We start from the raw sequence: 72,089 nt of genomic DNA, 5'->3' as shown, positions 1-72,089 counted from the left end.
ATAGATAAATTTCTCTTATGGCTCAAGATAAGTCCTGCAGTGGGTAGAAATAGAATGCCTATAGAATGGAGAGCAGGTCTCAATGTTCCTATTGTCTGACTCTTGGTTTACTGGGAAGTGGGGCTGGGGATCCATCTAAAATCCCCCCAGGCATGCTTGTTCTCATGGAATGCGTGAAAATAGTAAGGAAATCTGAAAATGCACAACATTAACTGCACAAAATCTTTTAATTAATAAGAGAAGTGTTGAAAGAGAAATTGAGTAAGATCAGCCTTTCTATATAAATAATCTAAAAACAGTCTTTGGATCAGGATAAAATTAACGTCACTACTAAAGTTTCAGACAATCTTAATGATTCAGGTCAACAAATATTCACTGACCACTAATTGTATGCTTGGGTACTACGTGATAAAGAAAGAAAGAAAGAACAGCTGCCTTTAAAGGCCTTACAGTCTACAGGTCTCAAAAAACACAAAACCGAAACCCTCCCCAAAAAACCCCACAAAACCCAAACACTCAGAAACCAAAACCTTTGCAAATATAGCATCTACAATACAAGGGTACATGACATGTAGTAAGTGGCATTTTGTGGGCCATCTAGTCATAGCTACAAAGAATATAAGAGCAGTTTTAAAGATTCAGTGTCTGGGAAGAAAATCTTGAAGACGATATTTCAGTTGTGCTTTTTAAAATTTTTAATTTATTTTTTATTTTTTAAAGATTTTATTTATTTATTTGACAGAGAGAGTGAGAGAGCACAAGCAGGGGGAATAGCAGAGGGGAGGGAGAAACAGACTCCCTGCTGAGCAGGGAGCCTGACATGGGGCTCGATCCCAGGACCCCGGGATCAAGACTTGAGCTGAAGGCAGACCCTTAACCACCTGAGCCACCCAGGGGCCCCTCAGTTGTGCTTTAAAGGAAGCTCAATACTTTAACAAAACTGTAAAGGGAGAGTCTGTCTCAAATAAGGCACAGCCCCAGGGTCACTGGGCTTAGCTGGACTGCAGGGTCAGGGTGTGAGAGAGACGTGTCAGTTGGCATCACGTTAGGAATTTGGGCTTCATGGGCACATAGTGAACCATCAACATGTTTGAGCAGGGGAGTGACATAATCAAAGTGGTAATTGAGCAAGTGTGATCTGATGGAGCGGGGCAGGAAGGATTGCATCAGGAAGGGTCTGGAGGCTGGAGATCAAGCAGAAGGTGCTATGAGAGGCTGGGCGGGAAGTGAGCAGGTCCAGAGCTAGGGTTTCATCCAAGGACACAGAAGTTGTAGTCAAATTTTATGGCTTAGAAACTAATGTTTATGAATGAAAAACAAATTGAGATGAATGAAAAAAGTATTTGAGTACCAGGTAGAAAGCATCTAAGTAGCTTTGCTAGAATTTGAGGTGACAAACTAGTTGCTTCAATCAACTCTGTAAGAATAACATACTGTAAGAATAACTGTAAGAACAACTACAAACCCAGCATTTCTCGTTCAAGTAGTTTCTTTGTGACAGCTTCTAGGGATAGCATCAACTAAAACCTAGAAATACATATACACTATTCAGTGGTATGTTCGCATGTTTATGTATTTTTGGGTGTGTGCTCATTCATTAATTTCTAGGTGAGGAGGAACATTTTTAGTTTGAAAATGGCAGTCTGAGCTTCCACAAGATTGGAGTTTAAAGAGAATTATGAACTATTACTTGAAATACTCCTTTTTTTTTTTTTCCCTAGAGGACAACTTCTTACTCTGGAGGAAAAGGATAGAAAAAATCCTGATAATAAATTATGTGGCAGTTGAAGTTTAGCAAGTTGTTCTTTTGTAATTTCTGCCACATGAGAGTCCTGTTACCTGCTACCAATGTGACACGCATTGCGGTAAGAGCTTTGCTTAAGTTTCCCAAAGAGAGGAAGAGAAATTGGAAAAATGAGGCTTGACATATTGGCTTTAATTTATGGTAATAATGGGTATGCAGAGTGGAAAAGAAAACTTGGGATTTTGAGAGGTAAAGAAGGGAGAGGTAAGGCATATGATACGGGCTACTCTGATATCATTCCTTATTCATTGATATTCTTTTCCCCCTCTTTCTTCTACAAAGAGTTATAAATAAGAGAAAAATAAAAGAATCAACAGCAAGGGCTTAGTTCCTTGGTCATAATCCATTGTGGGAGCATATGCTCCATATAATATTTATGAGGGATAATCTTTGTAATTGGTAGGAAAGTGGTCTCGGGTGCTGCTACAGATTAGAAAGTGCATGTAATTATGGATCTATTTCCCTAAGCAATTATCATTTTATAGGTAAAGGTCCTGTCTGTAATCTAAGATCTTTAACCCTTTAATGTGACACTGTGAAAGAAATTATAGTCTTCAGAGCCTTCGGTTCTCAAAGAAGCTGTCTTGAATCCTTGATTTAAATATGGTTCTCCTGTTGCACTGTCTTTTCCAGAACACCTCTTGTTTTTACTCTTTGCTTAATTTCTGTCTCCTCCCATTAGTTTTCAAGTTTCACAAGTATATATCTAGCTATCTAGCCCCAACCCCTTCTTTGAGCTTCAGATTCCTGTATTCAACAACCAAGTCAATTTTTCTACTTGACTATTAATCTCCTCAAATTTATCATGGCTGAAACAAGAATGCTTCCTGCTCAACAAACCTGCTTCTCACCCAAGATTCTCCATCACCGGGTTTCTTGGCTGAACACCCAGGAGCCATCCTTGACTCTGCTCTCTCCCTCACACACCATGGCCTGTCCACCAGAAGGCCCTGTCACCTCTAACGTTCAAATATGTCCTAAATCTATCTGCTTCCCTCCCTCCCCCGTTACCATCCTAGTCCAATCAATCCTATCTTTGCAATGGCCTCCCAGCTTGCCTCCTTGAAAACATGATAACTTGAAAAACATAAATTCGTTCTAATCATTTCCCTCCAGTGGTTTCTCGCTGCAGTTAGAAAAAATTCCAAGCCACTTACCTGGCCTTCCAAGACCCTATGGTACCTGACAGGTTCTGTCACTTTCTCTTTCATTTACTTCAGTGGGTCTGTCAGAATGGGCTCCTTCTAGCCTCTCAGAAACACAGAGCCTTTGCAAGCATCTGCCTACAACTCTTTCCTGCACCTAGTCTTATTTGCCCTGATATCTCCAGAACCAGAAAGGGTCACTAGAATGTGGTGGGTACTTGATGAATACTCGTTGGCTGAAGGAATGGCTACAGTTAGCATGACAGAAGTCACATGTTGTAGTCAAGTGTCATTGAGACCAGGGCAAATCCAGATCACCCAGAAAACTCATCAAAATGGAGGAAGAAAATGTACAAGACAAGGTCAGGTCTATTTATCCATAAGGAAGTTTTTATAGATAAAATATTTTAACATATGATAAGAATACATTATATTCCAGAGCTCACATGATCACTAAGGAACTATATAATACTTTTCACAACTCTTTTATGACAATACTAAAATATTCCTAAAGATAAGAATAAGTAATGTTTAAGAACACACTTCAAGGACATTTGTGCCTTGATTTTTACTTGAATAACCCATAGTAGCCGTGTTTTGTGTATTTGTATATGGGAGTTTGTGTATTTGAATATGGGAAAATTGCAGGGGCATTGTGAATGAGGAAATATAACCATCAAGCTGATTTTGTAACATATGCTGTGGTCAACGGGGAGTGCACACCAGATCACTTTCTAAATCAAGCCCCAAATCAAATGTATTTTTTAAGTGAAATGAAACATATACAAAATACTAGTTTGACTATTGGACAATAAACAATATAATTAATCCTCCACCTTAAGCCACCTCTTCATCAAGAGCACAACTTTCTCCTCTTCCATGAAGGGCTGACAATTGACTTTGTCCATGGTTGAAGGCCAATTACCAAGGAGCGGCCTGTTTATTATATCATTCCATTCACTTTTCTCTCTTGCCCATTTAAAGACACATAAAACAAACTTTTCTAAAGAAACCTTTTAGCTTTTCTTCCTTCAGGATTGCTATTAATAAGTACACCAAAGCTAAGAAGATTTGAGCTATTTTAAAATATGCAACCCATAGTAATGAATTAATTACCATATAATACTTAAAGCTTTGATTATTCGTACATGAGAGCTTCTATTATTAATGATTGCTTATGAAATTAATCTTTCTAATTTCCATTATGATTCAAATTAACTTGATTAGTTGGTCTCGTGATTCACATTTCTATCAACCTCTACTTTTAATTTCTGAAGCATGAAATGACATAAAATGTCTTTGGGGAGAAGAACTTAAAATTAAGATTTTTCTTTGATGTACTAAGTAAATGAATTGAATTAGATGAATAGTAATTGAACTTTGTTTTCATTCACACACTGTCCTCTGGTGTTTAAATCTTTACATTGCATGTTAAAATGAAAACCCAAAATTAAATGTAAAAAGTTGCTTCAAACATGCAAAAGAATGAAACTGGACCACTTTCTTATCCCATACACAAAAATAAATTAAAAATGGATTAAAGACCTAAATGTGAGACAGGAAACCATAAAAATCTTAGAGGAGAGCACAGGCAGTAACCTCTATGACGTAGGTCATAGCAACTTCTTACTAGATATGTCTCCTGGGGCAAAGGAAACAAAAACAAAAATAAACTATTGGGACTTCATCAAAATAAAAAGCTTCTGGACAACAAAGGAAACAATTAAAAAAACTAAAAGGCAATCTATGGGATAGGAGAAGATATTTGCGAATGACATATCTGATAAAGGGTTAGTATCTAAAATATAAAAAGAATTTGTCAAACTCAACACCCAAAGAACAAATAATCTGGTTAAAAGATGGACGGAAGACATGGATAGACATGTTTCGAAAGAAGACATACGGATGGCTGACAGACACATGAAAAGATGCTCAACATCACTTATCATCAGGGAAATACAAATCAAAACTACAATAAGATATCACCTCACCTGTCAGAATGGCTAAAATTAACAACACAGGAAACAACAGATGTTGGCGAGGATGCAGAGAAAGGGGAACCCTCTTGCACTGTTGGTGGGAATGCAAACAGGTACAGCCATCGTGGAAAACAGTATGGAGGTTCCTTAAATAGAACTACTCTACGATCCAGCAATTGCACTACTCAGTATTTACCAAAAGGATACAAAAATACTGATTTGAAGAGATATATGCACCCTGATGTTTACAGCAGCATTATCAGTAATAGCCAAATTATGGAAAGAGCCCGAATGCCCATTGACTGATGAATGGATAAAAAAGATGTGGTGTATATGTGTGTGTGTGTGTGTGTGTGTGTGTGTGTGTACACAATGGACTATTACTCAGCCATAAAAAAAGAATGAAGTCTTGGCATTTGTGAGGATGTGGATGGACCTAGAAGGTATTATGCTAAGGGAAATAAGTCAGTCAGAGAAAGACAAATACCATATGATTTCACTTATATGTAGAATTCAAGAAACAAAACAAATGAACAAGGGGGAAAAAGAGAGGCAAACCAAGAAACAGACTCTTAACTATAGAGAACAATCAGGGTTACTGGAGGCGAGGTGGGTGGTTGTGGGGGAGAGGAGAGAATGGGTTAAATGGGTGATGGGCATTAAGGAGGGCACTTGTCTAGATGAGCACTGGGTGTTGTATGTAAATGATGAATCACTAAATTCTATACCTGAAACTACTATTATACTGTATGTTAACTAATTGAAATTTAAATAAAAATTTAGAGGAACAAAAGTAAAATTTGCTCAGTTGAAAAAAAAGTTAGTTACTTCTTTTTTTTCCCCTTTTCCAGTCTTTTTTTTTTTTAATTTAAATTCAATTAGCCAACCTATAGTGCATCACTAGTTTCAGATGTAGCGTTCTTGAGTTGTGAAAGTACATTTATCTTTATGTTTGGTCTAATAATTATCGGCCTCACTGAGATTGCGGCTAAATGGATAAAAGGTTCAAATGGCAGGATGAAAATTAAGTGCTTTCAAATAACACAGACTAATGGCTTATAGAACACATATTCGTGTTGACAGGATACAGACTATCTTTTCAAGAGTGCACATGGAGATATCTTTTAAAGTAAAATCACTCAGTACTAAATAGTGCCTTCGTGTCCCCTAGATTTTGTCCTTCAGACTCTAGAGTTCTCACCAGAGATTTTGACAAAGGAGAAGTTAGTGATGATCCAGGACAGGCATGAGGAGCCATCGGCCCTCAACCAGGGCTTTGTGCTTATTTAGGAATTATGTAATCTTAACAAATGTACCCCAATTGCTTTAATGGAACATTTTTTTCTCCCAATCATCTCTCCCTTGATTTGAACTGAAATTAGAGTTAAAACTTTTTAAGTGCTCTCTCTTTGTTTCGGTTGAATTATCTTTTGGATTGGCTGGAGACTGGATTTGGGGATTGAAGTTTTTTTGTTGTTGTTTTTTAATTTATTTATTTTTGATCTGTCTTTTCCTCATTTTCTTCTAAGTGATGACTGTAATCATGATGCTTTTTCAAACATTGTGAATCCAATTCTACTTGTTTGGTAGAGTTGATTGAGGAAATTCAGTGAGGTCCATGACCAGGAATTGGAAATGATAAATGTCAGCCTGAGGAAATTTATCATTTTTTTACAATATGCTCACCAAGGGGAAGTCATTCTGAGTAATTAGTATGGTGCCATCAGGGAAAATCGACTTTTGGGACTGATATGTTTTTTTGTAGGTAAATGTATTCCTCTGAATTAATTTAATGGGAGCATTCCCTCTTCGGGAGTGAGGGTGAGCTCATAAATGACTATTGACACTAAAAGTGTGACCCAGAACATCCTTTCATAAATTTGCTGCTGTACAACACCTAGCAAAACTCCATCTCCATGTGATCTCCAAAATATGGAACGTTTCCTCTTAGAGGGATTTATACCCTGGACAATTAGGACAAGCAGTCGTGCGACACCTTTTCTTGAAGGAACATAAAGGGTGTATACACTGAGAAAGAAATGCGCCTTACAGATCACCCGCTTAGATGTGCTACCCACCTGCTGCTATATCCAGGATGTTCCATATCTGAAGGTTTATGAGGACAGGGAGCATGCTTAGTTTTGCTCACTATTGAATCCCCTATATCTAGCAAAATGTCTGGTATGTAATCAGCATTCAATAAATATTGGCTGGAGAAATGAATGAGTAAAAGTTGGCATGATAAAATCCAAAGCTTCCAAATGATTAATACTTTGAATGATAAATTTAGTGATAGGTATTTTTAGTATTCTAGTTGATATCTACCACCTGTCTGTCGTTTATCCATCCATCCATCCATCCTTCCATCCGTCCATTATATATCTAATCTATCAACATATTATGCCTAGAAAAAGATTACCTGGTAATCTTCTTTGTGAAGAACTAATATCATGTCTTCATTTTTATAAAGAAGGTGTTGAAGTCTTTAGCTAAAGACTCTTCAAAGATGTTTAAGGAAAAGCTGGCCAACCGATTAGCATGACATGGTGAGGTCACTAGAGTTTGGGATCTGGCCATCAGCTTGACCGATTTGGAACCTGGATAATGTGGCTTAATTACCGATATTACTACTATTTCAAAAATTACTGCCACCACCACCACTACTACTAGCTAACACTGGTTAGAGGCTTGATCACATGCCAGTTCAATGTACTAAGGGCCTCATTTAAACCTCATAACAACCTCCTGAGGTCAAATATCATTGCTCCCATTTCTGTTGATGAAGAAACTGAAGCTCAGAAAGGCTGAGCAATTGCTCTAAATCACACAGCCATGCCACAATAAGAACAAGAACAATAATTTTCTAAGAAAAAAGAATGAAACTTAGCTATTTCTTAATGACATTAAGAAATGTTCCTGGTGTGTTAAGAGAAAAATTAATGCGCCTTTAGGGTTACAAAAACTGTGGTTTAAATAGTCAGTCTTGTCAGTGCATCTGTGTAATTGCGGACCCATTATCTACTTCATGAGTGTGAAGCCCCAGTCCAGTAACTCCCTCCCCTTCCCCTGGGCCCCTTGAATGGCAGGGCATGCGATCTCTCTTTGGGATGGAGCAGGACTGTCAAGATCTGAATGTTCCTCATCTGCTAGAAAGTCACTGGCTTCTTCTCTGCCACGATGGCAACTTCGCAGTCCTTCCTTCTGAGGGCATGCGGTGTCTGTCCTCTGGCAACGCTGTGCAGAATAATGTGATTTGGATAACGTGGCTTGGCAGATATCATGTGCGAGCCTCAGCTTGGAGTCCCCTGTAGGAATGTGCAGTGGCTCTATCTGGGCCTGTCTTCGTTGAACTCCAGGCCTATTGTATTAGGATCTCCCCAGATTCGGGTCCAGTATCTTTAAAAGTTCTCCCAAAGATGCAGATTAACTAAACTGGGGAAAGACAAGTTAAAGTTCTTGAAATTCAGGCCTTAAAGAATTAAGTCAGGGGAGAAAGTGGTGATCTCCTTTGCACAAACACCTCAACCCCTGCCTTAGACACAGCCGGTATCCTGACAGACACCTTCTTCGCTTTCCGTGATGACAGACAACAGGAGGCTTCACTCCCTCAGAGAGTCCAGGCATACTCGAGGCTTCAAATAATATTCATCGGGAACACCACCATTAACACAAACATTTCTTCAGGAGGAAATTATAATGATAATAATAACAACAATCACTTAGCATTTATATGAACCTGGCATATCTAAGTGCTTTTAAGTATTATCTTAATGGATTTTATATCTGTGTGTGTGTGTATATTAGATAATTATTGTGGGATATAAAGATTAGATATAAGAATTGTTCTTATGTGAGTCAGGGCAGAAGTTTGGTTAGGGAGAGAATTTATTGTGAGACAATAAGTAATGAAGCAGAATATTGTTTATTTATTTGCTTTCTCCTTGATTTCACACCCTGCCCCCCAACCCCAGACCTTGGGAGCTGAGAGCTGTGAGGGGAGGGGAGACACTTCTGTCTTGTTCATTGTTCTGTGTCATGTGCATATTTCAGTGCACGGCACAAGGGAGGCTCAAAATATTTGTCAAACGTAAGAATGAAAGGGGAGTAAAATGCTCACTTCCACTGATAGCGAGTTTATTTGCTCTGAGAAAACCCTAAATGGGAAGCCAAATTATATTCAGAATCAGAGCAGAGAGAATGTTCTGGAAGGTGCTGTTGGCTGGTGGCACCACACTAACATGGTGTCATGACTGGAACACCACCTTCCGTGGACAGAAGTGAGTTCTTGTTTTTGGTTTTTTAAAAATAGCAGCTTTATTGAAATATCATTTACATGCCATAAAATTCACCATTTTAAAGTGTAAAATTCCACAGTTTTTAGTATCTTCACAAAGCTGTGCAGCCATCACTACATTTAATGTTAAGACCTTTCACCATCCCCAGAAGAAGCCCCACCCCCGCCAGCATTCACTCAGCCTCTGGCAACTAGTTATCTACTTTCTGTTACTACAGATTTCTTATTTTCGACATTTCATAATGTCCAAATGGAATAATGCAATATGTGGGGATTTTTGTTTTTTTTTTGTGTTGTTGTTGTTGTTTGTGGGTTTTTTTTGGGGGGGGGTCTGGCTTCTTTCACTTAGCATAAGGTGTTCAAGGTTTATCCACTTTGTAGCATAGATTAGTCCTCGATTCCTTTTTTATTGCTGTATAATATTCTATTGTTGGATACCCTGTATTTTGTTCATAACATTCCTCAGTTGACAGACATCTGTGTCCTTTCTGCTTTTTCAACCATTGTGGATAACACTGCTTTGAACATTTCTTGTACGAGTTTTGGTGAGGACGTGTATTTTCATTTCTCTGGAGTATCTATCTAGGAGCGGGATTGCTGGCTAATATAGTAACCATGTTTTGGGGAGTTCCTTTCTGAGGAACTACCAAAGTGTTCTCCAAGATGCACCTTTTTTAATAATCCCATCAGCAGTGTTTGAGGAGCCCAGTTTCTCCATATTCTCTCCAACACTTGCTATTCTTTTTTTCATTTTAGTCATCCTAGTGGGTGTGAAATAGTAGTATCCCATTGTGGCTTTAATTTACATTTCCCTAATGATTAATGACATTACGCATCTTTTCATGTGCTTTTGGGACATTTATGTATCTTCTTTCGAGAAATGTCTGTTAAACCCTTTGTCCATTCTTCAGTTGGGTCAACTGGTTTCTTACTGTTGCGTTGCAAGCGTATTTTTTATGGATTCTGAATACAGGTCCCTTATCAGATTTATGATTTGCAAGTATTTTTCCCACTTTGTGCATTATGTTTTCACTGTCTTGGTGGCATCCTTTGAAGCATAAAAGTTTTAAATTTTGATGATGTTCAATTTTTCAAGTTTTTCTTTTGTTGCCTGTGCTTTTGGTGTCATATCTAAGAAACCACTGCCTACCCCAAGGTCATGACACTTTATACTTATGTTTTTTCTTCAAAGAATTTTATTCGTTGTAGCTCATACATTTAGGTGAATTTTTACATTTTAAGTGAACTTTTGTTTATGGTGTGAAAAAATGTGGTTTAACTAATGGAAGTCTTTCTTTTTGAAACTTTAAGAAGACCATTCTTTTCAGTGTACATGGTCTTTCTTCAGATATTGAGTAGGCCGCAAATATTTTTTTACACCAAGCCCAAGTTATTCAGCGCCTGGGACCTGTTTTTCTGGTAGATTGACTGGAAAGGTAGCCTGTCTTTTAAGGTGACTTCTGTAGATTGCTGTTCATGTTCACCATGTGTTGGCTGTTTGAGAGAAAATGTGGTCCCAGATGATTTGTGGTGGGGTGATAACAATGATTACCAATATGTCAATCGTATAGAACATATTGTTTTGACTTCTGGTCATGGTAAGAGTATGTAATTTATTGAAATATATAGCTTTGCCCGAACAAAACTGAAAGTGATGACCCAGAAAACAAATATCTTAGTAGCCCTTTACATTTTAGGATCTTAGGAGGAAATTTTTTGTTAATGTCAACTCAAGTTTGTGGCTGTTAGGGATTTAACAAGACAACATTTACACTGGCACTTATGGAAATGTGCCTGTTCTCTAACTGGGTTACAAATTGACTCCAGAGGATAACTCATGGCGATATAATTAGCTGGTAAAGGCTTGCAGGTCTGGGCTTCCCAAGCCCCCTGGTGGTGAAGATGAGCCATGTGTTTCTGTTAATTGCTCCCTGGGTTACAGTCTAAAGAGCTGGAAGCTGACAGTTCACTGTAGACAATTTTCATTTGGCAAGTGAGTTTTCCCAAGTCAACAAAGCATAAGGTCACTCATTCTCAGAAGATGAGAAAAGGGACATTTTTAAAATAAAATCTTTTTGGGGAGGCTGGGTAAAGATCAGGGACCAAATTAGCATATTTTCTAATTACTGTGCTTGACTGATTCGAATACACAATGGCATGGGTGCTTTTTCCATAGATCTGAGAATCAGTGAGAAGAGTAGCATTTTTCTTCAACTAAGACTAAAATCAGTTTCCTAAATTTATGACAAGATTTTCATCATTATTATTTTGTGTTCCAGTATCCGTATTTCTGTTTTCACTGAAAAAATCATGGTGTCTTCGCTTACATAAGTAGGTATAAATAGATATTCAAAACAGAAGTACGCAACATAATACATGGTACAGAAAATAGGAGCTCAAAAATACAGTTTTGATGGATTGTTGCTCCATCTGGTTAGAGACAACCAATTAATAATTAACTGAACTAAGGATCAAAGTGGGATTATATCTAGAAAATTCTCAATCCTCCTTTCAATTATTCACCTGATTAAAAAAAAAAGGTGGCTTTTGTGTGGATTTGCCATTAAACTAATGAAGCTTAGGTCTGACAGTCTTTCATCTGCCAGAGCCCTATTGAGGTCCTTTACCAAATTCGTTTTTGTAATTTTATTTTCTTTTATTTAAAAGGAGTCTCCAAAATATTTAAGTTTCTGGTATCACAAACCTGAATTCACCTTTGTCTGAGTTAGTTATGGTTCCTTTCTTTTAATAGGCTATTTTTTAAAGATTTTATTTATTTACCTGAGAGAGAGAGCACAAGCAGGGGGGAGAAGGAGAAGCAGGCTCCCTGATGAGCAGGGACCCCGACTCGGGGCCTGATCCCAGGACCCTGGGACCATGACTTGAGCCAAGGGCAGACACCCAACAGACTGAGCCACCCAGGCGCCCCTATAGGCTATTTTTTGAATTGCAAAAACAAGTGGCTAGATGCAGATGATTCCTAAGATGAATTATTTCCTCAAGTTATAGGAAGAGATGTCAAAGGAGAAAGCCCCGGAGTCTTGTGTCTTAAAAAATTATTTACCCACTGACTTTTATTTGTTTGCGTCAAACCCACAGAGTATCCCCGAGTAAGCAGCTGAGGTCTGAGAGGTGGCTGGGGAGTTTGTCCTGTTCTCAACTTGGTAGGATTCATGGACAAGCCACTTCTACTTTGCTTGGTGACTCCACAGACCGTGCTGCGTGGGTCGCTCTGTTAGGGAGGTCTGGATTTGGCTTATCCCAGTGCCATGTCATGTCTGGTTTAGAGTTTCTGTATGTGTAGGACAAGAATAAATGGCTATCCTAATTCAGAGATTTCAAGTGAAGCTCAATAGAACATATGCTCTTAGGAAGACAAGACAATTTAAAAATTAAGAGGCTCCTGTGTAAGCTCTGTGAGGGTTGGATTAAGATATAATCCAGAACCCAGATAGTGTTCTTCATCTTCCGGCCCCCAAATTTAGTGCAGAACCTGGGACAGAGCAGTGGCTCAACACCTATATGTGGCAGGAATAATTACAGTAGTCGGCCCTGATTATTTTGATCATTCTCATGCATTAGTTAAGGTGCCGCTAGCTACTTTAATCATAATCTGCGTGGTCACGATGGCGCAACACAAAATAATTTTTTCTTGCTTACAGAAAGACCAATGGTGGGAGGAGGGAGGACAAGGGGAGGAATCATTGGGGGGTTCAGGGCATCAGCATCCAGCAAGCTGAGGCAGAAGATGAGAGCAGGGAAGGTGCAATGCTCTGCGTCTGGAAGCAAAGGATACCCTTCTTCTTATGGTCCATTGGGAAGAACTGGGTCCTTTGGTTTCAACTTACTGCAGGGGGCGCTGGGACTTGTGGTCCCTGGCCAGAGAGCTGCTTCCCAGGAACACTGCTACACCGTGGGAGGCAAAGGGTGGCCGCTGGCCATGTCTGCTGCAGTGCACACAGCATCTAATGAGAGAGAGAGGACAGGTGATCCCGGGCAGAAATGATTCGGCATGTGACAAGAGAGGAACGAGGACAAAGAGTATCCAGAACATCAGGTAGAGAGGATGAATGGAAGCACAATAAGGATACAAAGTGAAAATAGAAGCAATTAATGTGGCAAATGTCCTTTGATCCTGTTGTGTAAAAACAAAGCGGCATGCTTTACAAGCCCCCTCCATATGTCTCTTGCCTACATTTTTCTCCTCGGACTAAACCTTCCATTCATTTTCCATGCTTCATTCTGCCAGAGAGACTATGAAAGCCTTTCAAAAGCAGTTTTCAGTCTTGACTTTGAGTAAGAATGCTGCACAATACTAAATTTTCAACATTCGACTTATTCGAGTTTCACCTTCATGATGTTTCTCCGAAAAATTTTATGGCTATGAACAAAAATACCAGGACCACGTTCTTCTTCTTTTTTTTATTTTTTAAACAGCTTGTCATCCATTAGCAATAGTTTTTTTTTTTTTTTAAGTGTTACTCTGCCAGTGACATGGAAGTCTCAGAAATAAAATGCATTTCCAAAGAAGGCAGTCCTCACACCAGAGTGAAAGTGGTAGTCCGCCTCTGGAAAAAGAATCGTGCTGAAGTAGTTGCAAGTGAGTCAACCTCAGTGAGAAACAAATTGTTTGAACAATAGACTTAATTAACTTGTGTTTATGTCTTCCATCACAGCAGGTGCAAAATCCCAGGGCATCTGTTGATACACCTGAGCCGGAGAGCGTGGTTGCTTCTGGAAGAGCGTGAAAAATGACTGAAGCGGTAAATAAGGCCATGATGGTCCGGGGAGCTCCCCCCTGCTGCCTTCCAGGAAGGCTCTGAAGAGAGGGGGAAATATAGGGCTGCGTCTCCTGTATTTCTTTCACTTTAAAAGCACATTTAGCACTAATGGAAGTGCAGTCTGGGCTGACTTATGACGAGGACTCTCTCCATTAGAGGCTGCAGCCTGCTTCCATATGATGGAGGGAGTGCCAGGAAGGTGTGTGTGGAAACCCGAATCAAACTGACCCCCTCCTCACTTCTGGTCTGGTTGAGAGAAGTCCTAGTTTACATGATGAAGCACTTTTGGGGAAATGTTTCAAGAGCTTGATGGTAGGTTTAGTTCTCCAGTAAACAGAATGAAACACTTCTGTCTTTGGCAATCCTATTCTAAGGTGGGCTTGCCTTCATTAAGTGTTCTTTTTCTGAGTCTTTTTAAGCCTTTATCGTAATGTGCATTAAATATGGCAAAGAAATGCCTGGGGATGGACACTGCAGAGCCCAGACGGAACTTCTCGTCTAGTTGTGTTTTCAGGCGCAGCTTCATTCACTAATGATTGGGTTTTGAAATTCACCTGGGTTTCCTACACATGAAGAAAATCCAATCTACTTATTAATCTTATTGATGAAATCAACTGCATTCGGTGTCAATGATGCACTCACCTCGTAGGGAAATAGATTCTCCCCAAACACTTATTTTCTGCCAGAAATCTTGCTATTAATTTGTGATGCAGTTTTGGAGAGGAAAATATAATTGATAGGTAGAGCGTTTTGAAGATTCAGGTGAATTCTAGGAGAAGAAGACAATGGAACATATCGTAGCTGTCTTTTATTCAAGACTCTGATTAAAATGCTGACGTACGTTGTGTGGATTTTTATACGTGACTTATTCATGCATCACATATACAATCAATGATTATTTACTTTCTCTGTGACCAACAGCGTGCTGGGGGCTGGCAATACACAGATGAACGAGACCGCCATAATGGGTTACAGCGGAAGGAGATCTGATCTGGAAAATTGATCAGTTCTATCGTTTTTTAGAATATGTTCATTACATGTGATCTCAGGAATTGATTTCATGAAGTTCCCTTAAATTGTCCCAGGAAACTCGGCCTCTTGAAAATCCCTCTGGATTTTGTTGTAGGTCGGCTCCTCCCAGCAGCCGAAGCAGAGATGGAGTTAGAAATGCAGAAGTGTTACTGGGTAATAACGTCCGTGAAAGGAGAAGGGGGGAAGACAGCCTGGACAGGGGAAGCCTTCCGTCTGCAATGCGGATCTGACACAGCAGCTGCTCGCCCTACCGAGCGCTCTGGAGCACGGACGGCCTGTTGGAGGAGCCCTGCGTCGGGTAGAGGTGGTTAGGCCTGAGTTCCTGAGCTGTGCACAATGATTCTCCAAGGTACCGCATGGGGTTTTATATTTTCCTGGGAAACACAGTAACGATTGACAGACATTCCACAAACTACTACTGTCACCTTGTTTGGACCTGTTTAATAAAAGGAACTGGTAGGCAATTTCTTTCAGCTCCAAGAGTGCCATCAAAAAAGTACTGAGACATTAAGGGTGCCATGAAGCGAGAAAGCTTGAGGACTTCTGGACTAGGTCCTTGTACCTGGGGACGCTCAGGAAGAATGTGACTGACCGTGGCTCTCACTGCCTGGCTCAGTCATTGACGAGAGCTGCCGCCTGAGCGAAGTGTGACCTCCGTCTGAAGGCTGGGTGGTCTCTAGCGAAGCTGGTAGCTGGAGGCTCTACACAGTAACCACATGTTTCCCACAAATGAGAAAGAGAGTCCTTCCTCGAAGGAGGTTCTGAGGGGGTGCCCCTCCGTGTCTGCCCCAGGGTGGGTCTGGCTTCAGGTGTGACTGCATCCAGGTCTCACTTTTCTTGGCTTCGTTCTCTCTGACCATAGACGAGACTTTTCCCTCGGTCAGAGAAGGCGAGTTTTGGCAGGCTCTCCATAACCCAGAAGACAGAGCTCCTCTCTTTGGCCTCACATAAAAAGTTCCTGATTGGCCTGGCTTGTGTCACGTAGCCCGTCCTGGACCAGCCTGGTTTGGTTGGGCCTCGTCACGGGTCACATGTTCCTTCCCAGGTATTCCCACAGCTGGCTCTTTCCCACGAGTCAGGTCTCTGCTCCACTCTCACTTCGTTAGGGTCCCACAGGCAGCTTCCATTTGCCACCCTGCTTTATATTCTTCCTGACACTTCTCCCTGTAGAAAGTATATCATTTACTTGTTACTGTGGGTGCCGGCTGTCTGCCTCCCCCAGCAGACAGTACAGAATACAAGCTCCACCTAGCCGGAGAGTTTGCCCGCCTGGCTCACTGCAGAAGCCCCAGTGCCAAGACAATACATGCAACGAATATTTGTTGGAAAAATGAAGGATGACCCATTTATATGTCCAGGGGAACCAGGGTCCCAGGCGACACTGAAGGAACGTACCAGAATTATTCCCTACACAGGCACGGGGTGTGGAGGGCAGTTCCTCAAAGGAAGTGGAGATTTTTAGACAGAAAAAAGCCACAGTCAGCTGGTTGTTCCTGCTCGGAGGCAATTTTGTGTTTTAGTCCAGCGAAGGCTGGACCTTGTCGTGGGATGCAGCCCAGCACCTCTTCCAGCAGCCCAGCCATTCAGATCGGATTCCGTTCCTTCGATGTAAGCAGACACGGTCATTGGTGGAATTATTAGAGAGCTGCCATTGGCAATTCCAAACAATTCTATGGAGAATGAGGAGCTGTTACACAGTCCTAATATCTGTGACCCCAGAGCCCTCTCATGCTTTGACAGCTCATTTCCATCTCACAAATGTGTTATATGGGTCTTAGTGTGACTATGAAGTCACTAGGCCCAGGCTTATGAATAAGCTTTTATATGTCAAGCCTTGCATTTCACTTGTGAACTGCTTCTTATGTAGATGATAAAAAGCAATTTCAGTAGCACTCAACTTAATTGGTTTGTGACCAGACAAGGACCCCAGGCTCACTTACAGAGCTTGGGCAGTACTCCTTGGCAATTCTAGAAAACACATGTCTTTTATGTTCAGTCACCTCCTGGAGTCAGCCATGACTTGTGAGCCTGAAGCTGGGCAGATTCTCTGCATGTTAAACAAGATTTGTGGAACTTCCTCTTTCAAAGAACCAAAGGAATATGTGCCAGATTTCTCATGTGGCCTGCCTGTTCTCATGTTTTCTTCTCTCCTACTTACAGAGCCGCATTTGTTCACGTGCACATTTGCACCCTATTCCCAAGCTTCCATATTTTTCAAAATGTCACTCTGAGAAAACCGATAGGCATGTTTACTTGATTGTCAGCCTGGCCAGAGCCGACTTCATCCTTCCTTCCTTTGGTGAACTGGGATGAGATGAAAAGAGCCCTGTGCCTGCATCATATCAACTTTGCCATCAAGCCAGTGTGCCATCTTGGAAGTCTCAACCCCTCCTTGATCTCATCTCCTCACCTGTAAAAGGAGGAGGGGGAAGGTTCTTTACGTTTCTGTTAGTCTCTAACTTCCAGGGCTCTGCCGGTGGTGAACTTCCGGCTCCCAAAGAGCCTCTTTCTGCCGCCGCCTGGGATCTGGGTCCTTTCTCCAAGCTCTTTAATTCATCGGGCTCTGGCCTCCAACCCCAGCTCTGGGCTCTGATAAAAGTTTCTCAGGCAGCTGCTGGGCAACCATAGCCTCCTCTCTGGAAGGGGAAGAAATTTGCTTCTCTGTCACCCATGGGAATGTCTCATCTTCCCCAAAGGAAGTGCCCGTGATAAATGCAAACCAGCACAAGGGCCCTCTGCTCAGCTGGTGACACCAGACTGTGTTTTCTGTTGACTCTGGCCAGTGATCCTCATGCTGCCTGTGGAAAAAAAAATCTATTTTTATCTGAGATGATGGACAGTAAATCATATGCCTGGTTTACAGTAGCTCAGGGCCAAGAGGAGCCCTGCCACTTAATAGGAAACACTGACCTAAGGCATATGGGCCAATCTTCTGAGAGGGCATAACCTATCCAGGGCACGGGCAGGGCAGAGATTGTGACTTTGGTTAGCTGTCACTTGAACGAGAGGCTAATTAACATAAAAATTAATTTTGTGTGGCTGTCAACCAGTCCAGAGTTTATGCGCTCTGAAAGAATTATAGTAATTAGTGCATCTAGCCAGCAAAACAATACAAATATCCAGTGACATTTGTGATTTCCAGCAGTGCATTTGCTACCTGGGCAAATCTCCTTCTGAGTATCTGTTTCTCAAGAACATGGTTTTTAATAGCTTTGACTTGACATTTATATCTTGAGCAAAACTGAAACGGGCAGCTAAAGACTAATTATGCTAAATATTCCAACAAGCATAATTACCAGTGCTCTGGCAGGGGCACCACAAGCAAAGTCTCAGTGTGCCTTTTTCTTTTTTTTTCCCTCCTTTTCTTCTTTAAATTAAAAAAAAAAATTTTTTTTTTATCCCCCAGCTCTTTATTTTAGGCTTATTTAATGGAAGCTGATGGTCCTATCCTAATGATTATTTTTTGCATATCTACAATAGCCTAGAAGCATTTATATTTTAGCATCATTTTAAGTTGTAGTTTCTGTTCTGTTAGATTCTATTCAGAGAATAAAGAGATCAGAGCAAAAACAAAATCTTGGCTTGAGCTCTAGCCTTGGAAGTTTTTTGAGCTGAACCTCCTGACTTGCTTGAAGGGCCACGATGCCGTGGGCCACACGGTGCCTCGCCCAGTGGGGGGAGTAGTTAGCTGCTGAGGGGAGGGCGAGTCCTCACAGATTTGGTTTCTATCGAGTCAACGGCTAAATTGAGAACCGAGCTTTTCACTAGCACATGCTAATTACAATGAAAAATTACCAGGCATATACACAGGAGAAAAACAGGTATATAAGCACCGCACTATGATTTCCCGTGGATCACAGTTGGCAGCATTTGCCTGCACAAGTCAAGGACCATATAGGCAAGATTATCTGGAAAATCCCTTGCTTCAGAAACCAAAATCCTTTAAGTCTTCAGTATTTAAATGCAGCTGTATTGCTGATTAGATGTCGGGACCAGAGCACACTGAAGTGCCCTGTTTAGTGATTAACTCAATGGACCAATTTTGCTTTTAGATACTTGCACCGAGGACAAATTTGCATACAAATTTGGAAACGACTGTCATTTTTCTGGGTTATGCAGGAACTGGGGGATGCAACACTTGTGGATGCCACAATAACCCTCACTCCCCAGTTGTCTTCTCTCTAACTTAATCTCTCAGTGAATCATTTTTATCGCTGAGGGTCTGGCGTAAGCATAGGGATGCGGCTAGGGCCAAATCTTACCGCCTTTTTCAGTGCTTTGTTGTTCAGTGGATCCCCACTCTGTCTGCTCTGTAGGAATCAGCACTCAGAGAAGGTTTTCAACTCTGTACCATGAATTACAATCTCTGGCTCCATGTGAGGGTTCCCTAGTGCAAATATGTACCTGGACTTTTTTTGCTTTTGTGCTTATAATTTACCCAGTAGGTCATAAATTTGGGATATAACCTTAACATGTCCTACCATAGACAGAAATTCCTATAAGTCTCCACTTAGCTTCTCCTTCTTTCTGGGGTCCCCGAGCACAGGGGACAGGGCCTCCTCTGCCATCCCACAGCACTGTGGGGGAGCTGAAGGCCGGAGACGGGCGTGAAGTGGTTTCACCGTCTCGGCCAACAGGGGCATCTGGTAGCCATCCCCAGAACGTGCCACCATGACTCTGAGACTCATACTGCGTTTGGAAGTTGCACTGCCCCCTAACCAGCCTGAATAGGAAATGGGAAGGACCAAGAAAGAGGCTAAAATCTAGGCTCTAACCCCCTGAATATATAAAAAGCCACACCAAGTGATAAGCAGCAGATGTTTATTAGAGGAAAGCGAATGCAGTTGGTAAAGACTATATATAAACTCTGAACTGTGAGCAGCTGCAGACAGAATATTCCGCAGTTAGTAAAGAGGGGTCTGATACAAGGAAATAATCACAAGGTACACACTGGTGAGGGGCCTGGGCAGCAGCCTTGGTCTTAACATTTGTAGGATCCAGGACAAGGGTACGCAGGAGACCCACATACTATAGGTCTACATATTTGAAAGTTATTAATCACATTTACAAATTCATAAGTGAAATATGTCGTGGCTTCCTACCTCGACAAATGTAATTTCCTAAAGACATGGAAGGTTGGGAACAGATCTAGACCCCTCATTTCCTTCAGGCCCACGACCTCCCCCCTTTTCTTACCGCTCAGGCTCTACTTCATACAGCAAGGGACCTCCTGTACGCACATGGCCAACTCGCGTGTCTAAGCTCCGGGCAGACCTCCTGCCAATGGTCACCCCTTGACCACCTCATTGACATTAGGGTTCCACATGCCATTAGCAAGTTTCCACCTTTGAGAGGACAGTGTATGTGCAGCCTGGAGTGGGCTCAGGGCTATTCACTCAGGGAATTCCAGGGACCTGGGATGCTCACAGAGTGACCTAGAAGGGGGTCTGGGTGTGCCCCAGGGGGAAGGTGAGGTGGGCTTCTCTCAAGTGCCAACTCCAAGGCAGGGCCCACTGGCCCGGGTCTAAGGCAGCATAGGTAGGTACACAGAAGAGGATCTGTGGATCCTGGTGATGAAAGAACAGGAAGTCTGGGCCAGATCACAGTAGGGACAGTGTCCTTGGTCACACTTGGGAAGATTCGAGTAGATTTTGGTGAAAGGAAAATGAAATTTCATGCACAAATAGTACTCTAAGCTATGCCGTTTGTGAAGCGTTATATTTGTTTGTACATCAGCTATCTGTACGCGGTTCTCGTCAACTGCGTGGGCTCAATAATTTACATTAATCTTATCACCTTAAGTCAAACGCTCAGGTCCAAGTGGACTCCAGTTGACTGCACATCCTGGTACCTGGAGTGGGAAGACCAGATAACTAGTCTTCTTTTAGAGGTTTTGAGGGTTTAATCCTATCTGGGTATGTTCCATTCACTCATAATTCTATCATAGGTATGGGGGTGGGAGAGGGGGTGGAGATAATGAGACAAAAAAATCCTATTAAACACATACTAGTTCTATGCCAGGTTCTATGTATGCAGTCTGCCTTTACATCCTCAATAAACCTAAGAGATGAGGTATTCTCATACCCACCCTATCACAAAGACTTGGAACAGTGCCCCACAGTTCATGTCTCCTGTTCTCTATTATGACACTGAAACATGACTGTATTTTTTTGTTTATGACTTCCCCCCATGGATTCCTTGTATGTACGGTCCATGTTTGTGCCTGGCACATTATAGGTACTCCATAAACATTCTCAACTACACATCAGGTTCTCAGGTATTTAATATTAATTATGCCAGTACTTTGAAATCCCGAAAGGTAATGTGGCCTAAAGACCAAAGGAAGAGTTAATAGAAACGGAGGGATCCTATGAAATAGAAAAACATAAGACTTGGGCCTGTCGACGATGTCCTCTCCAGTCTCTTGAATCGTTTTGCAAGTTGGGCTTGAACCAAATACGGTCACCAGTGCCGTGTTCCTGATACACAACTGAACTCTCCCATGTGAAGAGAGACTTGGCACAGATCTACATGGGTCCAAAGAGCAGAAGAGCACATGACATTCAACTCTGTGCTCAATGGCAGACAAAAATGAGGTGGCAGCGAGGGGCCTGGGCAGAAGTGATGTTTTAAGCTGACCTCGCAAGACACAACCATGGATTGAGGCACCGAACCCAAGTGTGGCCCTCAGCAATGGGATGTCCTTTCTCGGCAAAGGCATGACATGCAGCGGCTCACCTCCTGGGCTGTCTGGAGAGAGAGTAGTTACCTCAAACGGCACCATTTTGCCTAAAAAGGAAAAGGATGTGTTTGCATTTCCCAGCTGTGGGGTAGAGGACAACCTTGTTTTCTGCAGCAGAGAGACTTTGATGAAAACTGTCTTTTTAGAGATAGTGCTGACCAGTAACCAGATGTGGATCTGTTGTCCAATGGGCTTCTTAATATTACTTAACATCAGTTACACCCCGCTTTCGCTGGAAGGCCACAGGCTCACAAAAGAGCCACCCAGAAGACAGTGGAGGACGGGCTGTTCCCCAAAGGCTGACCCACCGTGCTGGACATGCTCAGTTCTTCCTCCCAACCTCATGCACCGTGCATCCCATCTGTCATTTCTTGGGAGCAGTAGGGGCCTGGCTTTGCTGGGAAGTAGACGTTTTCTCCCCTCTGGAATTTTTTTAATTTAAATTCAGTTAGCCAACATACAGCATATCATTAGTTTCTGATGCAGTGTTCAGTGATTCATCAGTTGCGTATAACACCCAGTGCTCATCACATCACGTGCCCTCCTTAATGCCCATCACCTGATTACCCCCTCCCCCCAAATTCCAGCAGCGATCTTTAAGTTATATATCTTATTGAACGACTTAGACGGTTTGAATGCAGTGATTAAATAACGGCTTTAAGAACTATATGTAGCTGGGTCTGCCTGCTTTTGTCCTATAACAGTAAGCAGAATATTAAAAAAAGTGACAGTCTCTAATGGGTTGTGCTCCTTATTAATGTGATTTTGGGTCGCAGCAATTTGGAGCTTACCAGTTGCTTCCAGCTGTCAAGGCATGCGATCCACGGATAGACTATAAAGAGAAATCTACCGAGAGTAGGACTATATAGATTCATCACAGAGGTTTGAACATAGCAGATGGTACTGAAATAGAACATAAACTATCAAACTCCCTTTTCTCCATTTTGATCTGATTACCTATTGCTTTTCACTGAACTCTGGTGGCCAGGAGTTTCTTCCTGGTTCTCTTGAGATCACATGACATCCCTGAAACAAGCATGACAGATGAAACATTTTTTCATGGTGTTTAGCTTTTTGAGAAAGTACCATGAGAATGAAAGGACCCCTCCTAAGTGCTCATCCTTAGCACTTTGTCAGCTCAATTGCTATTTACCTCTTCTCAGATACAACGCTTCGCATCATTTACCCAGGAACTACAGCGCCCCGAGAAGACGTCGGTAGTTCAGAAGGTAAGAATTCAAGATTAAGTATTATCATTGAATTATAAAAAGCAGGGAATGCATTTCTTCTTGATTTTTCATTATTAAAAACAGCATGAGAGAAGTAAATTTTCCTTCCAGAATTGAAACAGAAATCTGTTTTCTGTTTTTGCTCATAATGATCAAGGGCCTGGAGAAGACAAAACCAAGCACATTCTCCCGGTGGCGGCAAGACTGGGGGTAGTTGTAGAGGCTGCGGCATTGTTTCTGCCTTCAGCTTGGCTTGAGGCCTTAGTGTGACTTCTGGTTAAGTTAGGAGAAGCCCAGCGTTTTCCTTCTTCAGATGTTTAGCGATTTTACACCGCACGCAAATACAGAAGGGAAGTTGCTCTCCAGTAATTGTCTTTTTACACTGTTGGATTTGGCTTTGACTCCTGTGGAGCAGTTTTTACTGCTTTGCAAATAGATCAAAGCTCTCTAAGTCGGTGCTGCAGGCTTGTTTTCCTGTTCGTGATGGCTGCCTGCCTCCCCAGAGAAGCCACACCTCTGAGCCCCTTGGGATCCCCGGGACACAGACGCTCCGAGTTCTTGCCTTCGCGGCGTCCCCAGCTGGCGACGTGCTTGGGGTCCAGCCGTTGGCGCTAAGTGCAGAAAGCTGGCCTGCCCTGAAGCCGCAACCTCGCTGCTAGGCGGCAGGTTTCAGGCGAATCTGAGCTTCCGGCATTCTGTGCTCTTGGTTTGCCTTGGTGAGGGCTTTCTAACGCCGAAGACCCAGAGGAAAATGGGTCAGTTCATGGACGTAAGCTGTTCTCATACAAGGATTTCGGAAGGAGCAGTTAGGTGTTCGTCAATGTCGAAGCTCTCCTTTTGTAGTGGACATCTGTTGTTTTTCTTCCCATTCCTCATTTCTTCTGTCTCCGGCTCATGCCCCCACACCTTCTGTCTCTTTGGTAGAACTTCCTCTCCCCAGGAGGAGAAGTGCGGAAGCCTGGAGTAGCTAAATTCCGACTGGCTGTGGGACCTTGGGCAAGATTGTCAACCTGTCCAAGGGTCAGAGTTCTTATCTGTGATGGACGGATGGCCGTGTAGTTCATGGGGCCGTGATGGGGATTTGGCACTTAGTTCTTTGCTTAAATAATAATAATGGTCGTTCTTCTTATAATAAAAATGGTGTGATAAGCCAGTGAGGTATTAGTTTACTCACCTGCTGTTTAGCTGGTTTTCACCTGGCACAGGAGTCAGGAAAGGCCTTTGGAACAGGCCGTGTGGCCTCAGGGGGTTGGCCTCCTTGGCGGAAGGAGGTAGGCCTGGCCCGGCCGTGAATCCTCTTCGCCTGCTGGTTTCTGTTGGAGAGCTGCCCTCAGCAGATTCTGAAATGGAGCCCATGCCTCGAGGGGCTTGCTGAGGACTAGCTCCTTTCCTCACTCTTCAATTTCACCCCTCGAGCAATCCTTCTTTCTCTTTCTGCAGCCTGATGATATCTTCCATTGTTGCTCCATTGTTTCCCCGGGACTTTTTTGAAGACTCAGCCAAGTTTTAATACTTTAATCTGTTCTTAAAGCAGCTTAAGGAGAAGCTAGCATCCTTTTTCTTCCTCCACCTTGCTCAGGGCTACAACAGCTTGCTGGACGAGACTGTTCTTTTGTTTCTTTTCTGTGGTGTCTGTAGTCCTCACAGCGCGGGCGAAGGACCAGAGGCATCAGCATCACTTGGGGATTTGTTAAATATGCAAATCCTCGGACCCCACCCCACACCTAGTGAATCAGAAGCTCTCGGGTGGGGCCCAGCCAACTGGGTTTGAACAAGGCCTCCAGGTGATTTCGGAAGCTCACTCACGTTTGAGAACCTTGGCTCCATGTTTTTAGATTCAGACTTTGTCTCTAACATACTTCTCTGTGATTAGCCTTGGGAAGCTCTGACAGTGACAGACATAAGTCAAGGACCCTTGTATCTGCCGAAAGGATCCATCGTTCCACTCAATCCCGTCTAAGTACTTCGCTGGCCTGAGGTGGAAATCCCATCTGGTAGGAATTCCCATTGGGCTACCAACCAAGCCCGCCTGGACTCTACTTATTTCTGTCCTTTTTGTCTTCCCTCAGCACCCTACCCACCTATGTTCCCCCAAATCCCCTCTCTCAGTAACTCAGTCATCTCAAAACAAATCAAATGGTGCTTCAAGTCTGCCACAATGACCTTTCTGGACTTTCCTGATCAAATTTGTCCAGCTGTCCTCTATACATTTGGGACAAGCCCTTTGCCCTGTGGGGAATTTTTCTGGTCAGCACTGGAAATGTGGCTTCTTTTCCTCTGTTAGGAGGAAGCCCTCTTTCCTAGACCCTCTCTAAGAATAGAGGGACCTGGGGGCATCTTCGTCTGACTTTCTTATCCGTCTGCCTGGCCTCCAACCTCTCATTTCCCCCTTTATGTCGTTTATACATGTCTAAGATTGCAAACCTCACCCAAAGAAGACCCTACTTTTCCCTAGCTCCCGGGCTCCCTTCCCTTGGTTTTTCCCTTCCTCCAGGGCACCTGCCCTGACAAGGAGTCTGACTCATGCTTTTCCTCCCAGCTTTCAATTTTAGAAAGTTTCAACCCCCTAGAAAAGTGGACAGAATACTACGACAAAAACTTTTACACCTTTCCTTCAGACTCACAAATTGCTGGCATCTTGCCACATTTGCTTTATCTTCTCTGTCTCTCTCTCTTTCCAGACACACGCACACGCACGCACACTTTTTTTTCCTGAACCATTTGAAAGTAGGTTACAGACACCAGGACACCTCACCCCTGAATATTTCAGCTTGTATTTTCTAACTGGGACATTCCCTTATATAACCACAATATCATTATTATATACTATGTAATATATGTAATTATTTTATATATTGTGTATTTTTTTTTTTTTTTACTAATACATGGTCTCTAGTCACATTACTTCAAATGTCCCAATAGTTGTATCTTATCATGTTTCTTTGGTCTCTTTTAATCTGGAATAGTCCTTGCGACTTATTGTTTAAAATTTAAAATTTTGTCTTCCATGCAATGGAAGGCCAGTTGTTTTGTAAACTGTCTCCCAGTTAGAATTTGTCTGTTTTCTCGTGATTAATTTCAGGTGAAAGATTCTTTGGCCAGAAGACTATGTAAATAGTGTCATGTTCTTTTTATAACCAAATGTTGGTAAGATCTGGTGAAATTCAGGTTATATGAGGATGGGACTATGCACTATAATCCCAGAATCATCGAGCAGAAAGGAGCCTCACAGTCTGATGCAACCTCTTCACGTTACAGATTAATACACCAACGCACAAAGAAGTCGGAAAGCCTGGCTTGCGACCCAGCTGGTGGCAGCTCGCTGTGGCTGGTACGCCATTTATTAAACTCTCCTAAAGTGTTAGCATTCACTTTCTTCAACTTTTCAGGACCCCAGTGAGTGTGAGATTAATACTGGAGATATGGGGCAGTTGACATATTTATACAGATGCCAGAGTGTGTTATTGCAAAGCTTTCTCTTTCCCTGCTTTGAAGTCTAGCAAATCCCCCTGGTGACCCTCTGAGAGATACTCAAGAAGCAACGAAAGCAGGTTTTAACAGAAAAGAGAAGTTTTACGTAAGGCGTGGCCTTCTACCAAGCTCCAGAAACACTTCTAGGTTAAGAGAAGCAGCAGCCCAATGCTTCCGAGCTATTTGTGTCGATTTAAAAGGCAGGTGTCTTTCCATTGACCTGTTTTCAGTGCTATAATCCCATTACCTTGGCACAATCCTCTGGAGTTTTGCTTTGTTTGGGAATTTTAAATTCCTTTATTTGCAACAGATCAAAAGCTATCTGGCACACACGCTGCACTTGGATGCGACTTTTCGACGGGTCTTGCAGCCTTCCTGAACGCACACGTCCGCATATTTCCTGGGTAGCTGCTCACGGTCTGCCCACTGCCCCCAATTTTAAATAGCAACCCTATTTACAAACCTTCCAGTTCTTCTCCCTAAGAGACTAACTAGTAACTTTGTTGATGAATAGAAAAACATGACTTTCTGTGAGATTTACCAGGTTGCTTTACTCTGTCGAGTGGGGACTCCCCAGCAGTCCCTTGGGTTCCCGTTTCTGTGGAACCGTGTTGGTCCACGGCCATGGGGCATTGCCTGGGTGGTGAGCTGCCTCCCACAGCTCGTCTCCACCACCATCTCGACACATGGGACGGCAGGACCGTACCCATGCTGAGAACCATGACGGGGAACCTGAAGGGCTCAGAGCAGAGGTTGGCAAACCATGGTCCACGGGCTGCATCCGGCTGCCTCCTCTTTTTGTCTGGTCTACCCTAACAATGGTTTTTACATTTTTAAATGGTTGGAGAAAAGATCAAAAGAAGAATAATATTTCTTGACATGTGAAAATTACAAAAATTTAAAATTTTACTGTCCATAAGTAAAGTATGTTGAAACACACCTGGGGCGCCTGGGTGGCTCAGTCCGTTAAGCATTTGCCTTCAGCTTGGGTCATGATCTTGGGGTCCTGGGATCCAGCCCCGCATCACATCAGGCTCCCTGCTCAGTGGGGAGTCTGCTTCTTCCTCCCTCCCTCTGTCTCTTTTTCTCTCTCTCAAATAAATAAATAAAATTTAAAAAAAGAAACACACCCATGATGATTTATTTTATGTATTGCCTATGGCTGCCTTTGCATTACCAAGCTGGAGTTGAATAGTTGCAAGAGATACCGTACAGCTCACAGAGCCTACACCAGAGACCATTCATTTATCAAAAACCCATTACGTACTTTTTTATCTTCCAGGCACTCTGCTAGGCATTGGAGGTTGAGAGATATGAAAAAACATAGTCTCTTTTCTTGGGGTGCTCAATCAATCAGGTGAAACCAGGTAAACAGAAAAATTACATAATAAGTGCTGTAGCAGAGATATATAAAAAAATGTCCCAGGAACAGAGTAGGCAGCCTTCCTGGGGGAGGAGGGGAATGGGATAGTCTTGATAGGCAAGCAGCTGACATTTAGCTCTTGGGGGGTGGGTGAGGTGCCCAATATTCCTACCACCTCACACAACCATGATGGCTAACTTTGTGGTATTTCTTACCAATTTTCTTTCTTGGGCATGTTTTGTATGGTTGCATTCATAGTACAAAAAGAATTTTGTCTTCTCCTTATTTGTCACCTGCTGTGAGTGCGAGGCAGCACAGGGATGGGTTGAGTGCCAGCGCTGGCACTGAGCTGCCTGGGGGTTCACTTTTCTTCTCTAAACTTCAATTTCCTCGTCTGTGAAATGAGGGTACAGTGAGAAGCGGAGAGGGCTGTTGGGAGTGTTCAGTGAGAGAAAGCACTAGTGACTACACTTAGCAGGGGCTGACGGGTAGCAGTGTTCAGTCAATGTCAGCATGTCCAGCCCTCCTTCACGGTTGCAACCCATCGCCTGACTGTTCCACTCCATTTAGGCATCTACCAGGTAGCCGGGAAGTGGGTAGAAGTGAAAGACCAGGAACAGAGGGTAAGTCTGGGTAAAGGCGATGTTAGGAAAAGAAGACAGCAGGTACAAGAGCACTGAGGCATCAAATCACATGGTGTCCAACACATTCGGTAGCTTTAACAGATTTAGGTATATCTCACTACTATATTACCGAAGAGTTTGAGCGAGATTATATAGATAAAGACCGCACAGTAGAACCAGGATTAAGGGCAGTTGACAAAGGCATCGCCCCTTGCTGTGTTCTTGGCAGCTGCTCGGAGCTCGTGATGTAACAGATGCTTGGTACATGTTTTTTTAATGAAAACACGGAATGTGTTTCAGGTAATGGAAAGAGTTTGGTACAACAGAGCGTGGGAGAAGGGCAGGAACTGATGCCGGGGTATCGGGTTTGATCCTGTTGTTGGTTAATCTGCGCCTTGTTCTGAAGGTTCTACGATACCTTATTCTGAATGCAGCGGTAAATCAAAGGATTTCATTTTATTTTAGCAAGAGAATTAAAAAGCATCATGGAAAACAGAAGGGGAAAATCCTGGAATTAAGGAGAACCAGGTAGAAAGTTACAGGAATAGCCCAAGTGAGGAAGATAAAGTACGGAAAGTAGAAATGGAGACAGAGAGGATGGATTTGAAAAGTATTTCTGCCATTACAGGATTAAATGTGATGAGCCAGGGAGAGGTTTCCAGATTGAGAAGCCGATGACACAAGAAGAAATTGGACATTGGCAATCATATTATAATATGTAAATGTATCGAAGTGATGCACTGTATACCTTAAACTTACACAATGTTAAGTGTCAAAATTTATTCAATTGAAAAAAGAAGGAATTGGTTATATAGGGCAAAGGGGTACAGTTGGTTTGGTTGAGTTTGCAGTGCTGTGGGGTGTGGACTGAGCTGGCCTGCAGACCTAGGCCTCAGGAAAGGTGAAGCTGAGATGTGGAGCCGAGAGTCATCAACCCATGGACAGGAGTGGACACTACAGGGGTGGAGGGGTGGCCTGGGACAGGATGGACTGAGAACAGCAGAGACATAGGACAGAAGCTTGTGCGTGTCCTCGTTGAAGGTTCAGGTGAAGAGATGGGAACTAGTGAAGAAGAGAGACTATCAATCAGATGAGGAAGACGGGCCGGAACTGAGGAGGGTCAAACAGCCAAGGGAAGCTTTCCAGAGGATAGAAGGGAGCTTCGGGACCCAGAGCGGGAGAGGAGTTAAACCAGGTGGGGGTGGAGAAGGAAACACTGCCTTCCCAACTCACTGGGAACCGCCGTGGGTAGCTGCGTCACCAGAACAGCACGGGCAGGATTTGCTTTGTGGTGCTTCCGGGAGTAAGCAGATCAGAAAAAAGTGAATTGCCATCCACTTTCCTTGATGATAGCACTGACACACACTCAACCGTGAACTTGGATTTAAATAGCAAGGGCCACAAATTTTAAAAAGGCTTCACCATAGCACCTTCCTTGCTGGTTTGCTTATCCAGTGCCCCAATTTATAGAAAATTCCCCCAAAGAGAAAGACGTAGGCCTTCTACGTAGATGTAGGTATATTATCCTATGATGGAAAACCTAGGCCAAGCTACTTTCGACATGAACACTTAATAGTGTATCACATTCCCAGTGAGTAGAGGTTATACCACCAACATAAAATAAAGAAGAAACAAATGTTGTGGCTGGCCCATGTGTAATTTAGAGTTCAATGTCTTTCTGGCCATACATAAGGCACCACACAAGCTAAGTACGTTCACACTAGAATATCCCAGAGGCATTTTTTTATTGGTTGAAACAGCAAGAAATAAAGACTGAGATAAATTTAATATTTAACTCTAAATCTTTAGTTTCCATCATTAGGCTGACTTGCCCGCAGCCATATTGCTGTAAATTAAACAGCTAAAGCTGGTGTGCTGCCAAAGTGCACAGCCGGAGAAATATTAACAGTTCTCTCCTTGTTCTTGTGCCCGATCAAGTTAAAAACAGAGAAGTAATCTGTTTGCCAGCCAGAGAGGTCACTAGAAAGAATGGTTAAAACAATAAATAAACTGCCATTTCACAGTGTATACAAATATCGAATCATCATGTCATGCACCTGGAAGTAATGCAATGGTCTATGTCAATTATACGTCAATAGAAACAAGCCGTCAACTTATTTTGGCAGCCGGAAATAGAACCCTGGCTCTATCTTCAGCTCTACACCGCTCTTTGTAGAAAGCAGCTAATGGGGTTTAACATGGAGACTGCTTCTCTGATGGGGCCTCATCACAGACGAGTTTCAGAGATGGTTCCTCCAATACAGTTATCATTGCCCAGAGGAATGAAGAAAATGCCTCTAGACCAGAAGTGAGATGAAGATATAGTAATACCTTTGGGTGGAACGCCACTGAAAAGACGCTGAGGCTCGATTTCCCTGAAAGAGGAGTAACTGCCAGAGGGAACTCTCTTTCAGGTGTATGATCAGCCGAATCTGGTTTTAGGTGGAGACAGTTTGGTCCTCTCTCCATGTGTAACTCATTTCATTGATCTTATAGATCAAGGATGGACGCTAGGCTGCCATATTGTCCCACCATACCAGTGACAGAAAAGAGAGTTCTCATTGAACAAATATTTGTTGAAGAGTACAAACTATTTATAACGAAAGAAAAATAGAGAAAGGTAGCATGTTAGCTCTCCTTCCACTTTCCCACATCTATCAAAATAGTGGTGCCAGAGACGAACACATTCCCTGATCTGTCAGCGTTACCTGTCATGACTCCGGAATTACGGTAAGCACGTTCTTAAAACAGGTTTTTCTCAACTGGGGCTGTACATCTGAATCACCTGGGGAGCTCTAAAAGCATACAGACCTCCAGCCACACCCTAGACCAATTACATCACCCTTAAGAGTGTGACCCATGCGTGTTTCTTCAAGCTTCCCTAATGATTCCAGTAAGCAGCCACATTTGAGAATTGTTGCGTGAATGCTGGCCTTGCACAAGATTTACCTGGGAATCAGCCCAGACTAAGCTAATCAGAATCTGCAATGTTTTAAGAGGTTCCTCAGGTGATTCTAATATGCAATCAGGGCTGAGAACTTCTACTTTTAAACAGTGATTCTCAAAGTGTGATTACAGAGCCTGCATTGGGATCAGGCACGTTCTTCTTAATCATGTCATTCCCAGCCCCACCCCAGACCTGTTGAATCAGAAATGGACTGCACCTATTTTGCAAACTTCCCAGGTGACTCATATCGTCACTAAAGTTGGAGGTTCACTGCCTCAAACCTCCTCTATCCCAGCTTGATGATCACTCAACTTCCACAAAGAGATTTGGGTTTTTTGCCCTGAAGAGGATTGAGTTTTAATTCCTGTTAAAGTGCAAATACCATGACATAATCTTTAAGATACATTAGGTGAAAAGAGCAAGATGCAGAATAACTTGTATAGCACTTGCTTTTTAAACATAATAAAAAGCAATATTTGTATGGATATGTTTATGTATGGGCAGAATATCTCTGGTAGGGTACAGATAAAGAGATGCTTCTGGAATGGAACTGGGTGGTTTTTGAGGGAGGGACTTCTTATAATTTGTACCATGTACATATAATTCCTCTGTTTAAAAAGAGAGTAAAAAATGCAAACATTAGACGGAGAGAAGTCATATTAATCCTTATTAGTCACTTATACCCTAGAGAGAATTATTTCATCAGGATCTTTTAATCTGAGGAACAAATAGCGTATGTGTCATGGGGACAAGGGAAATCAAAGATGGTATGGGGAAGAGAAATGAAAGACCGTCGTTCCCTCAAATTGAACTTTACATTTTTGCCCATGGTCAGCCTTGACCTTGATATAATCCCAAAGATGAAAACAGAGCAGTATGCATCCCCCTTTCCAGATACTGCTGTTAGAAAATAAATAGAGGCTTCTTGCCTTCACCGAGGTCTCTCTAATATAAAATGTGGGAGTGGGGCAGGACAGCCCTTGGCCATTTGGACCTCAGCACACAAGTTTCCACAAACCGTTGCCTCAAATTCCCCCTCGTAACCACCAGGTGGCAGCAGCAATCCAGCTTCTGGTCTAGCCAGGAAATGCTTAACTAGGCTGGCTCTATGTTTAATTAGGGTAGTGGTCACAGAACCCTGGAAATTTAGACATGCAGGAACACTTCATAAAAGTTCTACTGAGGACCACAGACGTTTAAATAGAGAAAAAAGAAGATCAGATATATTAACAACCCTTCATATTCAACACAATAAATTTAATCTATGAAGGGAAGGAGGGGCAATTATGTGGCAAGCGCCTTACTAAATGTCTCGTACGTTATTTCGGTTAATCATCGATACAACCTGCGAGATGGATACCAATACCTCCGTTTTACAGATAGGGAATTTAAAGTGGGGATAGATGAAATAATTGGAAGTTTCAGAGAATAAGTGACAGAGGCAGGATATGAACCCAGTTGGAACACATAGATTCATTATCTTTCTATTCATGTCAGGCCATCCTTTCCAACTGGGAGTATCAGGTGCTGGCCAGAACGGGCTTTGTGAAGGACGGCTTGGAGCTGGACCACAGTGTGCATGGGGATGGGGCACGGGTGGGTGGAGATCTACCAGCCAATAGCAGGGTTTTGAGAGTGAGGAAATATGATCCTTGTTTGTGTTCTCCCTCTTTTATGCCCTCAGTACTTGTGCTGCTCACATGAAGTAAGAGGTCAACAGCGCATTCTAAAGCTGAACTGTCTGGATAATCAGGAGGAACTTTTTAGAATCAGGGGTGTCCTGATTTAGAGAGAAATATGAAGAGGGGATAGAGTGTTGTTCCCCCCTCCCCCAGGACAACACGAGCCTAGAGTAAATCAGATTTTATGTTATTTTAAGGGTCGGTGGGAATATTTAATCAGCGAGTGGTTCCCTTATACTTGCACTTTTGTACCTAATAATACACTTCCATCTCTGCTTCTTAGTAGTATCTCTTCATTCCCATTAGGTACAATGAAGAAATTATCTTCCCATACTTTCCTGTACCTCTCTTCTCCATAAATTTCCCAAGTTTGTCTGGTTTTACCCTTATTTTTAGGTTGTCAAGATGAGTAATTTACATTCGGCCCTACAACTGTAAGTAAGAGCAGTTGTGATATAATCACATAGGGTATTTACTGCAGAACTGAGCAGTGTGATCGGCCAGGAGGAAAAGACACGCCATGCCCTCTGACTAACCTCATGTCCTTGTAAAGGCAATTCTTCAATCACCAAGGTCATATGGATTTTCTTTTCTAACGTGCTCAAAATCATGCCATGTTTGATTTCTTTGTAAAATCTGTAATTTTTTTTTAAGGTTCTATTAGCCATTTCTTATTCTGATTGTTGAAAGAAAATATGCCTATTTGCCGTATCACCAGGTTATGGCTCTGGAACGTACTGTCTACAGGTGTAATCTAGACTTCTTGGGTTTGCTCTATGTCTGTCACTGTGGGCTTTCTTTGTATTACACTGCTTGGCTGGTTTCCCTGTTTGTTAGATCTCAGATTTCCTCCTTAATTGGGTTTGCTTTTGTGTCTTGCTAAAATACATCCTTAATAATTATTTCAGAAATAGTGCACAGGGAGCATATTTTCCAAGGGTTTGAATATCTGGGATGTCTTCTTTTCACTCGCCCTTGATTGACATTTCATAAGGAAAACGTTCTCCTAATTTTCCTCTTAACGGTTTGTAGTACTTTCTCATTTTTATCTGTTAATAAGCCACTGAAATTAACATCAGTTGTGTCTTACATAATTTCTCTGGAAAATATTATTTTTAACAAAAGAGATTATATGAGTACAGTATGGCCTTAAATGAATTTTTTTAGTGGCTTCCAGTAAAAAGAAATCCTCTTCTATTTCCTGTACACCTTTGTAATGCTACCTAAACATTTTTTTTCCTCATACATTCCATTTTGTTACCACGAAGGCTTCTGGAAGGTTTTTTTATGGCAATATTTCTGTCATCGTTTTGTGAGTCCCATTTTCACAACTCACTTAGAAGCAAAATATTTTATGAGAAGCTGTGTGAGGCCCACAATGAGTGAAACACTGGTTGTCAGGCAAGATTTAGAAAATAAAAGCTTCCCGTAGACTTAAAGCCAGAAAGCCCATCTGCATAAAGAAAGACCTCTCAACCCACCAAGATGCCTATGGGCAATAGAAAATTCCCTTTTCCCATCTACAAAAGATAGAAAATGGTTAAAATTTTTTATTTATGCCCCAATCCATCGCTGTTTATAGCATAGAAATCTGTAATTCTCCTGCCAATAAAATGAAAGTTGCTTTTAAATGATTACAGTCCAAAAATACTCAGACCAAAATATTTGCTGTGTTTTACTCTATAATGATCTCGGTAATACCTGAGTGGATATATCATTCTTTCTTGGGCCAGATGGGTGAAGCAGCCCACCTTCTGTCTGTCCCTCAGCATTTGGAGAGGCAGGATGGCACAGTGGTTGGAACGGGGCTTCGAGGCCCTGACTCCCTGTGCTCAAAACCTCTCAGCTACTTTCTTGCTGAGTAACATCGGGCCACATTGCTTTCACTTCCTGCAACTCAGGTGTCCCTTCTGCTTCAGATGTCCCCTCTGTGAAATAACAACAACAGAACTTGGGGTTGGGTTAATTGTAGAGGTTAAGTGAGTTAGCCTCTGGGAAAGCTAAGAATGCTTCTAGGTCACTGACAAGCCTCCTGTGAGTGTCTCTTAGCATTGCTCTCACCCGGTTATGAATTAGGCTGACATGCCTAGCCCTCCAGCTAGCCTGAGGCATGTGTCCAAAGAAAGATGCGGCCACTTAGGGTTGATGGAGGAAGAGCCAAAGAGATGGGATCCTTTATTAAACTTTGTGGAAGTGGGGGAAGGGATGTGAACAAATGCTATTGACCACCTGGTCTTAAGGATGCACGGAAAAGTGCACACACCCATGTGCATGATGGGTAAGGAGTGGGTGGCCGAGGAGACCAAGAAAAATGATAACCAACTGCCATTCTAGAGGAGGAAGTCTGACTTTTCATTGGCACATTAAACAGTCCGCCGATACTTTGAATGTCCTCATCTAGGAGATAATTGAAACGAAGTATTTAAAACTGCCCCCTGCAAAATAAGACACGAGGAAGATGGCTCAGAGGTTTTGAATGTTGAGTCAGGATGGAGAACAGTGCGCACCTGGGCAAGGAGGCTGCTGACAGTGAGGGAGTGTCCATGACACCACATGAATGGAGGTGGCGCTCTCTCTCCTCATTCACGCCGGTCCCTGATGCGGCGCCTCGGTTCCCTAGGCTGAGATCACAGGGCTGTGCTCACTGAGGGCTATGAGCTTCTCCAACAGTGGGGCCATCTCCTCGGCTAGGTCATGTGTGAAGATATACAAAGGTGGACATCCAGTGGGGGAAACCCAGGAATATTAGTCCATAAAAAGCTTTGTTCCTCTGATTTGATGTTTTAAAGACCAGCTGGGGGAAGGGACAAAAAGTTCAAATGGAGATCAAATCTAGCACTAAAAAAAGAAAGAAAGAAAAAAGAAAAAGGTCACAAAAGCTATGGAGACGGTTAAATTTTCTGCCATGGACTATTGAGGTGGATTTTGAAATAGTGTCCAACGAATCTCTGGGTATCTGTGCAATAACGCTAAGAAGGAGAATATCAGAGTCAAGGAGGAGAGCTCCCGTTGTTCCATTTCCATCTGAACTCACAGATTAAAGTTCTTAGTTTATGGCCCCCTAAGCTCTTCTGGGAACCTATACTTAAAGCCAGATATCACTTTGTGTTTAAACAATTACTTTGGGGATTATCTTAAATTCACTTGACCATGAGTTTTTGACATCATTAAAATGGCTAACTTATTATGCAGAAACTGCATATAGTAGGCAAGTTTTGAGTAATGTCCTTGAAAACAAATATTTAAAAAGAGTTTTTGTGCCCATTGAATTCTCTTTCTTGTGCCGAAATGAGCAAGGTTCAGCTGTGCTTCAGTCTAGGATTATACACGTTAGAGATAACGGTTTATCTTGAATGAGGTTCCAGCTGCAATGGCAGGCCTTGACCATTTGGTCACGTCCACGGGAAGTTCTCCATTTGAGACCATTATAGTCAGCCTTGCTTCCTCTTGTTGCATCCTGGACACAACAATGGAAGGAAAGTTAGAAGGAAAAATACCTTTCCAGAACATAACTATATCTTTCCATGGGATGGAACATTGGAAATGATCTTACGATGTCCATTTGACAAAACTTAACCTAGGAAAAGGCTATACCATGCCAACAGGGACTTTGGCCGGCATCAGACGTTATTTGTTCCTTGAAGCAAAGCACTACATACTCTTGTTTATCCACAATTTAACCAACCAGAAATCTAAGATAATCCCTTCTCCCCAAACTTTATTTTTAAGAGAAGGAGGTAACTAAGGTTGTGTGTGTTGGGAATATATCAAAACACAAAGGGACCTCCTTGGCTTAAAGTTCTTTTAAAGATAATGTTAGCTTTGAGTGACATTCCTGGTGGTGTCCCTGAAGCATTGTAGAAACGTGGGGTACTTGTGCATTCTTAGAGATTAAATTGCACAGTGTCATTGTCCTAGTTGTATAGCCTTGCTTTCCCTCTCTAACCATCTCTAACCATCCTGGACAAATTTAAAGCCAAGGATAAATTCAGTGAGTCAAGCCCCAGGTGTTGAAAATAATTTTTAAGTGTGTAAAATTTCTCCCTGATAAAACATAACTTTTGACTCCTCCCACCTTCGCTACAGAACTTGCCTTAAGAAAAAGATAGGTTGAGGGATTGATCTGGCTCGGCACATTGAGAAGACAGAACACAAGAAGGTTGACGCAAGAAACCACTGAGATCTTCATTTCCTAAAATCATCACTATTTTGTGTTTCTAAACTTATGAAAATAACTCCATTTCCAGCTGCAGCTTGTGCCGGCTGAAGCAAGCCCAGATATATACCACAACAGCTGAGTAGGGGAGTGTGGGAATTAAATGAGATTTCAAGTGCCTTGCCTATCATTGATACACGGAAGGCATTCAACTAGTATTAATTTCCTCCAAGTCTAGCGTTAGAATCAGTCTTGGGATCCTTTTCACAGTTCTCTTTAAAGATGCTCAGCTGATTCTCCCATTCACATATAGGTTCCTTTGGCAAATATTCATTCATGGCTCATGACGTGCCAACCCCCGTGTTGGGCATGGGGACATGGGGGCGACTAAAAAGTCCCTCAACACACAGAGTGGGTCTAGTGTTAGTGGCATAGCTGAGATTGTTGCCCTCATAGGATGAATGGGGTCAGTAATCTGTATGAAAGAGGAGGGTAGAGTCAGAAAAGGGCGCAAGGTAAATGAAAGGCACCTTCAGGCCCCTCAGGCCACTTCTCACTGTGGTCCACACCTGGCCTGGATAACACCTTGACTCTGTGCCCAGGAACCAAGGTGAGAATGACATTTTTTTCCTCAGCTCTGGCCCAAACCCAGGGGTAGGGATGCCAGAGGAATTGCTGCTTTAAGACAAAGAAAGAGAACAAAACCATAACCATAACGAAATAAAAGCTTGAAGCTAAAGAAAAACAAAATGTCATGATTTGTGCATTTTTTTCTACAAAACCTATTTGTTCTGTGGTGGAATATAGAGTCTGCATTTGATTTCTACAAGATATGCAGTAATGGGTTATGTACTCCAGGGAAAAACTATTCTTAAGGGAGCGAGAACGTGATGGATTCACTTCCTCAGTGAGGTTTATAACATGTGGCAGCTTTAGTGCGAGCAGGTATTTGGTCTATAAACTGGGAGAACACGGCATTAGGGGTAGCTCGTTTCCAAATGAAGAGGGATGCAGCTCTCCCTCTCACTCTGGTTATTAGTCCTTCTGGGGATAAACAGGAAGATTAAGTGTTTTCCTGATGTTGTGCTTGCCTGTCACGGCAATGTGCACACGCGCCATCGCCGGCCCCCTTCCTCAGCCCCGCAGACCTGCTGTGCGTGTCAGTGGCTGCTGTTTCTTGTGGGGCCCAGGTCCCTTTCTGCGTCCTGTTTTGCGCTGAATGGAGTCAGGGTGATTTCGACTCCTTGTGCAAATGTTCCCTCTCAATTAGATGCTCTACGATTAGCTGCCTCGCAATTAGACACCGGATCCCTTCGTCTGTGAACATGGAGTTTCTTGGTCCCCGGGGGCTGTTTCACGTCCTCCCTCCTCAAAGCCTGCTGTCCTGCTTGTTATAGTTTCAGTGTGCTAAAGAGAGTCAGAGCTGGCTGCCAGCTGGCCTCCTGGAGGCCTTCTGGACCCTCTGGAGCGGCCGGGCTGTGGGAGACCCAGGGCTGGGCCTCAGGTGGCCTGTGGGAAGCAGACTTGTCAACTCCAGAAGGGATTTCCTTCTACAGGCCTTGTTCGCATGAGCTAATCTTACTAAGAGACTGGCTGTCCCATTAGAAAGATACTTGCCAAGCAATGTATCCATGTCAGCCCCCTGTTTGTTCTCTTCACACAATTAAAGTCTGCTTGGGAAACCCAATTATAGATCATGAGGGTTTTTGGTGAGGGGAAAACAAGACTTGTATGCTGCTCATTGGAGAGTAAGTCGAGGCAAGTTTTCTGGAAGGCAGTGCTCTATTATGTGGAATCCTTACATCAAGCAAGCGTGATGAGCTTTTTATTTGTATCTCCTGTCACCCCTTGAAAATGTATTCCGTGGTGGAATCCTGCCCCTCCCTGTCACTGACTGAAAACTTGGCTGGCCCCCTGACTTTTCTGACAACTCATGTGGAATAGATTGGCCTATGGTCAAAGTCACAAACACTGGCTCGCTTCAGAAATGAGGAATATACAGTCCAAGCCATGAATCAAACTTCAGACTTCTCCCCAGCTGAGGCCTGCGGTTGATGGGCCACCTATCTTTGGGACAGTGGTTTGAGTCACATCTCATTATTCTCTTCCCCTCTTTCTGCTTCCTAATTGCATCTTCTGGCCTGTCAGAGGATGGACCGTGGTGAAGGAGGAGGATATGAAGGTCACCAGGTTGAGGGTGACCAGGCTCCCCTCCTCCCCTGACAGTAGGGGCCCACAGCACAGCTCAGCTGAAGACATCCTCATCATACCCACCTCCCCTTCCATACTCGCAGCCCTTCTGCCCAAGGGATCCAAGGGAGGAGGAATAACCTTTATTTTCATCCTTTGAATGTTTTGTTCGGGCACCTAGCCTTAATGTGGAACATCGATTGCAGTTAAGACCCATTACATTAGTTTGTGTGTGTCTATTTTCTCAGACTCGGTACTAGAACCGGAAGTGCTGTGTTCCTGAGCGCTAGTAAGCACAATGGGTAAGAACATGGGTACTGGGGTCTATTGTTTCCACGTGCCTGGGTCAAAACTTCACTTTTCATACCCTGTTACATAGGCATTGAAAGCCTTAAAGATGTTCCAATCATAGCACATGCTTATTGGGCACTTACTATATCCTAGAGACGGTTCCAAGGGCTTTATCTGTACTAAGTTTCATTTTTCAACAATCTGTTGGGTTAGAGATTATCATTATGTCCATTTTGCAGGTAAAGAAACCGAAGCAAGAAAGCCTCAACGACTCGCCTCAAGGCACACTACTAGAGAGTGATAAATCTAGATTTCAGTCCGAACAGACTGACTCCAGAACCCACACTCTTAATTGCTCTGCCTACTGGTGTTCATGAGAAAATTCCAGTCCTAGGAATTTAGTCTGAGCAATAGGTGGACACACACAAAAACGTACCTGGATCTTTGTTGCAATATCTCTAACAACTTGAAGAAACTGGATACAGCTGTCGTGTTTGATAGCAGGAGATTGATTCAACAATCAAAGCTATGTTAATATGTCAAAATCCAAAGCCTGTAAACATGTATTTTGAAGGACTATTCACACATAAAAAATGCAAAACTGAGTTAGTAGTCAGGGAAATGAAAGTGAAAGTAAAAATCAGATGCAATTTCTCACCTCTCTGAGTGGAAAAGTGAAAAGGAGACATAACATTTAGCGCTGGCGAGGATGTGGGAACAGGCGCATTCCTGCCTGGCTGACAATAGCAGGGGTTTTTACAACCTCTTTACAAAGGAATTTGTCAAAAACTCGAAAATGTTTACAGATCAGAAATGTGCAGCCCTTTGGCCAGCAGGTTTATTTATGAGAATCTATAGGATAGAAAGTAAAGCATGTACGTAAGGCAAGAATCTGGGAATAATGGAATGTCTGTCAACAGGACGAGGGGTGACTAATTATGGTCTATCCATGCTGTGCTGTATTAGTGCAGCTCTTTAAAATAAGGAATTAGGTCTTGACTTATTGACTCAGGGATATCTGTGGTATATTATGTGAGAAAAGTTGCTTTCATGATAATACGTAGGGCAAGAGCCCATTTTGTAAAAACAAACAAGAATCTCCACATATGTGTGTGAAAGTTCGTGTAAGGTAGAGAAAGATCTGGATGGTTATGAATCAGGATATTGACTTTGGCTACCTCAGATGGGCCCCATAAAGCGGGGTGTGTGTGTGTATGTGTGTGTGTGTGTATGTGTGTGTATGTGTGTGTGTATGTGTATGTGTGTGTGTATGTGTATGTGTGTGTGTATGTGTGTGTGTGTATGTGTGTGTGTGTACCTTTATGCATCTTTGGATTGTTCTGTTGGTGCAGTAGGCATTTATATTTAGAAACTAAAATTTTTTATTTAAGAAAAAATATTAAATGATATGAAGGATATTTATGATCTGTTGCTAAATGGAAAGAAAAGTAGAAATCCCATTTTAAAAAGCGATCCAAAATTATATATATATATGCATATATATATGTGTGTATTTGTTTATTTGGGTGCAGGGAAAAAGACTAAAAGGATTATTAAGTTCAAAATGTTAATAATGATTATTTCTGACTCATGGGATTTTTAGTGTCTTTGATCTGTTTGTGTTTTCTGAATATTAAGCAATTACCATATATTAATTTTATAAAGAAAAAATGTGTTAGAAGTAAAATGAGGAACTGGTTTGTAAGGAAAGATAAAGACTTAGGATTGAGTTTGAAGTGGACTTTTGTAAGAGGATGATGGGTATAATGGAAGTAGAGCAAAAAGCCGAATGACCTTCAGGATGGTACATTTGAACTGTTATGCGCCTGAAAACACTTGCTCCATTAGGGGGCGACATCTCCCACACCTTCGCCAACAATTGTCTGGTCCTAATAGATGACCTAGAAAGATTAGGGAGAGACCCACTTCGGAGATTTCCTGTGTTTCACTGAAGCAACATTTTCCATCGAAATGCTCTGGCTTACTCCCCACCCCCCACCAAAAAAAGTGATAACGTACAGAAGGGGGAAGATAAAGAACTTGGACTCGAAGTTGAACAAGAAATGGAGCTGAATCCAGGAAGACAAGGATGCAGGACGTAAACAGAGCGCGGAGCAGGCTGTGGTCGGGGTGATGACCCACAGAGGACTCCTGATGCAGGACGCGGCACGGCGTAGTGCCCGGTAGCCATTAAGCCCTTGAACACATCTGTGGAGAACCTCCGAGACTGAAGTGCATGATTTGTTCAAGAATTGGACTTCGCTCTTTCAGTCAAAGGCACGTGTGTTCGTGCCGCTCATCACTCGCCACTTGCAGACCTTTGTAAGCGAGGTTTGCGGGGGCGCGGGGGGATTTGTACAGCTCTCAACAAACCTTCCGAGTGTTAAGAGGGCAGGTGGCTTTTCATTTCTTGCTCATCTGGATAATATCCAAACCCAAGCTTCAGTTATACAGAACCTCAGGTCTGGTACCTTTTCAGAGAAGGGTAGTGCGTGGAGAAGAAAGAAGTCGGATAATTATTATAAAATTAGAGAAATACATTTAAAGGCAGTTAAAATCTTAAGCTTTGCCACTTAAAATTATGGTTGAAGTAAACCCTCATCGATCGAACTATATCATAAAACTGAAGCTGTGAGAGACCAAAGACCAGAATTTTTGCTTTTATGGAAGGAATCTCACTTAGGAAGAGGACTGTAGGATGAAATGAAGACTATACAGCAATTTATGTTCCAGTGTCTGTCATGTCCGTTGTACAGTTGGGTCCCCATTGTTGGGGAATTTCAATGGCCCCTCGTTGGTGCAGCCTAACCAGGAGGGGAGGCGCTCCGGGTAGGGGCTCTAGTGCGGCTGATTGTGGCTGTTGACGGGTGAGATTTCCTGGAAGGCTGAGTTAATGGAGAAGTGGAATGCTTTCTCTTTCTATGTCCCTCTTTGTCTGGTAGTTTCAGTTGTTAAATCAAGGTTGAAGTAGACCAAAATAAAAACCTGAAAATAATAGCAACAAGTAAAAACCTTGGTTTGGCCTATGCCAAGCAGAACTGAAAACCCAGACTTCGGGCTTCTCAGTGTCAGAGCAAGTGCTATGGCAGGTTTTTATAATTAGGCACTTCTGGAGAAACTCATGACGTGAAATCAGAAATAACCCTAAACCTGGAAACCTTTTTTTTTTTTTTAAGATTTTTTTATTTATTTGAGGGATGCCTCGGTGGCTCAGTCGGTTAAGCATCTGCCTTTGGCTCAGGTCATGATTCCAGGGTCCTGAGATCAAATCCTGCATAGGGCTCCCTGCTCAGCGGGGAGCCTGCTTCCCCTTCTGCCTGCTGCTCCCCCCTGCTTGTGCTCTCTCTCTCTCTCTGATGAATAAATAAATAAATACATAAAATCTTTAAAGAAAGATTTTATTTATTTGAGAGAGAGAACAAAAGATATTGAGAGAACAATGGGGGGAGGGGCAGAGGGAGAAGCAGGCTCCCCGCCCAGCAGGGAGCCCTTACAGGACTGGACGCCAGGACCCTGGGATCATGACTCCAGTGGAAGGCTGAGGATTAACTGACTGAGCTACCCAGGCGCCCCTAGAGACTGATTTTGAAGGAGAGCTTCCTTGCTTACGCTTTCTTCTTCGTTCTTGTTTCAGAGGATCAGATATTGAGTGTTACTTCACAAAGTCACTCCACCACTTCTTCTTAGCTCATCCCTACCTAATCCATTGACTTCTATCTCTGGCCTCTTTCTGTCCACCAGAGCCTTTCCCTCTGCCCATAAACACACTGTAGTCTACTTCGTCCTTTAAAGCCAACCATCCACCGGACCCAGAAGACCCTCCCTCAACCTCCTACCCTTCTCACCTCCTTTCTGTAAGTCTGAATTCCCTAGAAGTGAGGTCTGAACGTTCCTCTTCCATTGCTTAATTACTCATTCTCCCTTCAATCATTTCCAAACTAGTTTCACATTCATCTCCATCAAATGTAAAAATGACCCCCGACTGCCGAATTCTCCTCTTCCCCAAGCTCCAAGGCGTCTAACATTTCCATCTGTCTTGAAATCGTTCGTTGTAAGGCCCTTCCTATTTTGTCCACAGCCTCCTTCTACAGTCTCATCCTGCCTCCTCCCACACACCATCCTTCTCATTTCAGCCGCAGGTGCTACGGAAGTTCCCTGAGGGGAGTGAGGTCTCTGTGTCTTGGTTTATGCTGTTCCTTCTCCCCAAGGTGCTTTCTCCTGTTCCTCCACATGGCAACATCCTCCTGGGTTTCAAGATTCCGCCCAGTTTCCCCCTTCCTGAGGCTCTCTTTGGCCCCTTTCAGGAGGAATAAAGCACTTCCTGTTTTCTCCTGTGCTCGCAGAACTTTGTTTCTGCTTCTTTTTGTAGCCTTATCAGGTTGCATTCACAGATGTTTAAGAGTTATCTTACCTGCTTGCTTGCACAGTAAGAACTGCCTCTCAGGCATTTCACCATTCCAATAGCTTCTCACGGTCCTATGGCAAGTACTCGACAAACTTATGGTCCATGAAGGGAGGAATGAAAGAAGCCTGCACAATGCCCCCAGGTCCAGGGGTGTATGGCAAAGCCGGTCTTGTGTTGGTGTGTGCATTAAAGCAATATTTGTTCCTGGTCCCAGCAGATCCCAGAATATTCACCACAGCCACTGACTCTGTACTTTTTGACCATCAGAGCCTAAGGAGCAGAGCCACAAAGAGAACCATTTTGTCTACGTGGGAGCAGCACTGTCACTTCTACAGCCTACGGATGTATCTGGGTCTAGCCAGGTTTCTCACCCTGAGCGTTTGTCTAGCCTGAACTACTGAGCCCATTGCTTCCCAAGTTGAGTTTCTGAGGCTCAGACTCAAGAAGCTAGGTCTCCTTCACCACCTTTTCTAGACCCTCCCAGACCAATTTTTTCTTTAAAAAAAGATGAAAAAAATTATAATAGCAATATATACCTATTTTTTTATTAAACTAAAATTTGTGTATACCATATGTAATGGTACATACATTGTATATATACATACAGGTATACAACATTGTAATTAGACATCGGTTTGCACTATAAAGAGATCCACCAAGATTCTAGTTACCATCCATCAACATACCATTGACCCCCTTCACCCATTTCACCTACCTCCTGATCCCCTTCCCACCTGGGGACCATCAATCTGTTCTCTGTATCTTTGAGTTTTTCTATTGTTTTGTTTGTTCATTTGTTTTATTTATTTTTTTGGACGCCATATACAAGTGAAATCATATGATATTTTTCTTTGTCTGACTGACTTACTCACTTGGCATAGTACCCTCTAGGTCCTTGTTGTTGCAAATGGCAAGATTTCAAATTTCATTCTTCTTTTTGGCTGAGTGGTATTCCATTATGTGTATGTATGTGTGCATGAAGATACCACATCCTCTTTATCCATTCATCTATGGATGGACACTTGGGTTGTTTCCATATCTTACCTATTGTGAATAATGCTGTTATTGACATAATTTGCAAATTAGTGTTCTCAAATTCTTTGGATAAATACCCAGAAGTGGAATAGGGATCATATGGTATATTTACTCTTTTTTTGGTGAGGGAAATAATTTTCTTTCTTTCTTTCGATTTATTCTTAGGTTTTTGAGGAATCTCCATATTTTCCATAGTGGCTGTGCCAATTTACATTCCCACCAATCTATTCAGATCCTCTGCTCATTTTTAAAATTGGGTCATTAGTTTTTTTTTTAATTGTTGAATTGTATAAATTATTTATATATTTTTGAAATTAACCCCTTATTGGATATGTGATTTGCAAATATCTTCTCTGATTCAGTGGGTTGCCTTTGTTTTGTTGATGGTTTCCTTTGCTGTGCAGAAGCTTTTAAGTTTGATATAGTCCCATTTGTTTATTTTTGCTTTTGTTTCCCTTGCCTTTGGAGTCAGGTCCACAAACAGAATGCTAAGATCAATGTCGTGGAACCTATTGCCTACGTTTTCTTTTAGGAATTTTATGGTTTCAGGTCTTACATTCAGGTCTTTAATCCACTTGGAGTAACTTGTTTTATGTGGTGTAAGATAAGGGTCTAGTTTCCTTCTTTTGCATGTGGCTTTCCAGAAGAGACTTTCTCCATTGTATGTTCTTGACTTCTTGGACATAAATTAATTGTTCAAATATGTGTGGGTTTATTTCTGTGCTTTAATTCTGTTCTGTTGATCTGCATGTCTATTTTATGCCGATGCCATATTGGTTCAAGCGCTATTGCTTATACTACGGTTTGAATTCCGGGAGTGCAATGCCTCCAGCTTTGTTCTTCTTTCTCCAGATTGCTTCAGCTATTTGGGATCTTTGGTGGTTTAGAATTATTCGTTCTAGTTCTGTGAAAAATGCCACTGAAATTTTGAAAGAGATTACATTGAGTCTGGATGGCTTTGGGTAGTATAAAAGAAAAAATCATCTGTGTGGGGTTAGTTGTAAGTTGCTTGTTCCCAAGCACCGAAGTTAAGTTTCAATCATGCACTGTATTCCAGCATAATGAAGAAGCTTCCCCCTCAGAAACAGCAGCATCGTGAATCCAGATGGGCAAAGCCTTTTTTTGTGGGTCCCCAGATGTGTGTATGATGAGCCCTCAGGAGAGCCACACGAATGCTCCCTAGGGTGTTAGGCGGGTTAAAGACAAGCAGGTGACTGCTCTCAGCCCTAGGCATAGCACTGGCTTGTCTAGCATCCACGCTAGTACTAACTTCGGCACAAAAAATGTCTTTCTGCCACATTCCTCCTTTTCAGAGCACGTAGCCACAGCTGTGGCCCGCATGGCATTTCTTTGCACTTGTTTTTAATAACGCCTCTGGAGTTTGTGAAAAGTTTCTCAACCGAATTTTTCTTTCTTTCTATCTTCTAAAGTGTTTATTACTAGAAGATTCAGCTATTGGATTCTCTGAAGAAAATTCTTTCCTAGGAAAGGTAAGAGGTTAAAGAAGCTGTAGCTAAAATTAGGTTTTTTTTTTTTTTTTTTTTTTTTGGCTCTGTAAAAGGGATCGCAGCCATGGCAATAGTCAGAAGCAATAACTTAACCAGCGGTTTCAGAAAGGAGCTCTTCACTGTGATTTAAAGGTGCTCTCCATGAACCCTATTTTATAATTACTGTCTGATTCTTAGGGGGCACCTTAAAGCTTAAGTGTCTACTAGTTCCGTTCCTCAGGTGAACCTTCCGGTTAACTGTATCCAATATAATGCATTGCACTCAATTCCCACCCTCCAGTTTGTTTGCTGATGACTATTGCATTACACCTGCCAGCCTTGAGAAATCTCAATGATTAAGAATTAGAATACTTTGTTTTCATCTGGATTCCTTTTCATCTGGGCAAGCCAAAGTGTTTCTTGTTAATAATCTTTCACTCTCCCTAGAGGAATTTGGTGGTGAGTGTTAGAAGAAAATAGAGTTAGAATGATGGTAACTGATCTCCAGGTCACTCTGGGTCACCAGCAATTGGAAGTCGCATTTGGAGATTTGAGTGGCCTGGTTGCTTAGTTAAGATGATCTTTGACGGTAACATCTAAACCTAGACCTATCGCCTGACATCATACAGGTTCAACTGGTCCTGGTCTCCAGGAGTGGGAAATGCTCTGTGTACATACAGTGTGCGTCCGAGTAAATATAGGTAATACTCCACCCCATAATTAGTACTTCCTGTCTCGAAAATGCAGAGAGTATGGGAGAACTGGACCCATAGTTGCTCTACAAACTTCCAATTATTCTTTGAGATTCTCATACTCTTTACTAAACAACAGGACCCACCAATGTTTGCAGAACAATTTGTGGCTAACATTTGGAATTTAGAATGTTATCATTTCTACTTTTCCTAAGAGAGTCTGCTGTAAATGAGGTTCCATACACTATGGAAATGGAAGGAAAAGGGAGGGAAGGAGGGGGACAGTGCTGAACTAGAGTCTAATGCTGCCACGGACTTCTGTGTAATTGGCAGCAAATTTCCATTTCTTTTAGTAAAGGTGATAAGATTCTACCACGTTGATTGCTTCTGGAGTTGGGATATGGGCTGTGGTGCCAATGGGGGTGGGGCAAGGAGAGCGATTATGCAAATGCGTGCCTCCCCATGATTGGTCAGATAAAACAGGCGAGGGCTCCTTGGGATAAATATAGGTGCCGAGGAAATGAAGTAAATGCCTTCCCCCAAACCAGAAAAAGGACTAGAGGCCTGGACGGAACTCATCTCTAATATCTGTGTTGTAATACTCAAAGGTAATTGGGCCGACATATAAGATGTGACACCAATCTGATCATCTCGGTAGCCAGGATAGTATGTATTTGGAAGGACTTTGGTGCCCTGAGGATCTCCAAAATTGTTCAGCTAAGTTGTCCTTTTAATTATCTCTTTACCATCACTACTCCATTAGTGCCTCTGAATGATGGCTTTGTGCATTTTCCACTTAAGGGTAATGAACTCTCTTAATCTAGTCCCATCACTCAACTTTGTTCCAAGGAGGTTCTTCACAGACAATTTCCATTTTAATCAGAAGTGAATAGGACTGTTGCCTTTAAAGTGGACCATCTGTGGGTTTACCAGGAATTTTATCAACTTTCATCTTTATTCAATTTAGCTTTCTGCCAGTGCATCCAGTAAAGTTCTTTCAAGCCTGCTGAAAGTGGAGCTCAGAGCTCAGGGCGTAGGCAACCCCCTTGCATCGCCTATGCCGGTGTACGCGCTTCACCCGAGTTTGGCCGTTTGTTTTTATGAATCCCCGTGTGGGAGGGGTGGGGGCAGTTAGTTGGGAAGGTAACAGAAGGGAATGTGTAGACACAGACTGTGATACTGGTGTCAGTCTAGTGACAGTGGGAACTGGGAACCTTCTTTTGGATGCGCTTAGAGCAAGCGCTTGACATGACTCTAGTTTGAGGCTCCTTTGTGCCGGCGAGGTCATTCTGAATGCACGCTCCCCCCACCACCCCCAAGTGTGAGTCTCAGAAGCCCTGATGCCACCCTGGGCTGAATGTGATGGGCACTACCTACTCCGCGGCAGGACCAGGAGGCACGTGGGGAGGATCCATAGCGGCATCGGCAGGTGGGGCCCGCGGCAGGCAGATTGTTGGCAGTCGATCCGCAGCAGTCAGTCTTCTGGTACCCAACCTGGGCAGCCCACAGCATCGGCTTTTATAGCTTCCAGATGACTCCTCTGGCCTTTGAAGTGGAGCAATTTAGGATGCCCGTGAGTCCTTCTGTGTGTAATGAATGCCCCCTGCTCTCTGTCCAGGGACACTCCCTCTTCCTGCCCTCAGATGGTCATTTTCTACGCTTGAACAGGAAATCCTCGGGGATAGTAAAGCTTTCCCAAGCTCCTAGTCTGTTTCCTTCCTTCCTTCCTTCTTTTTTTTTTTTTTAAGATTTTATTTATTTATTTATTTGACAGAGAGAGAACGACAGAGGGAACACAACAGGGGGAGTGGGAGAGGGAGAAGCAGGCTTCCCACTGAGCAGGGAGCCTGATGCGGGGCTGGATCCCAGGACTCTGGGATCATAACCTGAGCCGAACAGACAGACGATTAACGACTGAGCCACCCAGGCGGCCCTCCTTCTTTCTTTTTTTAAAACAACCTATTGAGGCACAGATTTTAAATTTAAAGTGTATGATTTCATAAATTTTTACGTGTGTATTTTCCTGGGATGCTCCCGCCTTAATCAAGATGATGAACATAGACTTCACCCTGAAATTTTCATAGTACTCCTTGGTAATCCCTTTTTGTCCCCATTTCTAGACAATCACTGTGACTATAGATTACTTTGCGTTTTTGGATTTTAGGTATGTGGAATCATCTTTTTTTTTTTTTTTGTCTAGTTTATTTCTTTTGGTAATTTTTTGGAGATTCTTCCATATTGTTGGATTTGTCAATAATTCATTTCTGTTTATTGCTGAGTAGTACCGTTCTATGGGCGTATCACAATTTGTTAGTCTCTTGGGCAATTATCCCTTTTGCTTTACAAAATCATAAAGTGTTAGAGCTGTGAGGGGCTTTACAGATAATCTAAGAAAATCATGATACAGATTAGATAATTGAAACCAGAACACTACTTAAGGATTTCCTTGGAGATCATTTAAAATTCAGATTCATGCCTCTTCCTGCCATTCAATTCTAGTGACGGGTTGGACCCAAGATTCTATATTTTTTTAACGTATCCTCTGGTGATTCTAATCCAAATATGTGGTCTACTATATGTAAGACACTGAACCAAATGATTTAAATAATTTGTTCAAGGTCATAGAAGGTTAGGAGCAAAGGCTGGATTTAAATTCACAGTTTTTAGTTTTTTAAGTTCCAGCCCCTTCCACTATACCACGTCAACACCAAATAACATCTGACCCTTGGAAGCCTGACACTGCTAGCATGAATCATTTTGCTTTCTAATGAAAGAGAATGGCACAGCCCTGGGATTCTGAGCTATTCTCATCTATTTCCAGAAGAGGGCATGGATAACAAATCCTTTCTATTATTCCTCCCTCTCTCCCTCTTTCTTCCTTTCTTTCTCTTTCTTCCTTTCTTTCTTTCTTTCTTTCTTTCTTTCGTTCTTTCTTTCTCCCTCCCCCCTTCCTTTCTTCCTTTTTTTTTCCTTGTCATCAAAGTTGCAAACATAAAAAGCAATGAAGTGGGACAACCGTGGTGTGGAAAATTATTTTACTTTGATAAAAAGACAAGATCCCTACAGAAATTTCTGAATTTCATTACATTTGAACACAACCTTGCCCATAGGTGTTTTTACTTACTTGCTTCTGATGTCTCATTTCGTGATTCGGCGCTTTTTCTGAGGGACAGTTCTGGAGCCGTGGCGATACGTGGGGCTGAGTAGGACACGCAGAGTCAAGGATGCTGACAATTTATCCACAGCTAAAGAAACTTTGACCTTAGAAACAACAGCCACAACAAAAAGCGTCGTGGAAGCCATCTTATTCCCTACCTCTTTCTCTTGGTCATGTTAGGGAAGAAGCCATAAAGTCTCCCTTGGTGTATTTTTCACTTGGGTTATTCTAATTTCAGTGACCTTTGAGCGGCCTTCCTCCAAACTCGGAAAATTTGAACTCAGACAGAAAAGCCTAAACCCTGACTCGATCCCTAGTGGCTGGAAATGTTGCTTCTACAGCACAAAGCCGGCGAAGCAAAGATAGCGAGATGGTGAAACGCCAAGCAATAACACACCAGTTGAAAGCAAAGGGGAGCACGAGTCGTACTCGATCTGTCAGAAAAATTTAATTCATTTTCGATAGCGTTGGCATTTTCCTAACAATACTTCCGTGATGCATTGGGTAATTCAAATGTGCTTGCTACTCTTGAAGCCCTTGAGTGAGAGCGGGCTTTATCCCGAGTCAATGAGATGAAATAAGAAAGGGCTTTGAACTCAGAAGCTTCCTTGGGCAGAATGGTGAGAAGGCACACGGTGTTCCTAGGCCCCCCAGAGGCTCTTCCTCCTCTTCTAGAATCTTTCCTTGCCCCATCTTTACCAGGTACAGGCATTCCATTGTTTTCCTTATGGATCCTTAGTGTGAGTTACACCCAGTCTTCAGTATCTGGGCTATCTACATTTACCTTTTTTTTAAAAAAAAAGATTTTATTTATTTATTTGACAGAGAGAGAGACAGCCAGCGAGAGAGGGAACACAAGCAGGGGGAGTGGGAAAGGAAGAAGCAGGCTCCCAGCGGAGGAGCCTGATGTGGGGCTCAATCCCAGGACTCTGGGATCACGCCCTGAGCCGAAGGCAGACGCTTAACCGCTGTGCCACCCAGGCGCCCCTATCTACATTTACCTTTTAACATTATTTGTGGGCATAAAGGGCTCTGTCTTTGAGTCACAAGGCTTGGTAATGAGACGGAAGATCGGTAATTAGACAGAAGTTCTAATACGTGCTCATCTATTTATCACTTGTGAGCCTCTAGCAAGGTCGTTTAGCCTTTATAAGCCTGTTTCCTTATCTATAAAAGGTAATGATGATCATAGTCTGCCCATTTGTGAGTGGCTGTAGGAATTAGAGATAATATATCCAATGCCGGGTCCATAAATGGTAATTAAAGGAATATCAGACATACAAGTATCAGCCATGCAGAGCATGAGAACTTTTGGACTTTTCTTTTCCTCTTGGCAAGTCGACCTTTCAAGAACAACTGAAACTGGATCACCAGATGGAGGGTGACAGTCATTTACTCAGGGCGGCTCTATGTGCCACTCCTGCTGTATATCCAGCTAATTTGTCTACATGTCCATTGTTCATGGAGCTTGAGCCTTTGGGGCATTGGTGAGTCATAAAGCTGATGGGTGAGTGTTGAATGGAGAAGGGACTCCAGCATACTTGTGAGCTTAGCTATTTCAGTGTTGAAACACAGTTATGCTATACATGCGTATACAGCATGACAAGTGATTTCCACGAGTCTGACAAAGAAATAAATCTCGTTACTTTATGGTCATGCTTTTGTGATGGTATGATTTTACTTTGCCAAATTGTATATCTGTGTTTATGCACATATGCATGCTCCTCGATGGCTTATTTCTATATCCAACCCAAAATAAATACAATAAAAATGGTCTCTTTACAATCCAGTGAGTTATTTTTTGCATGTATTATGACAGAAGCATTCACTGTGGTTTCTGTTCCCGGGTAATGAGAAGCTGTGATAGACATTAACAGAAGAGGCTTCAAGTAGAAATTTCCCCCAGATTTTCTCACCGCCCTCCAAATTTGATATGCTCTGATGTTTTTAGTCTTATTTATTACAGTGTCTGGGTGGAGATGTTGAGAAAGAAGAGATGAAGTGCTGGAATCTAAAAATGAGTAAACAGCTGTCAACAGGAGAAATCCTGAAGAAGTGTCCTAAAGCATGGAGAAGGTTTCAAGAATTCCTTCTCAGCACCATTGCCTGTAATCAGTAATTGGTAACCTATTGAAATGGTATTTGTTAAATACCTACATTATAGGTAAAGACTATGGAAATTGCATTAAACCAGTGGGAAAACATACTGCAATTTTCAACCTAGAACAGATTTCCGTCTCCGGAGTAGGTAGCTTGCTTGAAGCCAAATGGTTCTTGGAAATCAATAATCTAATAGCCCCAGGAGACTGGGTTTTCTAGACTTAGTAGAGCGGTACAGTTGCTAGAACATCTGCCCATGGGCATCCACCTTAGTGCAGAGATCATTTTTTTTTTTTTCAGGCTTTAGCGCTCTGAAGAATTCAGGAAACAGCTCTCCAGGTGCCAAACAACCATTTATCAATATTACGGTTGGACGCATTGCTCTCCCTGCCCCAAAGCTTTTGCTGAAGTCTCCTTCCCATCAGTCAGCTCAAGCACTAATCTGGTTAATACCGCTGAGCACTGGAGTCCCTTTCCTGTTGTAGCTTTTCCTCAGTCCAAGGTGAAAGGAAAAACGTTTAGATTCACGAGAGGTCTGTGTTATCCAGAGTACTGAAGCAATATCAGACATATGTGAGAAAAGGGAAGCAAACTGCTTTCCTTCTTCAGTAGATAGATGAGAAATCTGTGTAGTTTCTCAAACTCAGGTAAAGTCAGACTAGGTATGTTTCTGCTGCACAACTTAACCGACCGCCGGATGTGTTCAGAAAGTTCGTTGATGATGACAATCAGGTATGTTGGCATTTTCCCTTTTCCAGAAGTGCTCAGTTTGGGCAGATAGTGGGTACACAGCATAGGGTTTGTAAGACTCGGCCCCATGAAAACTCAGACTAGAAGTTTATCTTTGCTGTTACCTATCAGTCTCTTTTCCTGTCAATCAAAATTTTTGTGGAAATTACTGACGGTCTGAATTATGTCAGTGACATGCGATAGAGGTAAAAAGATAGATTCAAGGATATTAAAAAAGTAGTCTCAAGAAGATTTGGTGCCTGTATTAGTTTCCTGGACTGCTGCTATGAGCTTGGTGGCTTAAAACTACAGAAATGTATTCTCTCACAGATCTGGAGACCAGAAGTCTGAAATCAAGTTGTTGGCAAGACTGTATTCCCTCCAAAGGCTTTAGGCCAGAATCCTTCCAAGCCTCTCAGCTTCTGGTGACTCTAGCCATTCTTTGACTTGTGGCTGTGTCAGTCACTCCAATCTCTGTCCTGTCTTCACATGGCCTCCCCTTCTTGCCCAATCTTCCTTGTCACATCTCTGTCTGACTTTCTCTTATAAGGTCACTTGTCGTTGAATTTAGGGACCACACAGATAATCCAGGATGAACTCCTCTCAAGTTCCTTAACTTAATTATATCTGCAAAGACCCTTTTCTCAAATAAGGCCACATTCACAGGTTTGGGGATTAGGACATGGACATATCTTTTTGGGGGTCACCATTCAACACACCACAGTGACCACCTGAATACGTTAGTTTGTTTGAGAAGATGCCAGTGAGGATGACTTGCAAGTACCTGGTCTGGACAGATGGGAAGATTGTGGTGGCAAATACCTAGGGAGGAGACATCAGAAGAGATGCTGTTTTTGTCATTTAGTTTTGGACACTGAGTTTAAAGTAGGGGATGGAGAAAGCGGACACTTGACCTCACCATTTTGCCTCATATTGACGCAGTCTTGAGATTTCAATGTTATTCAATTATCTGTCATGAAAGTAGATAAGAGACTACGGCATTCCAGAATTGGGCATTAGATTATTATATCGTCTTTGTAAAACCTTTCTTTAAAAATACTTCAGGATAAGTAGTATGATAGATGAATGAAATTAATTTTTCATTTATATCCTAGCAGTAGTTAGTTAGCATTTGAAGTATCCTGATCAGCAGTCCATTCTCCAGTCATGACTACCAAGCTTTTCAATTATTGCTGTGGAAATCTGTACTTGAGGATTTGCTAATTAGCATAAGAAACATGAGAAATAATTTTTCACTGCTGAAATGGGTAATGTTTAACATATATTTGACCCTTGAGTCCAACCACTCTTGCATGAAAATTTACGGAAGTCTAGCAAGCCCAGCTACCCAATTCCTTTGGAGAAGCCCTCAAGTGTTGAGCTCACTTATCCTGGGTCCCCCACTTCACAGAGCACTGTCGCCTAATCAATATTATGTGAGAGGTGAGTGTTGCCATTCTCACTGTTAGAACAGCATGGCACTGACCTTGGAGTAAACCTTTCATGCAAAGTGTCTGTGGGTGTGTCTGAAGACAAAGAGTAGAACTTCTCCAAACTTATCAGTTGAGGTTGACTATTTTTGTGCCTACTTGCTGATAAATGTTTGAAAATTTGGCAGAATTTTACTTAAGACTAACTTTCATCCTAGCCTACCACTTGTTAAGGAGGATATGGGAAAGTTGAGGTAGACTCATTCAGTTCTAATCCCCAGACGCTATAAACTAAAAGTTCTCTTTCTCAAGCGTTTTGTGTGTATGTGTGTGTGTGTGTGTGTGTAGTGTGTATATACATATGTAATGTGTAAATACATATGTAATATATATGTATATGTTCTACTTTTATGAATATGTATGTATATGCATATACATACACAAGTATGCATTAATCTACTTGCATTCGCAAGCAGAGTGGTGTACCCATGTCAGGGATTCTTTGGCTTTAGCAAGATCTCCCGTATGTATACATACTACACACACATACCCCCCCCCACACACACACCCTAATGAGAGGCGATAGCCTTTCTGGTGGTTTATAACTAATGCTTCAAAGTTGGAGGACAAAGGAGTGGTTGCTATTAGGTATTTGCTTCTATAAATGGATAGTATTCTTGATGATTCATGTAATGGTTATTACTAGAAAAATAATAGCTTTCAAAATTTCAATAAACTCATGTGATTTGAAGGAGTTAACAATTTAGAAATTGCAAAAAGGAACAGTTCTAGTAATTTAACAATGCTGTTGGTTCTGTATATCATGAAGTCAGCACCTGGTTTATACACCTGGAGGTGTCCTGAAGTGCAACTGACAGAAGGAATTTATTGAAGAGAGAGCATGGAAGTATTAGAGATGTATATTAAGGGTAAAAATCTCTAAAACATTTTATGTTTCTGAGAGTAAATTTTGCATGAGAAAAAGAAAATGGCTTTGATAAATGAGAGAAATGTGTCAGTTTTCGGGAAGAACATAAGTGAAAAATGTGAAATACTATCTACTCATTCATAACTTTAAGCTATGTTTAATTTTCCCTATTTTTGGTGAAGGAATTAAAGACTAGGAAGGAACAGGAAATGTGCTGAAGCTTTTTATTGGAATTATCTTTCTAAAGAAATGTATGCAAAAACCGAAGAGTAATCATTTGGAATCGAGACGCTTCTTAGAGTAGAGCCATTGAGTGTCACATAGCTACCCAAGTCTTAGGTCCGAAACTGAACAGAGCAAGAGGCTGTGGCCAGAAATCTCACTCTGTTGAGAAGAGGAGGGGAAGGCAGATAAAGAAAAGGAAACAGGGAAAGGGAGGATACTGACCTAGTAAGAAACCTTGATTCTTTTCCTGTAATCATGGACTCATAGGCTCTTAGCAGCAGAGCTCCTTTAGAGGTCACCTAATTCTGTCCCCTCAATCATATGGCAGACGGTGGTCACCTGGCCCCCCTCCATGTACAGCAGTATTTACGGTTCACGCTGGTCTCATTGTTATGCTGCTTTTTCTCATGTTTAGTCCAACTACCTTGCTTTAGATTTGATGGGTTCTGGTTCTGTCCTCCGGAATGCAGGAAATAACTGTCCTCCCTCTTTGGCCTGACAACCAGCCCTTCAAAGACTTAAAGACAGCTGCCATCTCCCTGTCTTGTCTTCAAATAAATGGATCATCAAGGACGGTTATACGCGTCTGAGGTTTGAGGTGGCAGGGACATGCTGGGGAGATGTTGTAGGGGAAACCATCTGACAACCTGTAGAAGAGTCCCTACAATGGATTTGTTTGGCCTCATCTCCAGTTTGTTTGGTCACAAGACTTAATAAAAAGAATTCTAATGCTATTTTGAATGTTTTATTCTTTTTTTTTTCTTAGATTTTATTTATTTATTCGACAGAGATAGAGACAGCCAGCGAGAGAGGGAACACAAGCAGGGGGAGTGGGAGAAGAAGAAGCAGGCTCATAGCGGAGGAGCCTGATGTGGGGCTCGATCCCATAACGCCAGGATCATGCCCTGAGCCGAAGGCAGACGCTTAACTGCTGTGGAACCCAGGTGCCCCTTGAATGTTTTATTCTTTTTTTTTTTTTTAAAGATTTAATTTATTTATTTGACAGAGAGACAGACAGCGAGAGAGGGAACACTATCAGGGGGAGTGGGAGAGGAAGAAGCAAGCTCATAGCGGAGGAGCCTGATGTGGGGCTCGATCCCAGATCACCGGGATCACACCCTGAGCCGAAGGCAGATGCTTAACCGCTGTGCCACCCAGGCGCCCCTTGAATGTTTTATTCTTAAGTGAAAGCTGAATAAAGTCTGGGAGTCATGAATTGAGATATGATTTTTAAATTGCTATTTTCATTCATTATTAGCCCAATGTTATTGTCCTTGGTTTTATGATGCAGAAATAATGAATTCAGTGCAAAAAAAAAAAAAAGATTAACATGATGTTTTGGCAACGCTTAGACCAAAAGACAAATGATTATTTTTTATGTGCTTTTTCTTTCTTTTTTTTAAATCCCAGAGCCACAGTCTAACAGGGACTTGCAATTTGAATGTAAGCTGAAGGATAGGGAAATCACCTAATCAACATTGTTTTGGACCTCTGCTAGTGCCGTGCCGTCTGTAATTGACTTGAATACACTTTCTCACAGACAATGATTTTGCTTCAGTGCACAGCCACAGTTTCAGAGTACAACCAGGAGCTGGCTAGTTACTGTGTGAAGTACCCTGACGAGGAACACACCACGGGAACAGTTAGCCAATATCTGCGAGACGCGAGTCAGAGATCTAGCTCTCAGAGGGGCTACTGAAGACTTCAGCTAGTTTTCGTCTTCCTTTTTAATCAACACCAAAGATTTTTTCATGGTGATACTACTAGAAACATGTTTATACTTACTAGAAATGATTTGTCTATAGGTAAAACTAGTAATGACAAAGTAACGTGGATTTGCTGAGAATGTTGTGTGGGCATTCCTGGTCTTGCCTGCGTGGGCTAGAAGCTTACAGTCCCCGTCACTGCAGTCTTCAGAAAGGCACTCCCGACTTCTGACTGACCCAGTGGCCTGGCTCGGATTTGGAAGATTTTGGTCAGTTGACTCCTCTTAAAAAGTTAGAGAAATTCTGCCGCTATAAATAAACCTTTCATTCAAGGAGCCATCAGAGTACCTAAAAGGATAAAGGTCTGGGACTTTGTTAAGCTAACGGAATAGCTTCTTTGACTACTTTTGTGCCCATTTGCCTGCGTGTATGGTAGAACTGCATCTGAGACTTACATTGTGTCATCCTACCTGGTAGCAAGGATGTGGGAGAGAAGATGGCCCTCACCCAGCTCTAGTTATTGAAGATGTATCAGATTGGATTTTTGGTCAAAAACATTCACTCTCTCCTTCACCCCCCCCAGCTCCTCTACCCTCATGTAAGAAGTATACCTCCCCGTGCTTTGACTTAGGGATGGTTACCGGACATGCTTGGCTAATGTTCATGAAGGATAGTTGGAAGGCAGGCAGGCAGGGACAAGCGTGCAAAAGGATTTTATACTGCCCTGGAAGGAGCCTTCCACCCTTTCCCACGTGATAGGTGACAAAACTTGATTGGATGACCGGTGCAGGGAAGGTTAATCAGATTGAAACAGCTGGGCAACAAGCCTGTAAAAACCCCTAGACTTAGAAACTCCAGTAGCAAGCCTCTCCGGTCCCCTCCCTCCTCGGGAGCTTTATACTATCACTTTGCTATCCTTCAATAAACCTTGCTTTGCTGCCCACCACTCTGTCCGGTCTACCCCTTCACTTTTTGAAGCGGTGTGACCAAGAACCATGGGCACCGACGGAGAAAAAAGTCTTGTAACAATGTGGTGTTAATGTTCATGACAGAAGCAGGGGCTTAAAATACTCCTGGGCAGGAGGCTTGCCTTCGCTCATCTTGGCCAAGACCATGAGAAGAACATGGCTTAGGTGGTGCTCTGGAACAAGGAATCTGAGAAACAGGGAATAGACCTGGACCCAACCCGCAGCACAGACTCGGCCAGCCAAAGGCAGAGCCATGGCAGTGAACCCACAGAGAGACAGAAGTGTTTATTGTTGAGTGCCACTGAGATACTGTGGTTATCACGTGGCAATTGCTGACTGGTATATGAGGCTACCAATATTTACTCCCCAAACCTGACAATCATGAATGTCCAAGGCACTTTACAAATATTGCTTCATTTGACTTTCATAACAAATCTGGGAGTTGGGCCTTAATTTTCCCATTGTATAGATTAGACGATCACAGCTATGAGAGAGAAAACAGCTTGGCCCGAATCACAGGGGAGGAACAGAATGGAAGTTAGAGTCCATCCTTCCCTCCCACCGTCATGGCTCACTCCTACCGACTTGCTTAGATTGAATTAAACCTTAATTAAAGCTGTATCCAAGCGCAGCAAGAGGGACAAAAACCAGTGTGGGTCATTCAGGTGCACATTCACTCATTCAATATCTGTTTAATGAGCATGTGCTACGTACCAGGGCGTTGTGGGCATTTGATGAGAAGCATGACCAACACTGCCTCTGCCCTCACAGGGTCCACACTCTTATCTTAATATAGATTTGTGTGTTAAACACTTGCTTCAAGTTTTGTTCGTGGTGTAAGACTTATGGCCTCATTCCACCGTGTGTGTGCGAACAACAGCTCTGGACAAAAGAGGCTCCCTGTATTTGACCGCGTGACTCAATGCTGTGACCACTGACTAGATGGAATCCAAGTAACAACTAATCTCACGAAGGCGTCCAACTCCTAATGATAAACCAGAACTGTAGCTCCGCAGAGATGTCTTGCATGTGATGGGTCAGAGAGTTTGAGAAAAATAAAGTTACTCCTACTGTTCTACGGGGGGCGGGGGAGGGGGAAGCAATGGGATATTATAATTCTTGTTAATAAACATTATTAGACCCAGACAGACGATTTCTGAATTTTAGAATAAAAATAATTAATCTACTGAAAGAATGGTAAACCAGGAAAGATTAAAAATTGTAATTAAAGAATGGGAATGACATTTGCTATCAGAGGCATCTCAGCAGACTATCTGAACAGCACACTACACAAGGTAAATTATTTCTACCATAATAATGGTATTTACTCTAATACAATGGCGTACTAGAAATCTAATTGCAACCTGCCAAGGATTTAAAAAAACACAGTTATAATGTAAAAACACAGGAAGAATAGATATGATCTGTATTTTTAAAAGAACATGGTAATGCTACTATATGGTTCAATTTTCAGATATCAGGATTTAATATAATAAGAAAAGACAGAGAAAATGAAAATTGGGGAGACTTTTGAATAGGTGCTTTAAGAAGGGGATTTGCGACCGAATGGAAACAGGCTGATTTTGATTACACTTTAATATGAGATAAAGTAAAGATGGGGTAAATCCAAAGTAAAACATAATTATAAGTTTCTGCATAATCCCTGGCAAAAATATTAAAGATTAGATTCCAGAATTGTGTTAGTACCTCCATAAGACTTTTACCAATCACAGTTACCCACTGTACATTAAGCTTTGGCAGAAAACAGATAAAATATATTCATAGATGGGAATAATCATAAAGGTATTAATAAGGTCTGGATTTTAAAGTTTTGCCTTCCTCCTTCTGAAATAGAAAAAATAAATAAATACAACTTAAAATAGAAAATAACCCATATAAACACCAGAGTGGGAGTGAGGGGACAGAATGCTATGGATTCAGTTCTAAGTTAGAAAAAAATAAGTGCAAAGTATTTTTCTATAAAGAAAGCATGAATACACCGTGTTTTATACTACCTCTTGATTTCTTTTCACAATATCTTGTGCATATGTTGACAAGTTCCCATGGGAGCACATTTTGATGGGAAGACAGTGGGTCATGTAGGTTAATTAACCAAAAATTCAGACTAGTAGTCTTAGCTCCACAATGGCTGAGAAAGATGGGCATTATTCATTCTAACATAAAAATAACCCTCAATGTGAACATAAAAATCAACATCCCTTTAACTGATAGATGCAGTACTAAATATAGGACATATAGGTGAGAATAAGAGCTTCATTTCAGGCGAGTATCTGAGGTTTGGGAATATCTGATTACAGAAGAATCTGAAATTGGCCAGGTGTTGATAGAAACTGTTCATGAAATGTGGCCACCATCCATTCTATACTCTAAGAAACCAACAGTGTGACAATAAACCTAGTGATTTGGGTGCCTTTTTGTCTGTCTACCTCCAACACAGAAGTGGGTAGACATACACAAAATAATCTCTACTGAAAACCTTGATGAGTGATAGACACCATCTGCCAATGCTCAGTTGAATGTGCTTTTCTGGGTATATTTTGCAGGAATGGAGACAGAGAGAGAGAGGGAAGATGCTCTTTTTGGAAATGGATGTGGACATTTTACAAAAGAGATTTAAAAAACAAAGAAGAGAAGGCACCGTAGGTAGGGAAGTATAAATTAAAAATTGCATTCCTACAGTAGGTGATCTCTGAAGAGTTTATTTAACCTTATTCACCTTATTAATTTCAAGATATTTTTCTGGAATATGATAATATTAATTTCTTACAATATTAATTTCTTATATTTAAAGGATAATGATTTGTTATGTTATTAATATGTTACTTTCCCGAATTCATTATTAAAGATAGTGACATTTGAGGTGTTTAGAGGACTAGAAGACCTGGATATGGCTATGAATTTATTACATCATAGAAAAATGTGTATATTATTTCTTATTGTAATGGGCAATTTGGATATGAAGAATCATAAAAAGAAAAAAATTGACAAGTCTATAATCTTACCATACAGATTATGGGTATTATGATTTTTTTTAAAGATTTTATTTATTTATTTGACAGAGAGAGAGATAGCCAGCGAGAGAGGGAACACAAGCATGGGGAGTGGGAGAGGAAGAAGCAGGCTTCCAGCAGAGGAGCCTGACGTGGGGCTCGATCCCAGAACGCCGGGATCACGCCCTGAGCCGAAGGCAGATGCTCAACGACTGCGCCACCCAGGAGCCCCATGGGTGTTATGATTTTTGCACATTTACTTCCAGTAATTATACTGGTCTCTTTAAAAAATATATACATATCATGTGTACAAATTTATGTTCTACTTTTTTAATATCATATCAGAGAGAGTTTCCTATATGACTAAATGTTTTATTTTTATTTTTTTAAGATTTTATTTATTTATTTATTTGACAGAGATAGAGACAGCCAGCGAGAGAGGGAACACAAGCAGGGGGAATGGGAGAGGAAGAAGCAGGCTCATAGCAGAGGAGTCTGATGTGGGGGTTGATCCCAGAACGCCGGGATCACTCCCTGAGCCGAAGGCAGACGCTTAACGACTGCGCCACCCAGGCACCTCTAACTAAATGTTTTAACAAAAAACATTTTTAGTTGCTCTGTAATATTCCATTACATAAGTGGGCTGTATCTTTAATATTCTATTTATTTATATATTTATTACAGGATGCTAAGAGTCTTCAGAATAAACATTTTGTATTTTGGAGTATTTTCTCAGCAAAGATCTTTAACACTGGAATTCTTGAGTCCAAGGCTAAATGTTTTATGTGCTGCTAGGGCAGACATTGGCTAGCTGTTTGCCAGACTTGTTTGATTTTCCTCCTGGGCACAAAGATAGAATGTATTTCTCAGCCTACCTCGCAGTTAGGTGTGAACTCGGGAAGAAATTTTCCCACAGGAATGTGGGCAGAAATGATGGAATGATGTACACTCCCGGTGTGGTCCATAATCACCTCTCACAGAATGCTCAAGCCGCTCTTCCTCGTCTGCTGGCTGTATGTCAAGGCAAGGTGAGTTCGAAAGGCAGTTGAGAGAGCAGAGCATCTGTCAGGCTCTTTCTGAAGGACTGGGGAACAGAATACCCCTGATTTCCACCGCCTCTAATGGATATTATATGTGGGGAATAAAATTCTATCATGTTAAGTGACCAATATTTGGGGGTATATTCATTTTAGTGTTACCGTAGTCTTCAGTAATGGGAATGTTGGCATTGGAGGTACAAGGTACAACTGTCCGATAAAACCTTAAAATACGTAGAATTGCCATTAGGAGGTGAGGAACCCGTATCAGAGGATGGGATGATGCAGGGCCACGTAATACAGTGATAAAACACGTGTTAAGCCTGTCACTGGCAATAGCGTGAGGGTAGATCAAGCACTCACCACTCCTGTAGCTCTAGGGGAAGAGACTGGAAAACAGAATTTTGTAGCGTGTTGGTTGTTACTGGTTTCTACTAGGAGGATGTTAGAAGAAAAAAAATCAGTCTGTTAATAGCCAGATGATTGTCAAGTAGAAATAACAAGATATTTGGAGAGAAGAAATTTGGGGCATCAAAAAGTTGGAAAGCCAACTGTTTCTAGACCCCAACCAACAGGAACTATGATTGAAAAGACCTTTAAATGATGACCCAGCAACCAAGACCAGATTAATGGCATGGTCTTCTTTCTCCGGACTCCCATATGATATCAAGGATGCTGGCATTAAGTTGTGTAAGTATGTGAGAGAGGCATGAAGGTGAGGAAGCAAGGAAAGGAATCAGGATTAATAATTATATATATATATATAATTAATAATTATATTTAGGAAAGAATTTTGGGTGGGGTTCATGGCACGTGGAACTGAGTGGAAGCAAATGGATTAGAAGCCTGCTAAGTAAAAACATATTGCCAAAGAAATCATAAGCCTGGACTAAAAACGTCTTTGAATGCTTAAGCCTTACAATCAGCCTTGGACCCTCAAGCTGCACGAGCAACAAATGAGCTGAAAAAACTTTGGTCTCCCTGGAGGAAGTCTCCATTCTCACTGTAGATATGACCAAGATGGAGATGGACCAGGAAGAAACTCCCAGAGGGCAAAACCAACAACCATCCAGAAAAATGGATGCAGACTTCTTACAGAAAGCAGAATCAAGGTCAAGGCAAAGCACTTCTCCACCCTAAAGTTAGGAGTTTTCAGAATTCTGGCCCAGCACAGCAGCTGCTATGCACTAATGATTCCTGTGTCCGGAATCTTTCCGTTTTTGAATGGAAGTTGGGGTTTTTTCTTTTTTTTGGTTGTTTTTTGGTGTGTGTGGGTAATTATCAAAAATGCTGTTTGGCAACAAAAAGGAATGAAGTGTGGATACATGTGACAAGATGCATGAACTTCAAAAACGTTATGCTAAGTGAGAGAAGCCAGGCACAAAAGACCACGTATTTATATATTCCATTTAAATGACAAATGGAAAGAAGACACACCCACTGAGGCAAAAAGTACATTAGTGGTTGCCTGGCCCTGGGTTGGGAGTGAAGAATGGTTACAAATGGACACGAGGGACCCTGGGGAGTGCTGGAAATATTCTAAAGCTGGATTGTGATAGATGGTTATACCACTCTGTTAATTTAGTAAAAAATTAATGAATTGTACACTGAAAGCAAGTAAATTTTATGATATGTAAATTTATTTCAATAAATTTTTGTTTGTTTGTTTTTAAACCTACTGGTGAACCCAGAGGAAAACAATCACTTTTATACCATAGAGTGAAATTCTGCTTAACTTTTTGGAGACATCTAGTAACAGATATCAAAGCTTCAGGTGTTTGTATTCTCTTACCTGGCAATTCTACTCCTAGGAATTTACTCTAATGAAATAATTGAATACCTGTTACAAGGTTGTTTCTTGCAAAGTTGCTTACAATATTGAATAATTGAAATAACTTAAATGTTTATCAATAGGGGATTGGTTAAATGCATTAGACTGTATCCAAACATTGAAATGGCCTACAAGTGTGATTTCATCATGGAAATATTAATGTATTTATGTGGAAAACTATCCAATAACAACAAACATGCAGTTAAAGTATGGTGTTTATGGGTAAAATACAGGCCCATTTATGTTTACAAAAACAGGGCAGTTTAAAGGTGGAGAATAACAACTTTCCCTTTTCCTAAAATATGTGAATTTTTTTCAGCCACCATATATGATCAACACAATAGCAACAAAAACATATACATTTTGGAAATAATCTGTCATGTTAATGTAAAATAAAAATCAGATTAAAATTTCATGCCTTTGATATGTTTGTATGAGTGCATTCATTTGACTAAATTCAGAGATTCCCCCCTTCAGTTGGAAAATAAAGTTATGTTCATGTGTGTAACTCACCTGCTTTTAAGTAACCCATTTGACATACATTTTTATATTTTAATTTCTTTGACACTGATGAAACAAATCTTATAATTCACCTTCATTTAATTTTTTCTATGAACTGATTTTAAATAATAAGTAGTACCATAAATAAAATCTGGTGTGTGTTCTGGAGGAGATTTGACTCTGTGATACAATGTATGGGTTTTTAGGGTCTTTTAACGAAATAAGCTAAAATAATCAGACGTGGTTTGGAGTAAGAGTCACTCTTTCTGATCTTATACCCTTCATAATTACCTGAAAAAAAACTGAAAGAAAGGTGTTTAGAGGCTAGATTCCTACTGGCAAGTAAAAGCGGAAAGAACTTGTAAAATTCCTTTATACACAGAAGTAAACATTTAAGCAATTTTTACATTCAATAGCCTGGAAGAAGCAAATGTGACTCGAATAGCTCTTTCTTACAGTATGTTACAAAAACATTTGCTTAAGAGATTTATGATATTTGTTGATAGGCGCTACGATCCAAAGTAAAGTATCTTTCTGTACATATATCAATCAAATCTGGGATGAAAATGAGTAAATATATCAGGTCATGTATCAGAGTTTTCTGAACAGATTAAAGCCACTATTGGGGGCATATAACAGAGAAAAGAATTATCCCCTTAAAAGGCAATTATTTTCAGAGCTCCTCTGACGTTAAGCAGTAGGGCTAAGGCTGTGTTACAAAGTAGTAGTGCTTTGCAGTTTATTTCAAAAAGGAACAAAAATAGTCTATCGGTAGGTAATCTAAGTTCCGGGTCATGGAGGTCTCAACAGAAAACTGTGGTTTAAAATAATAAAACCTGAACTGAATAGTGTCTGACAGATGAGTAATTAGACATTGTTTGGAAACAATGAATATTCCTGACAATAAAAATAGGGTGTGTTGATGTGAGGAAGAGAGAAATATTTGGATATGGTGCACAGAACATTAAGTGCCTAAAAAAGAAAACACCGGGGTTATTTGAGGGGTAAGGTGCTGAACTTTTTGTTTTACTTAATGTAAGAAACTACCATTTCTTTGAATCTTTCTGTAAAAAGGAAGATTAAGGGCTTGTCTTGCGATTTGCTATGAAACTATCATGCATTTTTAGGCAGACAGACGGTCTTTGGAATTGTATCATCATTTCCAACAGGTTACCACTTGCCCCTGGCATAAATATCGAATGACATGTCCTGTGTTTGGACTGGACATGTTGTGGCATCATGTTCTTATTTCTTTAGGTCAGATGCTGTTTTTAAGCTTTGACTTTTAAGCAGGAGACACATTTTCTTCCGAGGGGATCCTAGGGCCCAGGGACAGCCAAGGGGTTGGACAGCTCCAGGTCCCCCTTACTGCCCCTTCTCCCCAACATTGACTCGCGCCCCTTCCTCACTGTTATTTTGGCGCTGTGGACAGAGGTTTAAAGCTGCGGCGCACATTGGGATCACCTGCAGAGGTTGAAAACCGTGTTAGCTGGTCTCATCACCAGCAACTCAGAGGTAAGTGGCCTGAGGAGGGGCACGGGGACTCCAAGTCCCCATGTGATGTTAATGGTAGGCGCTATTGCGACCCATTGCTCTAGTCGGCCATTTTCAGGGTGTAATCCTTGACGGGTTGCAGAGCGGGAATCGCCACCCCAGACGTCCTGAGTCAGAAACCCTGAGAGGCGGGGCCAACCCTCGGTGTCTCGCTAAGCCCTCCGGGTGACCTGATCACCGCTCACGTTGGAGAATCACTGCTTCCGGAAGTGAGCCTTCCATTGCCAAGAGTGAAGCAGGTAAAGAGAGAGAGAGAGAATGTGGCACTTATTCACCTAGCTTTTTATCTTCAAAAGTGGCTGATAGGGGCGCCTGGGTGGCACAGCGGTTAAGCGTCTGCCTTCGGCTCAGGGCGTGATCCCGGCGTTCTGGGATCGAGCCCCACATCGGGCTCCTCCGCTATGAGCCTGCTTCTTCCTCTCCCACTCCCCCTGCTGTGTTCCTTCTCTCGCTGGCTGTCTCTATCTCTGTTGAATAAATAAATAAAATCTTTAAAAAAAAAAGTGGCTGATAATTTAAGAGGATTTTGAAGGCTTTTTCCCAGGGTTGTGCTCCTTTATAGGTTTTACTGTGTAACTGATGACATCATGTGTCCGTTATGAACGCTTTTCCTGATTCTTCATCTGAAGTGGTCTTTTGGGGCTTGTCCACTACCCGGGAGTAGAAACTAGTGAAAAGATGTCATGAACTGTACATAGTAGGTGGCTTACCATATCTTTTGATAATGTCCTGAAGATTAAATCTGAAAAGGAAATCTTATGGCTGTCAAACAACTAAGATTTCTCTTTCTTTCTTTCTTTCTTTCTTTCTTTCTTTCTCTTTTTTAAGGTTCTGGAGTAGTTTATTATGATCATTGTAACCCTAGGTCTAGTTAAGACCTCTAGTCAAAGAAATTGTTTGATAAAAGTAAATTCCAAGGGAACACTAAATGTGCCATCTTTTCTGTGTCAGAATCTCCAAATGAGGCAAGCGTCTTCAGTGGTAGTGCTGTTTGTCCCCATTTTATTTTCCCTTCTATATCTTTCACATATCGTATGAGTTTCCTATTGCTGTTATAACAAATAACCACAAACTGGGTCAGAATCCTGAGGTGGGTTTATGTTGGGCCCAAATCAAGGTGTGGGCAGGGCTACGTTCCTTCAGGAGGCTCTGGGGGAGAATCCACGTCCTGCCTTTCTCAGCTACTAAAGACCATCTGCATGTCTTGGCTCGTGGCTCCCTCCTCCATCTGCAAAGCCAGCGGTGCAGCACCTTTAAAGCTCTCTCTGACTCTGATCCTCTCTTTCTTCTGTCTCTTTTCTGATTCCTGAGCCTCCCTCTTGAGAGGAGCTCAATGATTACCCTGAACTCATCCAGATAATCCAGGAGAATCGCCCATCTCAAGCGTCTTCATCGTATCTGTAAATTCCTTCTTGCCATGTAAGAATTACAGATTCTGGGGATTAGCATGTGGACGTTTTTGAGGGGCTGTTATTTGTCCACCATACATATCAAGAGACAGAAGAAGGTGGGGGACATTTTCTTTTATTATTGTTATTATTAATATATAATGTATTATTTGTTTCAGGGGCACAGGTCTGTGATTCATCAGTCTTATATAATGCCCAGTGCTCACCACAACACCCTCCCCAATGACCATCACCCAGCCATCCCATCCTTCCACCCCTCTCCACTCCAGCAACTCTCATTTTGTTTACTGAGATGAAGAATCTCTTATGGTTGGTCTCCCTCTCTGGTTTCATCTTGTTTCATTTTTTCCTCTCTTCCCCTGTGATCCTCTGCCTTATTTCTTAAATTCCACATATCAGTGAGATCGTATGATAATTGTCTTTCTCTGGTTGACTTATTTCACTTAGCATCCTCTAGTTCCATCCATTTGTTCCAAATGGCAAGATTTCATTTTTGAAGGCTGTGTAATATTCCATTGGATATACATACTGCATCTTCTTTATCCATTCACTGTCAATGGACATCTGGACTTTTCCCATAGTTTGGCTATTTCGGACATTGCTTCTATAAACATTGGGATGCGGGTGCCCCTCTGGATCATGACATTTGTATCTTTGGGATAAATACCCAGTAGTGCAATTGCTGGGCCACAAAGTAGCTCTAGTTTTGACTTTTTGAGGAACCTCCATACTGTCGTCCAGAGTGGCTGCACCAGCTTGCATTCGGTGGGGGACATTTTCTGATAGGAGACCCTTGGAGACTAGACTGGTGAAGGCTTGAAAAATAGCTCCTTGGGGAGATCCACAAGGCAGTAAACTTCAAATTGTTGTGTGCTTAAAAATCATTTGAAAATCTGTAAATAGTGCATATTCCTGAGCCCCAGCCCCAAAGATTCTGACTCAGTGGTTTAGTTTGGGGTTTGCACTCTACACGCGAGCATGCTCACGTTTCCCCCTCCCGGGGGTGATTCGGGGCAGGTGCTCTGCAGACCACAGCTGCAGAGGCTGCTAGGAGGGAGGCGGGTGGGAACCCAAAGCCTGAGACAGCCCCAACAGCGGTGTGATTATGAACTCCAGTAAACATCAGACTTCCTGGAAGGAAATGGGAAAAACATAGTTTTTCTGAGCCCCATTCCAGAAGCTTGTGATCCTAGAAGTCTGGAGAAAGCAATCCAGGTCATTCTGACTGAGCGTGATTGCCCCACCTCAGAAGACTTCCTCAGGGTTTTGGTAGTTCTACCTGATCCAGCTGTAGCCGAGATATCTCCTATTTTCCCGTATTAAAAAACGACTTTCCTCACTAATATTCTTTTTCTCCGTGATTGATTAAATGATGGATCATGTTAATTCCTTATTTTATGTCCCCGATGACTTTCTCAGAGCCCGGCACACAATGGGTACCCCATAAATGTTTTTGGAATAAATCAGTGGCTCTCAGACTCCACCTTGCATCACGATCACCTGGAGGGCTTGTTAAACCCCGATGGCTGAGCTCTGCCCCCAGAGCTTGCCACTCCATAGGCTTGGGCTGGGCCTCCGAATGTGCATTTAAAACAAGACCCCACGTGATGCTGGTGCGGCTGGTTGGGGAATCACACTTGGAGACCACTGGAATATACAGAGTTTGAACTATTAGAGTTCTAATTCTTTTATAACAAAATGAAAATTTTTATATGTGGTTGAAGGATTTAAAACTTTTCCCAGTTTTTGAATTGTCCTTACTTTTTTCATTACTTCTATTTTTTTCCCTTTAAAATTTTTATTCTCTAGAATTGAAAAAGAAAATCATATTTCTCCAGTAATAGCTGTCCTATAATGTTTTATTGTTTATTTCTTCTCTATATGTGAATTCTCTAGTGACAAAACAATTGAAAATATTTAGGGGAGTTCCTATTGGTAAAGAATGTTTTTAAACTGGTATCTTCAGCATTGTGGTTACATAATCTATCCATAAATTATCTTTTAGCCTGAAACTTTAGTTTGATTTGCATTTTTGCTTGGTTGGTTCTTTGATTTTTTTTTCTTTGTCTATAGTCCTCAAAGGGGGTGAAAACATAAAGGAAAATAGTCACATACACATTGTGAGACCAGTTCTCCCTAGAAACACAGGACAATTAAGAAAGATAAGTCTTACTGAGCCATTTGTCCAATTTGCCTGAGACCAGGCAGTGCACACTTTATATTATAAAACCTAAAATTCATCCAGTATATATTTTTCAGGAAATTTTATTTCTTTAGAAGAAAGCTGACTTTTCCCCCTGTATTTATCTGCTAGAGATCATACATAGGGGATTGATAGCCCTTATATATACTTCTTATGATTTAAAGGTAGCTTTCCTTATTCATACCAAATTATAACAGTATGCTTTCCTCATAAAATACTCCGTGAAGGGTGAAGCAGCCTTGCAGGCAGCCTTCCGCCTTTGAATCTGGGTGTAGTAAGTTTCTGGTGGTGAAGTAATAAAAGGTATTGATTTTATTTATGGTACTCCCATGAAAAGGCTGTATAACTGGATTGATGGAATGGAGGATTACTAAAAATATTTTTATAGGGCTGGGAAATTTTAATCTTGTAGATACTGCTGAAATTGACCATAATGTTGGGCTGAAAGGAGACGTCTTGTAAACAAACTTATACAATGAACAACCTTTGCATGGCTATTAGGTGTCAATACATCTTTACTGAGTGCATGTCATATTTTCAGCACTATGTTAAATCATTTTCTATCTTTTTGTTCCATTTTCTATCTTGAAAGGTTGGGTTTTGTTTTGTTTTGTTTGCTTTTTGCGTACCTTTAAAAGATACAAGTTGGCAAAAAAATTGGTAACAGTGTTTTTTATCATCACCCAAAGTAGGTACATTCGAGTCAAAAATTTTAAGATATAATTTGCATACAACGAAAAGCACAGATCATAAATGTACAATTAGATAGATTTTGACAGAGGCATACATTCCTGTATGCACCGTTGATGATCAAGTTACATTTTCATCACCAAGAAGTTCCCCCCAAATACCTTCCCAATCAATCCCTCTCCCTCCCACAAATAATACTGACCTGATTTCTGTCTATTCACCCTTTTGGTGTCTGACTTCTTTCACTCAAGCACCGTCAGTGCCTTTGAGGTTTGCCAGTGACGTACGTATCAGCAGTTACTTCCTTTCTACGGCTGAGTAGTACTCCATTGTATGAGGCACGGGCATCGTGGGCAGGATCTGAGGGCTAGCCTTTATTTCCTCTGCTCCTCACACATTGAAGCCGTTTTTCCCTGAAGTGCAAACCTTGGACTTCCTTCATCAGTATCACTAGGGCCCCACTATTATCTGACCGAATTAGATCCAAATTTAAATACAGGGTAGAGGACCTAGTATTTCTAGCAAGCTTGGGAATGCTGATTACATTAGTGATTGACATTATTGCTTTAAGCAAATATTTTGTGAATATAAGGGGTTAAGGAGAGGGCTAGAAGAATATGAAACAGAGTGGCCCAAATTTTTCCCAGTATTCATGTTGATGGATTGAACTGAGCAGGTTGCCAAGAATAGAACGGGTGGCAGACAGTGTGAGATGACAGGAGCAGCAGTCCTGGGGGCCAGGCCTAATTAATCAGACAGGAGCTAGAGAACTGGACCAAAGCAGGTTACCTCTCCTCTTCTGAGCTGGAAAGGATGGATTTGGCCAACACAGAAGACGAAAAGGGGAGAAGGGAAGAAAGCGAGACTGTTAGCTTGTGGTGTCTCAAAGGGAGAGAAAACAGATTGCAGTTCACCTAAAGGACCAGAGCCTTTCTTTGCCTTTCCTGATCGTGCTCCTTGCACCTTCTGCCTCCCCGAGGGCTGCCAGCCTCACCTGTGTTCTCCTTGTTGTTGCCTCCCAGCAGAAATGTGAGCACAGCTCAAAAAAGAGCAAGCGCACAGATCAGTGCTCCTGAGTCACTGCTTGAAAAACACAGCCCGAAGAAACAGGACCTTTTCTCTCCTGTATAGCGATAAGGTGCTTAAATACCAATGTGATAAGAACAAGATAAACAATAGCAACAAGCCTGTGATGCACTCAAAAATGTCAGGCTGGTGTCACATGCTGTCCAATGAAATGTTTTGGATGATCTAGGGGCTGG

Source organism: Ursus maritimus, unplaced genomic scaffold (assembly GCF_017311325.1).
Source record: "Ursus maritimus isolate PB19 unplaced genomic scaffold, ASM1731132v1 scaffold_1, whole genome shotgun sequence".
Classification (NCBI taxonomy): domain Eukaryota; kingdom Metazoa; phylum Chordata; class Mammalia; order Carnivora; family Ursidae; genus Ursus; species Ursus maritimus.
The sequence above is the reverse complement of the archived record's forward strand: the minus strand, read 5'-3'. Positions refer to the sequence as shown.